At 39.3% G+C, this 63,873-nt stretch overlaps 1 pseudogene; it reads right to left on the bottom strand.

The window, feature by feature from the left end:
* Nucleotides 1-3,184: 3,184 nt before the first annotated feature.
* LOC107160980 lies at nt 3,185-55,844 on the bottom strand (annotated as a pseudogene).
* Between the last annotated feature and the right edge of the window lie 8,029 nt (nt 55,845-63,873).

Below are 63,873 nucleotides of genomic sequence, written 5' to 3'. Positions count from 1 at the left end.
GGACAACTATTATTTTTGAGTCCACATGAGAAAGTGAAAAAAAAAAAAAAAACCAACAACAACAACAAAAAAAAAACCATGCAAATCTGTATTTATGCTGTTATAACATGTACCAAAATATTACCACAGATGCAGCAGGAAGGTTTTTCTCCCAGGATACTAGGGAAAGCAAGTAGGTGGACCACCTCACTTGATAAGAGTAGGAATGAATCCTTGCTCTTTTGCCCAGAAAGGGAAGGACAGAATGAAAACAACTGTTCCTCTTCACCCAACAGCAGTTCTTGGTGTTTCTGGAAGCTTTCAACACGTTGACATTCCAAAGCAGATAAAACATAAGGAGCAAGAACATGGGGACTCTTTGTTTTGTACAAAGTATCAGATGAGTAAAAGTGTAGTCTAAATGATCCCAGGGACAGAATATTACTATAGGTTGGGGTTGAATTTTTTTCTCCCAAATTATATATCCATGTATTTGTTCCCAGGACCTGAGGATGTGGCCTTATTTTGAAAGAGGGTTTAGGGTAAGATTCATGTGATGACTGGTGTCCTCATCAGAAGAGGGAAACTTGGAGCCATATAGGGCACTGGAAGGAAGAGGTTAATATGACAATGGAGGCAGAGCCTTGAGTGAGGCTTTTGCAAGGGGCAGAACCCAAGGACTGCAGGCAGCTCCCCAAACTGGACAAGACCTGGAAGATTTTGCCAGCACTCATGCCATGGTCCTGCCCACAGCTGCAGGGTATCCCAGCCCTTGGGTTCTTCCCACACTCACAGACGCAGGATTTCCCAACCCTTGAAGCCTTCTCCCTTCTCCTCCACTTTCTAGGGAAGGGTAGACTGCTGTGGTCTTGAGTTACCAGTTTGAATCCTTCCATACTTCCACAGGATGGAGCATAAAGAATGACTAGAACAGTGTACACTTCATTGGAAGCATTTGCAGAAGTTGCCGATATTTTTAAGGTTTCTACAAGTGAATAGGATTGATTTCATTTTTCCTTCTCTAACTTTTCCCTTTCCTTTTTCAAGTATGTTATATTCAATGCAATGTGTAGGTTGTTATTTGCCCAAGCTAGAGTCAAATTTTGAATTATATTTTCATAATCTCCATTTTAAATTGCCAGAGCCTCCTGGATCACTAAATACTTTGTATTTTTTTAATTTATTTTTTTTAAATTTTGCTTTTTTTCAATTTAAGTCTCAATTGACTTACTTTGCCTCACTGTGAACTAGGGACCAAGAAACAAAGTATCTTTTTGAAATATTGCTAGGGAAACTGGAAGCTAAAAAATATGTCTGATCATGGTTGTAAAATATGTGCATTTTAGTTGCTATTACTACTTTTTTTATAAAGGTTGTAATTTGAGTTTATCAGAATCATGCCCAGTGGATGGAAGCAGCTGAAACAGAACAAGAGAATCAAGAACCATGGCATGACTTTTAGCTTGACCTTTGGTAACCAGGAGCTCTCCAGTGGGACTCTTACAGTTCTCCCAGGGAGCCTTAAAAACCTTTTATTTAAAATCTCTAAGTCTTAGAAGAAACAAAGCATGTGAAGTCTGAGGTGTAATACTTTCTGCACGTTTTAAGCTGTTTTCCCATGTACTTGAATTCTTATTATTCACTTAAAAAGATTTTTTCTTAACTTCTTTGATTTTAAAAGTATAACTGAGACAAATTAAAAACTCACTACAGGCAACAATGAGCACATTGCAACATGAAATACCTAACTGGCAGTATTTGCAGTTTTGAACTGATCTAATTTAATCATTGCACCACACAGAACAAATTCAGAATTAGAGTTCTATTAATGTTTGCTTAATCAGAATAAGTAACATCAAATTAAACTTTAAAGCACCTCAAAATATTGAAGAGTGAAAACAGGGCTCATTTTAAAATTATTTTGCTCTTTACTTTCTGGAAGAAAAAAATACATTGAAACAAATGAACTGAAATATGTTGCTCACTTCCATTTAACTTTTGCGAATAACCCATTGGCTATTAATAGATTTGTGCAGTCTACAGAACATATAAAAATCATGTCATGACTGGTTTTTCATTTTTACCATGGATCTTCATGCCTGGTGGACCTGCATGTGGATGAGTGGATCAAACTCTGTATTCTTACATCTTGCTCTTCCACCCTCTGAAGTTACGTTAATGAATTCCCTTTAGCAGAAGCTCAAAGCCTCAGGTCAAAGAAAAGACAAAACCTAACAAAGAAATTTATCCTGGGGCACCTATGGAATTCTATATTTAGACTCATATTCTCAACAGAACTGTCCTCAGCAAATCGCCTCTGAAATGTAAAAATGTAATTTGTCAACATTTTTACATCATATTTTCCATCATTGTCGAGGTGGAAGCTCAGTGTGAGGACACCGTGTCAGAGACATCAAGCACACTGAAATGAGATGACATGTACTGACTGGAGTTCAGATTGGGTGGAATTGTCTCAGACAGCTCGGCAACCAAATTATTAACTCTGATACCAGATATTCTGTCTTCACTGGAATTAGCATGAAATTTTTTTTATGTATTTATAAGAAATCTTTCCTTATTAAGAAGCTCTACAAGCTTCATTAATCTGTGTATATGTTTATGTCAAGGAATTAAGACATCTTGATTACTGCTGATTCTCCTTTTTTTAGTTCTTTGAGAAGAAATTCTCAATAAGTTCATTAAATAAACTGCTGGACTGTTAACCTCAAAGAAAATTGCATCCTTTCTTTTCCTTCTCACTTCTCAGCTGCAGCCTCCTTTCTCCAGCATGGCATGGGGGAAAGGGCTACTCTCTGAAAACCTGTAGGGAAGCATGAGCACATTTAAAACCCCCATTTGTCCAGAGTTTAATTTTGCCATAAAATTATATCTTCAATATCCCACTGGAATGTGCTCCCCTGGGGAAAATGAAAGGGATCTCTTTCAATGTCCTGGGTTTTGGCCGTAATTTACATTACATCAACACCAGACACTGGAGCCTATTTAGGGTTTTGTTATTTAAATTAATTAGTTATATTTGTGAAGTATTGTACACCAACAACGTGCATCCATCTGTATTACCTTACAGACTTAACATAAGTAATTTATGCATTGTGAATTTGGGATTCTGTCAAGGCATATTGGACTTTTAACCAGCAAGGTGCTGGGTGGAGGAGAGGGACTTCCACCACATGTGGTTGACTCCCTATGGAGCATTCAGGCTCAGGTAGTTCAGGGCATAATCCACATAGTGTATGGGTGAGAGCTGGCCATCCTCCTGGCTGCTACTGTGGGCTTCATCAGGGTCTCCTTCCCCTTCTTGGGTGGTAGCTGCCAGACATCAAAATCACAGAGTAAAGGCCCTGAAATGTGCTAAGCAGTGCCCTGTCCATAATGAGGACTTGCAATTCTACTCTCACTTAGCTGCTGGAAAAGAACAAAGTTTTGGGAGCCCTCAGATCAGTTACTCTTTCACAATAGGAGAGATAAGCCACTTTCAGTCTTCAGAGACAAAGGTGATATTTAGAATGTTTCGGTTTCCACCTACAGAATGGGCAGTGCCTCCTTTGATGTAGTAGAACACTTTCTGTGAGTCTCCCCTGTACTTTGGCATGGAATAGTGGGACAAAGAGGAAATGTTTGTATGTAACATTTGTATTTCTTGCCTTTGAAAACAGTCATCACCCAAGCTGAAACAAAACATTTCACAATATTTGAAAGCAACTCCATCCACCAATGTGCAAATGAGACCAATGAGTGACTCATACCAATGTGCAACAAGTGCATAGCATTGGTGGAGAAACATCTGACTCAAGTTCCTTAAAAAAGGCAATCTGGGTGGCTTTGACAACAGTAGTGTGATATACACTTAGAATGCCACCCCTGCCAAGAAGTTCTAAGGGTTAAGCTGAAGTGGGTGTTCCTTTACTGGGTGCCAAGGATGCCCTGCAGGACCTAGTGTTGGCCAGGGTACCATGGACCTTGTCCTCCAAGATGCTCCCTTTAGTAGAGAGGAAGGCTGCACTGAGATCCCAAGAGAGGGTATCAAATGGCTGAAACTCATCCTTTCCACAATTGAAACCAGGATGAATGTTCCCCACCATCTTCTATTAAGTGAATGATCCAGGAGCATGGTTGATAATGATTTATAAACACCCCCACACTTTAAAACAAAATTCTGGGCCAATTTCATGTGCTTTTCTTGTTTCCATGATGTTTCTCAATGCTAGCTGATGGCTGGAGATACCCACCTCAGGGCAGCTTCCATGTTAAGGGGTCTCTGTCCCTCAGTGGCAGAGAGGCACTCTGGTGGGCTTCTTTAGCAGGAGTACCTTGGCATTTCCTTCTAAATCTGTGGACAGCTGGTGTTCTGTGCCTGAGGAGGTTGACCTCCAGGTGTGAGACAAGAAGGGCAGGCCAGGTACAGAAGGCCAGAGGAGGGAACTGTGAGTTCCTGGGCTGTCGTGGTCATTGGTTGAAGGTAATGCAATCAACTCAGGTAGCCAAATCCAATGGGAATTCTTGTGAGTTACCTGAGAGATGCCCACTTCAACAAAAGGGAAATCTGATGGGAAAAGATGTTGAACAGGAGAGTATGGGAGGAGAACATGGGCCCAGCATGTGGACAGCAATCCCCAATGCCTTTTCCCAGGTCAGTCTTCCCAGAAGCCAGTGGTTTGTGTGAGCTCAATTTTGGACAATTTTGTCACCTCTTTTGTTAGGTTGATTCCCAAGTATTTTATTTTATTTTTTTGAGGATATTGTGAATGGGGTGTTTTTTTTCATTTCCGTCTCAGAAGTTTTGTTGCTGATATACAGAAATGCCTTTGATTTATGCCTGTTGATTTCATATCCTGCCACTTTGCTGAATTCATTTCTTATTTCTCGTAGTTTCTTTGTCTTTTTGGGTCTTCTAGGTATAGAATCATGTCTTCTGTAATAGTGATAATTTAAGTTCTACTTTTCCTATTTTTATGCCTTTAATTTCTTTTGTCTGTCTAATTGCTCTGGCCAGTGTTTCGAGAACTATATTGAATAGAAGGGGTGATAGAGGGAATCCCTGTCTTGTTCCAGATTTTAGAGGGAATACCTTCAATTTTTCTCCATTCAGAATGATGCTAGCCTGAGGCTAAGCTTAGATAGCTTTTACAATGTTGAGGTAAGTTCCTGTTATCCCTAGTTTTTCTAATGTTTTGAACATAAAGGGATGCTGTACTTTGTTGAATGCTTTTTCTGCATCCATTGAGATGATCATATGGTTCTTATCTTTAAGCCTATTGATGTGGTGAATAAGAATTATTGATTTCTGTATATTGAACCATCCTTGTATCCCAGGGATGAATCCTACTTGATCATGGTGCACAATTTTTTTGATGTGTTTTTGTATCCGATTCGCCAGAATGTTATTGAGGATTTTTGCATCTAGGTTCATTAGAGATATTGGTCTGTAGTTTACTTTCTTTGAGGTGTCTTGGTCTGGTTTCGGAATCAGGGTGATGTTGGCCTCAGAGAATGAATTTGGAAGAGCTCCCTCTTTTGCTATTTCCTGAAATAACTTGAAAAGTATTAGTATTAATTCTTCTTTAAAGGTTTTGTAAAACTCCACTGTATGCCCAGGACTGGATGGGGGTTCCGCACCGCGGGTCCCGCGCCACTCCTGATTCCCTCGATCTGACTATCACGCTCACGGGAGAGCTGGGAGGGGCCCTTAAGTTTTCCCCGCTGTGTGGAGAGGGAGGGCTAGGGGGTTACACACCTGTCACCGCCGGTTTCAATGAAGTTATCTCCTCCGCTGCATTCTGGTGATGTCAGTTTTCTGCCATGGTTGTATCCCATGCAAATGGCAACAGTTCGTTCCCTTTGCCGGGTGACCAATGCAACGGGTGGGTCCTGACTGGCTCTCCCAAGCCCCGTCTCAATCCTGTGGCCAATGCCTATGCAGGCTCCGTTGGTATTAACCTCCACAGGTTCAGAAGGGCCGACCAGTTGTTTCAGTGGGATCCTTTAGTGCTGAGTCACAGCGGTTTGTCTGTGAGTCGCAGGCAAAAGGGAGCTTGAATTCAGCGGATCCGGGCTCGGTGTGTGTTCTGAGAGGCCCAAAGTGTTCGCACCAGATCCACGTCAGCTCAGCATTGCCTAGTGATCCTGGGAAAACAGCATTTAGAAGGTTTACAACTCCCTATGCCTGCGCAGAGACTTGATCTCTCCACACCCGCCACCATGTTGGTTCCATTGAAAGCAGTTTAGAATCAAAGACCAATTGTTCCCATGATAATGGATTGAAGACAAAGCTCCTGGACTCACCAACCTTCCTGTTTTAGTTCCCAGAAAACCTTCTTGAGGGGCAGTCTTTTTTCCTGAGGTCAATTTACCACTAAGATATTTTGCAGAACACTTCTCTTCGTAAAAACTGTTTTGAAGACATACCTCTGTCAGTTGCACTTCTATTAGTGAAAATGTCTCCAAAGAAGTGAGCGTTAATGTACTAGTCTTTTAATGTTTGCCAAGCTTTACTCAAGTTACAATCTTTGAAGTAAGAATTTGAAAGACATAAAAGAAGAGATTCCAGCAAGAGCATCTGTAATTGTTATGTGACCTCTAATGATGTTAGTGAATTTTGTTGGTATTCTAAGTCACCCATGAATGTGGGTTCATCTCTCCCTTGTGACTTCTGCTGTATAAATGGCTCTGCTTAAGCAGAACCATCTGTCATTTTTGCAGAGCCATTTAAGGCCAACCCATGTCTGATTTCCTGGGATGGTTTCTTGAGTGCCTTCCCCACATGGATTCCAGTCCCTTGAACTATGAGGCCTCCTGCCTGGCTCTCTGTCCTCTGGCCTCAGGGCTCTGGGGTCCCAAGGGAGGTTATTCTTAGTTTGTTCACTTTCTTCTCTTCCTGTTCTCAGTCATCCACCCTATCTCCAAATTTCAAAAGTCTGCAAATAACTGTCCAGCAGAGGAGATCTGGGGAGAGTCTCCATGAGCTAATGCACAGCACCTCTGTTCTCTAGGAGCCAGGGTAGCAGTGATGCCCACAAAAACAAAGTTAGTTCTTGTTTTATTTCTCTCAAATTGCACTGTCCAGACTGTCCACTGTGGGTCCTACCTCAGCTCCACCCCACACTGTGGGAGGCCAATGAGCACATGACCGTCTCTGACTCTGCTGCTAACCAGTGCAGCATCCAGTGGTCATGCTGTAATATGGATAGCCATGGTCTTCTAAGGTCTGAGTGACTGTGTCTTCGTGCATGGGCATGCCTTCCTGTATCCCCATGGGTTGAGCTATGCTCACCTGTTCCTTTGTGATATTACCCTTTGTCCATTAGGATAGAATGTTCCATGGAAACATCTTTGGTGTGTCTTATTGTGCCCTTGGGTGTGGCCTACCTAGATGTCAGTCAACCTGCTGAGAGCAGACATCATGAAGCTAGACTCAGTCCCTTGAAACCTGACCCCTTGCCTCATTTGAATAGTTTTTCCTCAATAAAAGGGGTCAGCATATGGGCTCTCTCTCTCTCTCTCTCTCTCTCTCTCTCTCTCTCTCTCTCTCTCCAGATGCTTAAGGTCAGATAAGCCATCACAGCACCCCGAAAGAAAAAGGTACTTCTGTCTCTTGTGTGGTTATTTCACATAGCCCAGTTAGCCCAGTTCCCCTGGAGTGACCCATGAGTGTTTTAATTGCATGCAACCCAGCAACTGGCATCCCTGGGTGAGTGAAATGTTTGAGTGTTTATGTCACTGGGATAAATACAACACCACCCCTCAGTAGGAAGCCAGGCCCTCTGCTGTAATGAAGCTTGGAGAGCATGCAAGTGTGGATTGGCTTTTTTCTTAAGCCTGCCTCTGCTTTACTCCAACCTTCAAACATGTACCCTCAGCACCCAATGGTGAAACTCAGTGAACTCTTTTATCTCTGTCTCTTCCTCTGCCACCTGTGGCTCTTTGTTAACCCTGCCTGTGTCCCAACAGCTCCTTCCACCTTAAGGAAGGTGGGCCTCCACCAGAGGACAAGGCTAGCACCTTCAGAGCTGATTGATGATGAGGCAGTCCATGTGCACCATAGTTGTGATTCTGGCATGTACCTGAAGGGGTTCAATAGAAATACATACTTCACATTTGTTGTTACATATATGTTCCTATCTAGGTAGATTTTTTGATAAAGGTATGTAACAGGACATGATATATTTGTCATCAACAGATAAAAAGTAACAGAAAATGTTGTAGATAGCATGAAATGGTATATACATATTCCATGTAAATATACAGGACTTACGCTGTGTTGTATTTGCATTATTTAGATATACAGATTTGCTTATATTTACTCAGAGTGAGTGATATAATTCTCAGGCCAAATTCTCACTAGGAACAAATGAAACCCTCAGACAATGTTCTGAACCCAGGGCATGCCCATCCTGTCATAACCTCTGTGCTGGCCACACAGTGCTAAGTGGGCCTCCAGGCTCACTGGGGAGTGTGATCTTCTGCAGGAGCCATGAGAAGATGTTGCTGAACTTGCCCATCTCATTGTGCACAGGCAGCAGACCTGAGCAGAGGGAGTGAAACCTTGGGTTGAGTTCCAAGGGGTCTCCTAGCATCTGTCTGGTGGTGGTGAGTGGACTCCTGCATATATTTGCCCCAAGTCAGGCTGCCTAGGCTGTGGATGAAAACCTGAGGGCTCCTGGCCTTCCAAGTACTTAAAATGACATCAGTGGACAAAACAGCAAAGGAGTATGCTGGGACACTCAGTATTAAGGCTTGAGTGGCAGAAGGAAACAGGCATCAGAGAGCGTATGTCTGTCCTGTGCTTAGCATGGGGTCATGGGGTCTGGATGAAACCACAGATGTGAAGTGTCAAAGGAATGATTGGGCCACATGGCAGAGCTTCATCTGACTGGGGGCATGAAGTCACTGTTCTCTCCTTACTGCTCTCTTTGGAGAGAGTCACCATGTAGAATCAATGGGAGAGCCATGGGCACCACATTCTACTTCTGGAGGACAAAGTATCTGTAGGAGCAATTAGGACCTGCTGTACTGGGCCATCTCTCTACTGCCCAGTCCTTCGTCTGTTTGTTCAGTTGCCTTCAGGTAGGTTTGGCCTGGTGGGCATCTGGTGTAATGTGGGTTACAAGGCTGCAAAATGCTACTTACTCTGTTCAACCAGCAGTTCCACATCTGGTGTGGGACCTCTCAGTCACCTCCTGCTCCTTCCACATTTTCCATGACCTTTTTTTTAGCAATTGTTTCTTGCTTACACTCTCAGGCTCAAATTGGGTATGTCTTGCCCTATTGCTGGGTGCTGGGTTCTGCTATTCATGCACAGGCCCTGGAACTGTGGCTGTATGATGGTATTGCATGCTGTCTGCTGCTAGCAGGCTCACCTCTTACCCTACTGCTGGTTAAGCAAAGAAAACAGCAAGTGTGTCCAGCCTATGCACACACATACCTGCAATATTGTGTCTGTCTTCAGAAAAGCATGAGTTTGTTCTGATCCTCTCACCCTGCCATAATACTGCCTGAACATCCCAGCCACCACTCCCCAGCCACCATTCATACCCTGCCCTCCCCTGAGCCCCAAGTGTACCCTTTACGGTCACCAATGAACTACATGCAGAACATGTAGGCATGACTGTGGCCTCGCCCTTGGTGCTGCACACTGTGGATGCAGAGCAGGCATCTTCTTGAACAGCCTTCTTCATCAGGACCCTGCATATGTCCTGCACATGGAAAACATGAGGGAAATCAGGCCAAATGTGGAAAGGACAAAACTCTGAGAGTGGCCAAGAATGATTGCAACCTGTCTTTCGTCCTGCATCCTCTGTCTCATGGGAAGACAGCAAGCAAGGTCATTCAGGCTACACAATTTGGACCCTGCCAGGGCTGAAAGAGGCTTCTCTTGGGAACAAAACTGCTTTAGGGGGTAATGGGTTAGAGCAGTTGAGGAACTCCCATACCTGCTGTCCTGGCATTAGGCATGTGGTGTGAGCACACGTAATCAACACCTTTTTTAGGTGAGAATTATTGCATAAAGAATCCTTTCTAAGGCAAAATGTACAAGGCCAACACTTCCATTTAGAGCTCAGGGTCCATGAGGGGCAAGGGTCTTCCATGAGTTGGGAAGCCCAACCCTGAAAGGAACTAGCCCCATGACCCATGGAGTCTCCTTTGTGCCTTCCTCCTCTGCTCAGTCTTTCCTCCTGCTCTCATTATCCTTCGCTTTATGACTCTCATTAGATGATTATTTCATCACGTTCATCATCCACTTAGAACCAGAAATGTCATCATTTACTCATTTCCTTGAAGAAGTAACAAAATCCATAAAATCTGATTTTTACAAATTTTGGGAGAGGTGATCACCTGCACTTTTTTTTTCTTTCTGAAATTCAATAAGAAACTCAGCAAAATAAATTAAAGTAAAAGATTGGCAATGGTACTACCTCTAAATGAATTGCTGCCCATTTTGTGAATAAACTGTGAGGTTCATTTAATTACCAACCATTAATTAGTGGAATAAACTGAAGGAATTAAATATTTCCCAAAATATTCTAGCTGAACCTGGCTGAGATGAGTAATGAAACTGTTTATGTTAAATTTTATGTAAGATTATATAAATTTCCTAAAACCCCCTAAAACTTTCCTAAAACTCTGTAGCATGAAAAATAAGACCCTTAAGACCAATGATAATTTGCAGTAAAATAAAGTTCCTGTGATTAATACCGTTTTGATTTTCCAGCTTCATCTGCTTTGCACATGTGATAACTTTGTCCTGAAGCTGCTCTGGTGCTCTGAGAACCCTCACAACCTCCAGCATCATGGTGGACCCAAGGACTTCCTTGATGGAGGACCCCAGGGTTTCCCTGTCTCATTGGACATGATCTTGTGATGATCACAGGGCCAAAAAAAAAAACTGGATACTGACCTTTTGAGCCCATCTGGTTGGTGAGGGGTCCCACTACCTATAAGTCATGGCTGTGATGAGGAGGAGGAGGACAAACAAAACACAGAGGCCTTCTCAGAAAGAAGAGGGGAGTGGATGTAACCAGCACCAATACATGTCTCAAACATGCTTGCAGGGGATGAAGAGGGTTGAGACTGATGCTGTGAGGTGCAGGTGCAGGGCATAGGCTGACTTGGTTTTCAGGACATCTGCATCTCTCCAAGTCTGGCGGCACAGGCTGTCTCTCTACTGACACCTTCAGGGGAGACACTAGAGCTGCATAGCCAGACTGTGGTTGGCATCCCTGAAGACACATTCCCTGTGGCTCCTGCTAGCTGCTACTGGAAAAGGCCCTGATGGACAAGCTCACTCCTTTGTCTTTGCATGCATAGGGAAGCATTCTGGCACCTAAACACTGTGTCTGTGTTGCAGACATGACTCTGAATTTCAGGGAGGCTCATGAGTTTGTTGAATGGTTACATGAACTATAAACAGTAGATTCCAAAGCCTAACAACCCCATACCAATGTCCATGCCATGGTCCACTCAGGTGGCTGAAGGGTGAGTGGCATTGCATTTGGATGATCTTGGCCAGAACTTGATACCTGAGTGTACTCTAGCTCACACAGAGAAAACATGCCTGAGGTCCACTGGATTGGGGGCTGCATTGGTGATTGTGCAAGACATCTGTGGATATTACAGCCTGGCATGCAAGAAACAGTACATGGCCCACATAGGACCACTAGCCTCTTGGATCCACAGCCATAGTGACAAGGCTGATCTTAAGCCATGGGTCCAATGCTAGACCCATTTTCATCCCTTTCTAGGATTTGGGTGGACATCAGAATCCTTCCTTTCCTGGGCTGCTATCTGGGAAGAAGAGCTGCCAAAGGTGGACATATCCAGGAGGCAGCCTCTTTTCCCCACCTGGAGAAAGGCTGTCTGCAGTTGCACAAGAGGCCAACATCCAGGAAAGAGTATGTGGGGTTGTAGAGAGACCCATAAATATGTGAACATTCAAGGTCAGCCCTAGCTCTATGCAGATGGTGCTCTATCCTAGTATGAAAAGTCCATGTCCATGCTTCTTTTTATTTCTTTGAGCTCATTCAAGTTGGGATTTTTTTTTACTAGCAAAGGAGTGTCCTGCAGTATAATGTTTATAGAAACATTAATCAAAGCATGAGTAAAGAGGAGAACACTGCAACACAGATACCAACATTCAGATGCCTACCAGTAAGCAGGTGTGGAGGGCATTGGCAAAGCCTTGATCTGGTCCTGCTTCTCTCTGCATCACTTGATTGACAGCATGAAGCCTCATATCCTGAGCTCCTTCAGCACAGCTCAGGTGGGCACTGGCCAAGCAGCTGAAGCTTTCAAGAGGACAATGGCCCGAGTAAAGTCTTTGAAGTTTCCCCCAAATTACTTGATGCAGATGTTCCCATAAGTAGCTGCCCAGTGGTGGGGAAAAATCTTTGACAGCACTGAGGATCATCTGGTATATTGGTTGCTCATTGTTGGCTAGGCAACTGTTTTGGAATCCATAATCATTCCCATCAGGGAGTCTCAGGAGTGGTGGAAGGGTGTATTTGGTCATATTTCCCTGGTTGGCCCCTGTGTTAAAATGGTTGCTACGACCAGAGTGGACTAGGGTGAGCTCTCTAGCAATGGCCTCATGGTCTAATTGGATGTATTATCACCACAGGGCTTTGATCTTTGCTGCTTCAGTCTGTAGCAGGGAAGGACCTCAGGCTCCAAAGACCATGCAGGCGCCATCAGCTAAGCACATGTGTTCTCCTGAGCATTTGGCTGTAGCTGTGTGTCTTCAACTCATCTTTCATCTTTGAGAAAGGGAGAGAAAAGGGCCAAATTTGCTCTACTTTTGATGTTATTAAGTTTGTCATCTGCATAGGTTTTTAAAACATATATAACATAATAACTGGATTAATACAAGTACATTGAAAGATAAACTAACAACCAAAGAAATCTGTTAAATGTTTTCAAGTATTTGTAGTAAAAACATAATTGTAATTGAAAACAAGTTCACTAAGGAAGAAAAGTGGTTCTTATGCCTCAAGCAAAACACACACATACCCACAAAAATAAAAGGCTTAAAGTTCCAATGCTTGCCACCAGGACATCTGGTTTACAGTAAACTAAATTTAGATTAACCTACAAATTAAATGTTTGTTATATACAAATGATTGATTAAACTATGTTAAAATCTATAGGCCTCACAAAAAGTATATATTCTTCACTGTATACGGATTTTTTATAAGAATATAAGGAATCTGGGAAAAACTGAAAAAGGGAGAGAAACTTCTGTGTAAAAAAGCTAGAAGTTCATATGATTTAAATGTCCTTGATCTGCCTCCCTATCCACCTTCCCTGGTATAGATGGGTCCTGAAAGTGGGGTGTGTGAGTTAAACTCAGTGTATGATGTTGAGGCAAAAAGAATGGGTATCCTTATAGTTTCAGTCTCTGATTTATACCCTTGGTACAGAATCCTTATTCTACATTCAGTAGTGAACTATTCCATGCAGCATCACACAAGCCCTGGGATGAGAACATTGTTTCTCCTCCTACACAGTCAGGAGGAGTTCAGGGGACTCCCTGAACTCAGAACCATGGGTCAGTATGGAATTCCTGATTCTACAGACAATGAATCCAGCTCCTGTGGGCTGGAGCTGCATATAGGGACACCTGGCTTTCATATGTATTACATGCTGTTGCAGGAAGGCAAGAGAGCATGGAACAGAAGGGAAAGAAGTACTCTGGGGGAGGGCTCCTCTCAGCTCCTGTGCCTGAGTGAGACCATGTGACAAAATGGCCCATAGGGAAGCCAGGAGAGCACAGGTTCTAGAGCAAAACTCTCATGAGAGTCCAGTTCATATGCCTTGCTCTTCCCACTGAGCTCAGAAGACCCAAATTAGCATTCTCAGAAGACCCAAATTAGCACTGTGCCCCCACCAGCTACAAACCTTGCTTTTCATAATACTGACTTGTGTGTGGACTTGCAGGGACTGGAAAGTCTGAATAAGCCAAGTACCACATGGAGATCCTGCACTAGGGCCCTTCACACCAGGACCTGGGTGAAAGAGCCTTTTTTCCAGAGCACACTGAGGGCCTGTCATTCAAGCCACACAGCATTCCTGCTTTTCCTGACAAGGGCAGTGTGCTGAAAATGGATGGAGTGTGATTATTATTATTATTTTTAATTCCAGAAAATGTGCTTGATATTTGTAAATAATCTATTTGCTCACTTTAGCAAAAAGGGAAATGTTAAACTGATGAAAAATATCATTCACCTAGACTTGTCTGCAGTTTTTAAATCATTCTCTACTCCATCCTTTTGGCTGACATTCAGAGACGATTTTAATAAAGGGCCCTTGACAAGGCATCATAGTCATTTAGAATTACTGGTTCAGGAAAATCTTTATAAAGATGGATTTAAAGAGTCCAGAAATCCCAATAGTTCCCTGTATCAAGAGGGTGCACTATAAAATTGTAAATAAGCACACTCACACAGGAGGTGATTAAGTGATTAAGTGCTGTTGTTTTTATGGTTTGACATTTCAGAATTCAGATTGGGCCCAGCTTAGAGGCATGACACAAATCACCAAGTGGACCTGGATATTGTAAAACATGAACCCAGGAGTGACTCAGAGGCTGTGGAGTAAATCATGATCAGTGAGTATGAGTGGCTGCTCACGTGTTTGCTGGAGTGTAAGAGAGTAGTTTATGTTGTGGTGGAGCCCAGAAACTCACTGTCAGTATGGTGGGGCAGACACATGAAACTGGGGTCATTGAGTCAATAGTGATGGCTGTTATTAAGGTGAGAATTATCTCTGTTAGCCCTGAAAGTCCAAAAGCATAAGCAGCACTCCTCCACCATGATGAGATCATTTCTTCCTACCTGGAGCTAACCCAGGTCCTAACCCATATGCCTTCCCCCAGAAGCCACTCCTCTTCCCTGCACCTAGGGGCTTTGCTGTGCTGCCTGTGCCCCCCATGCCAGGAGACAAGCACCCTGAAGGCAGAGGCTCCTTCTCAGAGGAACCACATCTCCCCAAGTGCCCTGGAAGCCAAAAGTCATGATTTGATGGCTTTTATGAAAGAATTGAATCCAAGTGTAATGAACACATGGGCCTCACTGGACACAAGACAAAAATAGCAGCAAGTCATGGCCATAGCTGCATGGATTTTTATTTCAGACCTTCAAGAAACCTGTAAGTAAAAACTAAGCAGTTAATTTATGAAATGCAAATGCATAAATCATTACCCAGTTCAAATTCCTTTTATAAAACCATTAAATTTAAATTCATATAACATAGTTTACTGATTCAAAAATTAGTTGTATACCAATTGGTTTGAATGCAGAATCTTCCCTATAAATGAACAATTGATCCAGAGGCTGTGTGATGAGCTTGTTAACACTGGGTCTTTCTCTCAAACACCTTAGCTCATGTGCTTTCATTTCAACATTCAAAGCCCACTCTATGAGCATCTAGGGACATGCACAGTCTTATACCCTGGGGGCAGTGAGATGAAAGACACAGGAACTTCAATAAATGCAACTTTTTTTCACTTTTCTAAACTAATCATTTAATAGTCACTTTTATTACATTCAGTTTTTAAATGATTAAGAATTTATTAATTTACTATTTTTGAGGAAATTAACTTTGTGTCTGTTAAATAAACCACAAGCTTGAAAACTCTTTCAGGAAATAGAAGACATTGTAAACTTTGGGGTTCCTGTGTTTGGTGAGGGCTAGAAATAATCTGGGAAATGTGTGGGCTCCTCTGACCTAGCAAATTCCAGTGAGTCAGGCAGCATTGGGGCTCATGCAGGCAATCTCCAACCCACTCTGTGCTTGAGGGTGTAGATGGCAAGAAGCTCTCTGTCCTAGAAAGATGACAGGAGGTATGAGGCAGCCCAAAGCTTCCTCCTGTGCATTCCCACTGACCCCATGAGAAAACCCACAAGCCTAGATCTCTCTAGTGCCACACAGCAGGGCTCCATTATGGTTGAAATTGTTAACGAAGCCTGTCCAGGAATTCAAACCTCAAAAGAGTGCAACATAGATTGGCTTGTCTAGAAAAAAATATTGGGGGTCAAGAGGCAATTGGGGCCTCTTTCCAGTGAAACTACACCTGCAGAGGCAGAGATGTTCTACATGGACTGCAGTTATTACCACAAAATTGCTTTTGCCTTCTGAATTACCCTTCAGTAGCTCTGAAAATGCCTCAATGCTCAGGACCTTGGGCAGCCTGTCTGTCCCATGAGCTCTCTTCATATTCCTCAAACTGCATGCCAACACATTCCCAAGGACCTTGAGGTGCAGATTTAATTTCAAAGCCTAAGGCTCCCATTCTGTCTCTCTAGTTACATTTGTGGCCCAGAAAACATTTTATAGTTCAAGGAACCATAAAGCTTCAGAGCTCTTGGGAATTCTGTGACCTCACTCCAATACCTCATTTCATAAAGATCTTGGCCACTGGTTCCAAATGCCACAGACAGTGAGGGTCTGTGAGGACAAGGGCCAAGGTCCATCCCTTGGGGCATCTCCTGCCCTGTGCTTCCCATGGACTGCACTCAGCTCTTCAGTCAAAACAGGAGCATCCTCTTCCTTTGCATTGTTAAAATGTAGGGTAAAGAAGAGGCCTCCAGGACTCAGAAGCCATTAATGACTCTGATAGATGCACATGCAGGACTATTAGATGTGTATTAGTACTACACAATGTCTGATGCAGCTCCCGTGTTTGCCTTTTAGCAAACAAGTTGCTAATATCCCCAAATCTCCAGCAGACATTCTGCATTGTCCCACAGGGAGCAATATGCTGATTTTCAGCTTTACAACAAATTCCTCCAAATATGGCTTAATGTAAAAGAAAATTCCCACCTTTTCTTTTCTTTTCTTTTTTCTTTTTCTTCTTTTTTTATTTTTGAGAGAGAGAAGTGATATTGTAAGAATTTAGAAACAAAAGAATCCTTGCATGTGATCTGCCAATATTCTATATGGCAGGGACTTTGTGGCATAATTCTTTCCTTAGTTTTTAACTGATGTAGATCTTGGGGGACTGGACAGGGACTGCCTCTCTGACAATGTTGTGATTCCAATTGTGCCTTGTCCTTCTCATCTGCAGGAGGCCTTTGGGCACCTCATGTGGCCTCAGAGGGTCTGACAGTTTCCAAAGTCACACCTGCATGGAAACACTGTTGCCAATTTATTCCTTGGTTGCACTTTGTCTTTCATGGTTGGCTCATCTGAGGTGAACCACAAAGTCCTGTTTGGACAGCTAGGTGCTTCACCAGTTAACACAATGTAAAAGGTGTCAGCTGGAGAGAATAATGACAATCAGCAAGAGAGACCTATCTCAACACACAAACACCCACCAAAAGGCTTGAAACTTTCCTGAGTGTCCACTCAAGAGGTGAAACTCAGCATCTCCATATTTCAACCCTCACACCTCTACTCACAGAACATTTTCTCATGATCTCCAAAATAGGAAATTGACACACAGATGTGTTGCTTATGATGTAAACCTTATAAAATAATTACAGATTCATGCAGAACAGGATAAACCCAATGAACAGATATGATGCTTTCATTTGAAAATGATGAATGGTTAATATTTTAAATGGACAAAGTGATTTGGCCATGATCCCTAGTGAAACTGAATAATATGTATTTAATAATGATTTAACAATGCTTTTTACAACTTACCTTGAATACAATAAGTGTGTTTTTACAGCTAGAGCTGACCTAGGCTAGGAGCCACCTTTCAGGTGAGTTGTCTTAGATTGGCTCACTACTCTTTACCATTGACTTCAAAAGTTTTCCATTTTCCTGAGTGGACCAGGGCTCAATTTCCACTTACCTAGATTCCTTGTTGGCCACTGTCAAGAATCAGGCATCATGCTCATGGCTGTAGGGAAGCAGAACTGGTGACACTATGCATTTGATTGTGCTTTACCTGGCTCCAGAGAATTCATGGAAGTGAAGGGCTGCAGTTATATCCTTCCACACCCAAGAAACAGACACATGGAAAAGGAAACTATCCTCTGGCCAAGGCAGATCAACCTTAAGCAGTCTGACTTTCACTTGGTGCCCACTCGTGCAAGGTGCCGAAACCATATCACAGTGCAGAAACAGAGCAGTGGCGCTTTTTAGAAAAATCAGAGTTCTACACTTGGAGCAAGATGTGATGGAGTGAATGTTTGAAAAATTGTGCACCATACTTAAGGGACTTCCTGCATGGCACCCTGCCTTCATCTATCACATGGTTTGTTGGGCAATATTTGGTCCATATACATCAGGTGCTACAAATACTATCATAAAATTAGTTAATTCAAGTGTCCTGGGCACCCACTTCTTAGCGTCATTTGCTGGACAGTTTTGATGGCTTTTCTCCACATTGTGATGATTTTCTGGTGCACTGTGATGTTTATGGGCTCTATAGAGAGAAGATTATTTAAATATTATAGGCACTGAGAAAGAAAACTAATATTTTCTTCAGGAGAAGGAACAAAACAAGCCAAACATTTTTGGAATTTCTTGCCTGCCAAGAAGAAGTGATGGTTTCCCATTGACAACCTCAGTTGTTTTATATCCTCAATAAAAGTTTTCAAGAGGTAGAATAAAAATTTTCAGATATAAGACAGATTCTTCTATGTCTCATCCAGGGCCTGCTACAGCTTATTGAGAATGTTCCATGAAGAATTCCTCATTCATGGACACATCACGAGTTTGCATTTCTAGAATTCACCATTGTATCTGCAAATGTCTCCCCTGATGGCACTAGCAGCCTCTTTATTTTTAAGCTGCTTTTTTCAAATCCTGAAAAAAATATCTAGGGATTACATAAAAGTGTGCTTAAACTTCCATTTTTCATAATTGTTCAGACTGTGGAATCTAGGTGAGGATTTGAGGTTGTTGATACCCATGTGGAAATTATCCATCTCACCTAAAGCACAATACTTTGTTTCACTCTGGAAAACATCTTGAAAATCCCCTTGTTAGAATACACTGTAGAAAACAAACAAACAAACAAGAAAATTTAGAAGGTAAACAGGGCCGGCATCTGGGGTTGAATCAATTGCCTTTGGGTGGTTTTAAGGGAATTTTCAGGTTGAACTTCACCCTTGTTTCTCCAGTTAGCTTACTTCCTGATACTGGGGTGTGGCAAAGATCAGCAGGAAAGACCTTCCTCACACCTGGCAAAGGGGTCTCTAGACTGCACAGCTCTTCCCACACACACCCCTCTGCTCTGCTCCAATGCAGAGCTCAGCCTGCCCCAGGCAACTTGAGTGGTGTCTAGAGCCGAGTGTGAATTAGTGTGCTTTTTGCTCCTTGTTCTTCTACCCAGCTCCGCTAATTTTCAACTTGGATATAAGCCTCTCTGCCCCCAAAACCTTTCCAATATTTTCAAATTTTAAAGTCAGGTTGTAATACACTTATGGATTAATGATTCTACTTGAACAGTGTGTGTTTGCACGTGCACACTCACACAAGCACACAAACACACACACACACATTATTTTCCACAAGAACACTTTGAAACAAAAAAATCTTCCTAAAATCCATGTCAAGTCTGTTTAATGATTAAATAAGGAGGTTCCTAAAACTTTGATTTGAAATTCAGTGAGACACCAGTATGATGGACATGTCTACGTTCACCCATCAGAACACAAAGGTGTGCCCAGTGCCAGGTGTGAGCCCAGGCCTGGGTGGTGAAAACTTGTCCAATGGGGCTCATCATTGGAGCCAGCACCACCCTGTGGCATATGTCCATGTTGGGGCCATGTGTGTATGTGGGGCAGTGACATTTGGCTGTGAATGTAAAAACATTCTAAAAATGGTTGATTTTTAGAAAAATACTGACTGGAGGAGAGAGGAGAGGGATGGAAGAGTCTTGATAGAGGATGCAGAGGTGAGGGAGCACAGGCCGCCCTGAAGTAGGGAGAGGAAGAAGTAGGAGAAAGCTGGCTGGGCATGGGGTCCCCAGCCATGCTGGTGGGAAGAAAGAGATGGGGATCTGGCCTTGACCAGGGACAGAGTCCAGTCAGAAAGTGAGAAGATACACATCAGGGAGTGGGGGGCACCTATAGTGTCCATGTAGAGTGGCCCCAAAGGAGGGGTGTGGATGCCAGTAGATCTCAGGGTGAGGAGCATGACTCCCCATGCTGTCAGTCACACAGGACTTCTGGTCTTTCTGCAGCCCCTTCTCAGGACTGCTACAACAGTAAAAACAACAGAAATTTATTCTCTCAATTTTGGAAAAGTCCAAAATCATGTTGTTTAAAATAAGGGCATTCCAGGGCTGATTCCTCCTGGGATTCTGGGAAAATCTGTGTCTTTTTTCTAGAGTGCCCTGACATCATGAGTCCTGTCACTCCCATCTACGTCTGCCTCCACCTGGCCTCGTGCCCTCTCCGATTTCATAAAGACACAGTCATTGCATGTCCTTCACCCCCACTCCCATATATTCTCTTCTTAACTTGATAAATGACAACTGAAAAGACCAATTCCAAAACAGGGTCACTATTGGAGGCTGCAGGAGGACCTGAATTTCAGGAGCCTGCTGTTCAGCTCAAGACACTTTCATTCACTGTTCATAGCTTGTCCCTGAGCTGTTGAGGGCCTTACCTGTGAACTCTAAGACTGCACCTCTGTTGGGAATCTTGGGGTGCTAAGCCTGAGCAAAGCTGGGCATGCACCTTGTTCTGGGAAAACCCCAATCCTGAAGTGCCTGAAAACTTTGGGGGGTAGGATGCTGCAGACGAGATAAAATCCTAAGTCTCATCATTTTTTTTTCCTCATCCAGAAAGCAGTCCCTTATCTCCCACAGGCTCTCCCTGCTTCCTCTGTCACTCCTGTCTCCTGGGTTCTCTCCTTGTCTCTCATATATTCACAGTTTCCAGAGCATTGCTGGGTGTGGCCAGGGTGAGGAGGAGGGGTCTCAGAAACTTTATGGAGCACAAGGATGTTGGTAGGGGGTGGGCTAGGGTGCCCTCACCCTGAAGCTTGCTGTCCTGAGCTGGTGTTCTGGGGCTGGACAGTCCAGCTCTGCCTTACCTGTTCCAGCATCACCCACATCTCTTTCACAACTTAGTCCTCCACCAAGTGAGGAGGACAGTAAACTTAAGGGCAGAGAGAGGCAGACTGTACAGTTTAACAAGGTGGTGAGAAGTATGGGAATGAGACCATTGGATCTAACCTCAAAAATATTCCTGTAAGGAAGGACCAAGGGTGGGGTTAACAGGACTCTCCCAAGGAGGCGTGCTAGGAAAAGAAGACCACCAGACCCAGGTGGCCGGGTGTCTTAGGCAGAGAGTGCTACTTCCAATGGCAATCACAGCACCTCATGCTCCCAGAGCCAGATGTGGACATGGCATCTGCTGCAGGAACAAGAGGCTACAGGTCATGTGAAAGGCAGCAGGCTGGTGGTTCTGTGGCCTCCTGAAGGATGCACCTCCATGCGATGTAAGGGTCCTCCCACACCCAAATGTAAGGAGTGTCCAGGGGGTGTTTCTGAAGAAGCGGGCCTGGACTTGCCTGTGTGGGTTTGTGAGGTGTGCTCCATTATAGTTCTGCAGTGCATGTCACCTGGCTGCTCACCCAAGGCCTATACCCTGCCTCAGCTCCCTTCAGCCAGATTAAGCCTGTAGAAGCCCAGCTCCCTTAGACTGGTCTTGAAAACTATTCCCTGCACAGGTTGTGGCCACACTGGGACTGGTTCCTGTCTAGGCATTGCTGATTCCCTCCTCACAATATATGGACACCATTCAACCTCATTCTGCCATGCTTCTCAGGCCTGGAGACAGCTTCACATCCTCTATAACCTCAAAGCCCCCTACTGCCTCCCACAGGGCCCACATCTGGCTCAGACTGGCCAGAACTACCTGTAGACACTCCTGCCAGTGCACTTCCCTATTGTTGCAACATATAATCTCCAAAAATGCCCTAATTTCTCTCCTTGCCTAAGCCTATCATCAGGGCTGATACAGGGCTGCACAGAGGAAGTTAGCTGATCATGCTGGAGTCAGAGAGGATTATGATGATTGTAATACACTGAATCAAATTAACTGTGTGTGTACATCAGAATATATTGTTGCTGGGATTCAGTGTCTTCTGCTGGGTCTAATAAATTGCCAATAAAACACACATGCCTGGAGAAAAATCCTCCAACAGAGAATAAGAACAAATTAAAGATTTTTTTTTCCTTGTCTGTTCATCTGAGTAAATGATATTTTACTTAATTTCACAGGTGCCTCTCATTTTTCATATCAAATGTGGACTAAAGCACCAGAGAGCTCTGTTATGAATGGTAGATTCTGGCTTTCTGACTAAAGGACTCCAAACTCCATCAGGTCTTTATATAGAACTCACCGAGACTGGGGGTGTGGGGAAACTTCTGGGCCCACAAAACTAACATTTCATCCTAGGCTGTTTCTAAATTCCTCTCTGCTGTCTGTCTCAGTGCTCCCCAGCATAGTGTGGATAAGAGAAAATAAGTGCCTTTCTTTGAAGATTATTTTGAGAATTCCCCAGGAAATGTCAACTAGCAAGAAAGATACTCTATTTGAGTTCTTTAATGTCCTCTGCTTGGTATAAATGGAAATAGACAAAATCTCTAATAGGGCACTTTCCAGTAAATTCCACATCTGTGCTTTTGCATATGTAAGTAGACTGGTGTGTGTAGAGACACACATGTCCCCTTCTTAGACATGTTCCCTAGCATCCTGATGGTTTCTCCTTTTACAACCTTCAGTGGCAGAGAAAAAGTCACTTGTCAGACAGCCAAAGGCCTCCTGCATCATCTCCTCCAGGTAATCAATCAAGTAGTATTTCCAGGATGATACAAAGAAGCTAGAACATGGTGTTCTTTGCTGTAGGGAATGGGGCCCATTAAATGTGGAAGATGAGTTCTTGCAAGTAGTGGCAGAAGTTTTCTCTTGCATCTGAAATTGCCTTGAAAATACATAGAAATATTGATCCAGGAGGAAATACAAGAAACAAAAAAAAATTATTACAACTCCTTGTTTTCATTTGAAATGTAGAAAACTAGAAAGAGAATCATTATTACCTTTCCAACACCATCAACAAAGGTGAAAGACACGCAAATTCAAGTTTTGCATAAGGCCATCAAACAACACAAAATACAAGAAATGACAGGTATCTTTAAAAACATACAGACACCAACACTAGTTTGCTGGGCAGATGGCACCATACACCCACCAAAAGAATTAGCTACACTGTCTGTTGAACAGCTGCAGTCTCAGTCTGGCTGTGAGGACACAGGATCCAGTTCTCTCTGGCACATGGGAATCACCATCTGCCCTTGGGCTCGCCCTATCACATCTCTCTCATCACATCACTGAGTGCTCAGAAAGCAGACTGGGGCCAGCATGGTCCTGAGTGGTATACAGACAAGCATCCACTTGGGGAACACCCATTCCTGCTAAGAAACAAGACTATAATACACGGGAGGAAAGATACCACCAATACCTTGGAAACCAGCAAGAAGCTACTGCAAGTGTGGATAAAAAAACACAGAAAGATCTCCCCTTTCCAGACAAAACCAGCAGAAATTTAGTCCAACACGTAGCAGGTAGCAGATGCAGGAGTGAGACATGAGAGAGCAGCACAGAAGCTGAGGGAAGCCATATGGTGAGATCTGCACCATGGACAGGCAGTGGTGTACTGTTGGAAAGTGCACTTAATCAGTCAGAGATATATACAGTAAGCACTAAAGAAAACAACAATTCTGTGATGCTCAAAATCATCACCAACAGGGATTAATAATGTTTAAAACAACCCATCAAACTATAGAACACACATCCTCCTCATGGTCAGGCAGACATTCACCAGTACATAACACAATTCTGACTAAATTTAAAAGGATTTAAAGCATATGTAGTATGTCCTTTGTCCACAATATAATTAAATTACCAGGCTAAAAAAATGCCAAAATGTTTGAAAGTTAAATAAGGCACTTCTTTTTTTTAACTCTCAGATATATATATATATATATATATATATATATATATATATGCAGTCTTTTATTGACTTTATATTTTTTTAAATACACGACTGCAGTGGAATACATTACAAGTCTTATTACACATATAAAGCACATTTTTTCATGTCTCTGTATGTAAAGTATGTTCACACCATTTTATGCCTATACAAGTACTTTGGGTATTTTTGCATTACAATTCTTAATACACATATATATCACAAATTTTTATATCTGTTTGTATATAAAGTATATTGACACCTAAATCAAGTCTTCATACATGAAATTTGTATAATGATGTCCATCACATTCCACCATCCTTGCTAATCCCCTGTATCCCCCCTTTCCCTCCCACCCCTTTGCTCTATCTAGAATTAATCTAATCTTCCCATGCTCTCCCTCCCTACCCCACTATGAGTCAACATCCTTATATTACAGAAATAATTCAGCATTTTTTGGAGGGATTGGCTAATTTCACTTAGCATTATCTTCTCCAATGCCATCCATTTACCTGCATAAGCCATGATTTTGTTCATGTTTAATGCTGAGTAAAATTCCATTGTGTATGTATGACACATTTTTTTATCCATTCATCCATCAAAGAACATCTAGGTTGGCTCAATAGTTTAGATATTGTGAATTGTGCTGCTATAAACATTGATGTGGCTGTGTCGCTTAGACAAAGATGTCAGAAACATGCACTGGAGAAAAGATAGCATCTTCAACAAATGTTGCTGGGAAAACTGAAAATCCATATACAACAAAATGAAATTGAACCCCTATCTCTCACCATGCACAAAACTCAACTCAAAATGGATCAAGGACTTGGGAATTAAACCAGAGACTTGCATCTAATAGAAAAAAAGTAGCCCGTAATCTTCATCATGTGATATTAGGCCCCAACTTCCTTAGTAAGACTTCTATAGTGCAATAATTAAAACCAACAAACAGTAAATGGGATGGAATCAAACTAAAAAGTTATTTCTCAGCCATAGAAATAATCTGTGAGGTGAACAGAGAGCATACATCCTGAAAACAAATTTTTACCCCTCACAATCACAGAGAGCACTAATCTCTAAGGTATATAAAGAGCTCAAAAAGCTAAACACTAAAAAAACAAATAACCAAATCACCAAATGGGCCAAGGACCTGAACAGACACTTCTCAGAAGAGGATATGCAATCAATCAACAAATAGATGAAAAAATTCTCATCATCTCCACCAATTAGAGAAATGCAAATCTAAGCTACTGTAAGATATCATCTCACTCCAGTCAGAATGACAGCTATTATGAAGACAAACAACAACAAGTTTTGGCGAGGATGTGGGGAAAAACGTACACTCATATATTGTTGGTGGGACTGCAAATTGGTGCAGGCAATATGGAACACAGTATGGAGATTCCTTGGAAATCTGGGAATGGATCCACCATTTGACCCTGCTATCCCTCTCCTCAGACTATATTCAAAGGACTTAAATAAGGCACTTCTAAATAACCCATGAGTCAAAGAAAATAGACTTAATATGAAAATAAAAACACTTCAAATTTGAAGGATATTAATGGATTACTTTGGGAGGAATTAATACAACAGTCACTTGTATTACAAAATAAGAGACGTTTAAGACAAGATTCTGCTTCAAGAAGTTTAAAAAGTGAGCAAAAAATATAAAGCAAACAAAACATGGAAATAATAAAGATCACATTGAAAAGAATAAAATTTAAACCAACAACAAAAAAGAAACATTAAAGAAAATCAAGGAAACCAAATGTTGTTTCTTTGCAAAGGTCACCAAAGTAGTTAAATCAATAAGTGGATTGATTAGGAAAAGAGAAAAAGGCACAAGTTACGAATATAAGAAATAAAAGAAGTGGCATTATCGCAGATTCCCTTTGTGCCAAATGGAATGCTGCAAACCAGTCTGTACCATGCACAATCAACACCATAATAAGAGAGGGGCTTTCATGAAGATATAGACTGCAGAAAAATGGTGAATAGATTGTCTTGGGCATTCTTATAATCATCCAAACAATGGAATGACAGTTCTTTGCCTTCTCACAAAGATATTCCAGATCAAAATGAGATCATTGATGAATTTTGTTGAATATTTAAGGAACAGAAAAATGCCAATTTTAGACAAATTCATCCAGAAAATCAAAAAAAAAAGGAATATATTTGTACCCATTCTAAGAATCCAGCACTACCATGATACTAAAATCAAACAAAACCAATAGAGGAGTATTGTGGACCTATATTCCTCATTAGTACAGATATAAAATCTCTTAACAAAATCCTAGAAAATAGGATCCAACATATCTAAAAATGGATACTATAAGGCAGCCAACTTTTCTATTCCCAAAAGGTAAGTTTGGTGTAACATTCTAAAATGAATCAATATGATTTACCACATTGAAATATTAAGAAGGAAAAACTATGTGGTCATCTTTACCGAATTAGAAATATTATATGACAGAATCAGACATGACTTACAATCCTCAGCCAACTGGAAACAAAAGGGAACTTCCTCAACCTCATCAATGGGGGGGACCCATAGTAGGTATTGGACATGATGGTCAGCCTGCCTGCATGCATGCACTGGCCCAGGCATGATCACAGATTTGGTCCCCAATAAATTGTACCTCAGGTTCTGTGGGTCTGTGGCCATCCCATTCCACACCTACATGTGTGTGGTTTTAGGCATGCAACCAGCCAGCTTTTTCTGATATATGACCAACACATGGATGTTCCATACCTAGGAGGATAGATCTCATGTGTTTAATTTTTATATGGCCTCCATTAGGATCATTTGTGTGTCAAAACCATGTTTGCCAGAAGAGAACCTGCCTTAAGAGAAGCAGAATAAACATGAGCATTACATTTCACCACCAAATGGAATAGAACCCTCCTGACATGCTGTGTCCCTCATGAGTGGGAGAAGCACTGGCTAGACCTCAGACAACATCTTGTGAAGATGGAGAGTACCAGCTTCTGTGCTCAGTCAAGTCTCAGGTTTCATATTCTTTTTTTAATGCAATACGCTTATTTTATTTATTTATATGTGGTGCTGAGGATGAAACCCAGGGCCTCACACGTGTTAGGTGAGTGTTCTACCACTGAGCCACAACCCCAACCCTCAGGTTCCATATTCTTACAATGGAATAAAAGACACCAACATGGCTCCTACTTAAGAAAACCCAAATATGTAGGTCTAAATTTCAAAGGCTAATAAATCAGCATTTTGTATTATAGAGCATTAAATTTTTATTATAGTATTTTATAGCCATTATGCACCATGGACAGCAGAAGGCAGGTGATGTCCAGGCACTTCCATGCCCTGGACAGCAGGAGGAAAGTGCACAAGAGCCAAGGTGGAGTCTCCAACCATCACTCCCATGGCAGTGGCAGACAGCAAAGGTAATAAAATCTAGAAATCAAATCCTGCCCAAATCAGTTTGGATCAGGATTGTTTTATGATAGTGCTTAACACACATGGATCAGCTTCCAGAATGTGCCTTCCAGGTGTGATTCTCATTCACTATGCACCAGAGGCCTGTGAGGCTGGTGTTTGCTCAAAATGCAGTTCTGAGGGTTCTCATCTGAAGACCCCCTGACTTTGCTGCAAAAAGTAAAGAGAGATGGTACTGTGGAGAAGGAGGAGGAGCACCAGGAAGCTTTCCCTGGCCAATGTGTCACAAGAAGGAGGGTGTGAACCCCTATTGTGGGTCTGAAATTCTGTGACAGGCACCAAAATGGCTCATTTACCTTCCAGCTCAGAGATGGAGAAGGAATGTCTGGGGGCAAGGATTCCTGGTGGGCAAAACACGTCACACTTAAGTCATGATTGAATGTCACAAGCACAGAGTCAGCCCTTCACTAAGGACTTTCTCATCCATTGATGACTTGATGCAAACTGGAATAGTTAGGGGAAGAGACAGAGGTTGCCTTCCATCTGATATCTCCTATGAGTTGAGCTGGGGATGAGGACTTTTGAGTTGGAGTTCCAGGGGCATTAGGTTTTGGAAGTTCCCATCAGGAATCATGGAACTGAGCTAAGTTTCCAGATAGTCACTTCCATTGAACATCCCAACATCCACTTATATGCAAAATCCTCTTACCACGGTTTTTATTCATCTCAGTGAAATTCCTGACAGGTTAACAATGCTTCTTTGAAATGACTGGAGAGCACTTGAAACATAAAATGGTCAACAAGGAAACCACTGGCATCCATCAGGTTTGAATTTCAAGTCCTGGAGATTCCAGGCTCCGGTAAAAGTTGCACTTGTTTGGGCCTTGGGCACCAAGTTCCCACTTACCAGTAGCTATGACATTTTGGCCACTCTCCAGAACTCTGCTCAAGTCACAGACAGGTGGACTGACAGCACTATGACATCACCCTGAGCAGGGGAGCAGAGGAGGTTCCTTTCCTGCCTACATCAGAAAAAGATACAACAAGTTTCCAATTCAGCTGCCCTGGTATGTAGGAATTTCTAGGGACTGATGCCCAGGGGCACATTTATTTCAAAAAACACTACCTCCACTTCTTCAGCCACTGGAAGTGCAATGTATGTCTGCTGGGTGACCTATGGGTGATCTTTTGCTTTCCAAGGCCTGGGGATCCACAGTTGCTAGCCTTCCAGCACCACCCACCCTGGCCTCTAGGAGGAACAATCCATGGTTGACAGCACCAGGCATGCTGGGAGCTGTGACACTGCATTCTTCTGTCAGCACTCTGGACCCCTCAAATCCAGTGACCCAGGAAGGTCCAGAGGGTGGTGGGTGGACATGAGGATAGCCTAGTGTAGCACTGGTACTAGCTGTATTGCCCTCCCACCCTCCTCATCCAGGCCCTGTCTCACCAGAGATTTTGCCCAGTCAGTAAAGTGGCCTGGATTTCCAGCAGCCACCAGGAGCAGTGGCTCTGGACATCTGAGGGTGGTGGACCATCTGATGCATCTCAATTGGTTATGAAAAATTTGAGTTGGGAAACATGACAAACTCTGGCTTGGTTCACCTCGAGTCTTAGAGGTGACAGTTGGAACCTACTCTCTAGTGAAAACTGGGGGTGTTTTTTAGTGATATGTGTGAGGGAGGGAAGGAGTGAGCAAGCAAGCCAGCCAGCCAGCATTCTGTGCTGTGGTTATGCTGTACCAGCTAGGTGTTATAGTCTCTGCTTCTGCACTACACCCAGGTCTTGCCCAGAAACTGTTTTTGCTTAATTTTACAATAGTCCCTTTAACTGATCCTTAGGTTTAGAAATAAATGGCTTATCTGGCTTCACATAATAATTTATCCTCTGGGCATGACTCTAGCTTTTCAGACCCAAGACCCTCTGTGACAATGCCATGGGTTTTTCTGCAGCCCCTGCAGGGAAAAACTAAAATCTCATTCGAGAGTCATAGCCCCTGGAACAAAGATGCTTCAAAAATATTTGTGTAGAGAATGAAACAATTTTCTGATTTTTATATGTTAAGCTGACATATCCATTTCTTATTTTCTACCTACACATGCACACTCTAAAAGAGAAGAAATGTACAGTCTATAAAGCTGAATATTAAAAATGGTAAGAGCTAAAGACTTTTCTGTGGATCAGTATCTACAGAAAGGAATTGAAAATCAAAGGCTAACTTCTTTTAATAGACACTACAAAATTGAATTGGTAATGGTCTCCTGAAAAATATAAGCAGGCTAATTTCCTTCCAAATAATGTAAGTCAGAATTAAATGGGAAAAGATTTTTTTAAGCAAAGATAAGAATTGAATTCAACTTCTTGAGGACCTAAATGCACTTGCAGCTTCTGTACTCTTTCCCCTTTCTTGCAATTAATAGCAGATTACACAAGTTCTGTCTTTGCTTTTCTGGTGCAATGTCCACTTCCACTTGAAGTCCTGCTGCCCTGATTTTCTTTCTTTTTGGTGAGATGTCTAACTGTTAACTATGCTCCTACAAAGTTAAAGCAACATGTTGACAACAGTGACATTCAGAGTAGAAAGGGCTAGAATCAATCAACTTTGGATTCAAAGACTTGGAGATTCCAGGCTCTGGCCGGGGATTGCACTTTCTTTCTCTTCTCTGCAGTTTTTTCTGTGCCTTGGTTGCCAAGGGTCCTGCTTGGTGCCTATTATGACATGTTGGCTGCTCTCCAGACATCTCTTGATGTCATAGACAGGCTGACAGCGTTAAGTAGTTGCCATGCTGGAGTAAGCAGAGGAGCCTCTGGATCTGGCCATTTCAGACAAATACTCAAAACAAGCACGAGATCAGCTGCAATGGTATAAAGGAAGACTAAGGGACCAAGCCCCAGGGGCATCTTTTATTCATCACAGGCCATCCCAGTCTCTTTTCCCCTTGAAAGTGGACCATAGATCTGTTGCAGGTGTGGCCCACCTGACCTATGGGCCATCCCACTCCCCCAGGACCAGGGACCCTGCTTATGCCAGCATGCCAGCACCACCCTCCAAGGTCTCTAGGATATGCAGTCTGTGGTTTACAACACAGGCATGCTGGGTGCAGCTACATCTTAATCCTGCTGTCAGCACTCCATACCCCTGAGGTCTAGTGGACCTAGGAGGGCAGGAGGGTGCTGGGGAGGATGCAAGGGTCCCCCAGTATAACACTGGCCCCAGAGTGCTCCTCCAGACTCTGGCTCACTTGATATTTTTCCCAGTCAGAGAACTGGCATAGGACCCTACAAGCCACAGGAGGGACGGCTGTTGACATCTGAGTGCAATTGAGCATACAATGCAGATCCATGTGTTTCTGAAAGCTTTGACTTGAAAATATCACACAAACTCTGGCATGGTGCACCTCCATTCCTAGTAAGCCAATACTTGTGACAGTTGGAGTGAAGAATGAACACAAATGGGAGGTGGGGGGCAGCTGTGCTTTCTAGTGAATGCAGAAGGAAGTTATTGAACATATGTGAAGGAGGTAAAGAGAGAAGGAGCAAGCAGCATCCAATGCTGTCTGCTTGCAGCACCAGCCAGCCCCTGCTCCCTCCCCCACCCTCTGCAGCTGCTCTGTAGATGGGAACCAACTCTCAAATACTGAGAGAATATGTTGTCAGGGATTCATGAACTACAAGAATCTTGAAGGTGGTTTTTATGCAAAGTAAAATAATCTGTTATTGAAGCACAGAAGTGTAAACAGGAATAAACACTCTAGAAAAGTTAACTATGAAGAACAAATCAAAGATAAGCTATGTTAACCAAAAAGGAACAGAATGTCTTGTGTCACCTATACTTATATGTTTAGGAAAAATATATAATTACAATGTAGAAATAGTGGGAAAAGTAGGAATAAGATCCTGATCTTTGTAATATTTTAATATACACTCTATTAGGAATAACTTCATTTTAGTGTAATCAATGTAACAAATGATAGCAGTTAAAAGGTAAACAAGAACAATAGAGAAAATTCAATTGAATTATAAATTTCACTTGATAGAAAAATGTTAAAAAAAAGTAGGGATTCATGAACAAAGAACAAATGTGCCACATCGAATCAATAACATGATGCTAAATTTAAGACCCAGATATAGACATCAAATACAAGTGGCCACTTAAATATTTTTCAGAATGTAGAAACTAAAAAGATCTTATTATCTTCCATTTATAGGGAACACACTTTACATATAATAATATAGAAAGATTGAGAACATGAATATAAAACTTCTACCCTGCATATACTAAACATACTGAGGTACTGATTTCCTCAAAAAGTCTTGTACTTAAAATGCATTTCATTGGGCTGGGGATGTGGCTCAAGCAGTAGCACGCTCAGCTGTCATGCATGTGGCCCAGGTTCGATCCTCAGCACCACATACAAACAAAGATGTTGTGTCAGCCGAAATCTAAAATGTTGAGAGCCACAGCCGAAGTGGCCTCAGCAAACTTCCAGTTGATTGGCTCACAGTGGCCCCTGCAAACTTCCACCTGATTGGCTCCTCTGTGGTGATGCTCATTGGGCTATTTCCCCACCCTTTCAGACCACAGAGCTGCTCAATGGGGACACTTTTGGCTCCGCCCATGCGACGCAGCCAATCAGCCTCAAGAGCGGGAGGAGTGGGGGGTTGAGAGGCTCGCTGGAAGCAGGTGGTGGCATTTGGGCTCTGAGGGAATTCCTAAAGAGCTCGTGTGGTGTGGCATGTGTGTTCTAAAAATAAAGTTCATTTCTGCTTGACAAGTGGCTCGTGAATTGTGAACAGCCAGACTGTGGCATTTGATGGCAGGTACGGGAACGACTGAGGGTAAGTGATAAGGTAAACTGCTCCCCCCTGAGGGCAGGGGGAGAAGATGGGTAGCCATTTTAAGATTCTTCTTTCATTTTGTTTCACTTTTGTTTAAAGTTGCCTGTCCCTGGAGATGGGTGAGACGGAAAAAAAAAAAAAAAACACATCTGAGGAAAAATTATTTGTGGCTGAGGAATAGATAAAGAGAAAGGATGGATGGACATTTCAGGAGGATAGAAAGGCTGATATAATGAATTTTTGTTCTATTTTTGTTTCATTCTGTTTTGGTTTTGTTTGGAGTTATCTTTTTGGGTTGTGTTATAGTTATAATAGAATTATGGGATCAGAAATTAGTAAAAAACAAACCGAAAAAATGTTAAGTAAATTCTTAGAGGAAGGAGGCACCCCAGGAAAATCAAAAACCGTTAGGGCATACGTTAAGGTTATACAAAAGTGTAGCCCATTGTTCATTAAAGAGGGATTATTAAATATATCACAATGGAACCATCATGGTGAAGATTTAAAAAGGATAGAAAAAGAAAACCCAGAAACTCTGCCAGTTGGCACATTGCCATTGTGGATGATGATACGATTTTGTTTGCCTTGTCCAAAGTTTTCAGTGCAGATTATGGTAGAAGACATATTAAATCAGGAAAAAGAGGAGGTGTCTTGAGATAGTCAGAAAGGGGAAGAAAGTTTAGAGCAGAAAAAGCTATCAGGGGAAAAGTTACAACAGGAGGCTGTTACTAACACCTTTCTATCACCAGAGGGTGTAAGTGTCCAACTAAGAGTTACACCTCAATATGCTGGGAGGCCCCTAATCCCCATAGTTGATAGATGGGATCCTGAGACAGGACCTCACCCATCTCTTGTATTTGAGCAGGCAGGAGGGCAGTTAATTCACCATGCTTTAGATTTCAAAACAGTGAAGCAGCTAAAAGAGCCTGTAACAACCTATGATCCACAAGCACCCGTCACTGTAAGTATGGTCAAATCCATTACAAACTTGAACATAACGCCAGCAAATTGGACTAGTATGTGTAAAGCTATGCTAAATTGAGGACAATACCTGTCATGGAAGGTTGCCGATGAACAATTTTGCAAGGAGATGGCTAGGCGAAATGCAGCAGCTGGATATCCTCAGATAAATCTAGATATGTTGTTAGGAAAGGGACCTTATGAGGGTCAGCAGCAACAAATTGCATATGATCCTGCCATATACTCACAAATTGCTGTAGATGCAGTTAGAAGATGGAAGACTTTACAAGGACATGGAGGTTTACAAGGTCAATTATCTAAGGTAATACAAGGAGCTAATGAACCTTACACTGAATTTGTAGATAGGCTTATTCAAACAGCTACCAGAGTTTTTGGGAATACAGAACAAGCAATGCCATTAATAAAACAACTGGCTTATGAGCAAGCAAATCATTGGTGCAGAGAGGTCATTAGACCATGGAAACATGAAGATTTAAACACATATATTAAATTATGTAGAGACATTAATGAACAAGGGCAAGTCTTGGCAGCTGCAGTACAACAGGCTTTAGATGCCAGGCCAAAAACAAGCTACAATTATGAACAAACAGGACATTTTAAAAGGAACTGCCCCATAGAAGGATGGTTTAACAAAACTAGGTATAAAAGGAGTAGAATACCAGGTATTTGCCCACGATGCTATAGAGGGAGACATTGGGCTAATGAATGCTGTTCTCAAACCAACATAGAGGGTACTCCATTATCAAAAAATGGACAAGAATCAGGTGTTTACCCACAATATCGTGGAGAAAGGCATCAGGCTCCATTGCCAAAAAAGGACAGGGGGGCCCAATTCTCCGGGGCCCATGACCACAAATATACAGGGCACGGGAGGAACCCAGCAAAACCATGGAGGAATCCAGCAACACCATCAGGGTAGTGCCCAGGACACATTATCCATCAGATCTCTCATCAGACAAACCAGAGGGAGCACAGGGTTGGACATCTGTGCCTCCACCAGAATGGTACTAACTCCAGAGATGGGAGGTCAAATCATTCCTATAGGGGTAAAAATGCCTCTTCCCAAAGGAACAGTAGGCTTATTATTGGGACGTAGCTCTTCTACTCTAAAAGGACTTATGATAAGTTCTGGGGTAATTGATCCTGATTATGAAGGTGAAATAAAAATTATATACAGTTCTCCAAGGGGCATATCAGTAATTTCATCAGGAAATAGAATAGCATAGTTACTAATAATACCCAGTCTACATGATAAATTTTCCAGTCATACTGTAGAAAGAAGTTCCAGGGGATTAGGCTCCATGGGTGTAGATAAGGCTATGCTTTCTTTAAATTTAGATTCTCGCCCCATGCTAAAACTAAATATTCAAGGACATGAATTTAATGGGCTATTGGATACAGGTGCAGAACTTAGCATCATCTCTTGTCAAGAATGGCCAAAATATTGGCCATTACAACAAGCCACTCAAACACTTCTAGGCCTAGGAGTGGTGACTAACCCCCATAGAAGTTGGATGGTATTAGATTGGAAGGATCCTGAAGGATGTAAGGGAACTGTACAGCCATATGTATTGGATCATCTTCCTATAAATTTATAGGGATGAGATTTCCTAGATCAATTAGGACTAACATTAACAAATAACATCAATTCAAATTTGTCCACTATTATGGGTAGACAAGGTTTTAGGAAAGGAAAAAGATTAGGAGAACAAGAACAAGGTATAGCAGCACCAATAAAAATAGATCAAGGAACAGACAGACATGGATTGGATTTTCAGGAGGGGTCACTGAGAAAATAAAAATTACATGGAATTCAGAAAGGCCAGTATGGGTTCCTCAGTGGCCCCTGACTAAAGAAAAGATACAAGCAGCCCATGACCGGGTCAAACAACAATTAGCGGAAGGACATATACAACCTTCCATATCTCCCCGTAATACTCCCATTTTTGTAATCAAAAAGAAATCTAGTAAATGGAGATTATTGCAAGATTTAAGAGCCATTAATAATGAGATGGTTATTATAGGACCTGCTCAATGGGGGATTCCTCAATTGTCTGCTTTGCCAAAAAACTGATATGTTTTAGTTATAGATATTAAAGTTTGTTTGTTTTTATTTTTTTCAATTCCAATTCATCCTGAGGATAGTCCACGTTTTGCATTTACTATCCCTGCACTGAATCATGAAGGTCCTGATCAGAGATATGAATGGAAAGTACTCCCTCAAGGGATGGCTAACAGCCCAACTATGTGTCAAATTTATGTTAACAAAGTAATCCAGCCACTTAGAAATCAAAATCCTGAACTACAAATATTTCACTATATGGATGATGTATTATTAGCACACAAAGATAAAAACACACTGCTATAATGTTATGCCACACTTACAAACTTATTTAAAAAATTATAATCTAGAGATAGCAATAGATAAAGTAAAATTAGATTTTCCAATTAATTATTTAGGAATTCTATTATCCTCAACCATGGTTCGTCCACCAAAAATTCAAATACCAGTAGATTAACTCAAATCACTTAACGACTTTCAAAAGTCATTAGGAGACATAAATTGGATAAGGCCTTATCTAGGCATACCAACAGTAGAGTTGGGAACTTTATTTGAGATCCTAAAATGTCCATCAGATCCAAATTCACTCAGAATTTTAACGCCTGAAGCAAGAAAGGCATTAAAAAATCATTGAAACATATATGGAAAATATGCATTTGGATAGAATTGATATAAGTTTGCCTTTATTATTTATTGTACTACCAACAAAAATATTCCTACAGGAGTATTTTGGCAAGAAGGTCTATTATTATGGATAAATTTATCTTATTCTCCTAACACTATTCTTACTAGGTATCCTGAGGCTGTAGGACAATTAATACTCAAACGAATAAAAGCAGCAAAGGGAGTGTTTGGAATTCCTCCCAATAAAATTATTACCCCATATACTATGGAACAAATTGATGAGTTAGCTAATGAGTTAAATACTTGAGCAATAATCATGTGCAAATCTAATGGTTTCGTTTGATAACCACTTACCATCTAATCCTTTGTTGTCTTTTTGGTCATCGCATCCTGTAATTTTTTCCAAAAATGACAAGAAAAACACCTATCATGAATGCTTCAATTATATTCACTGATGAGTCAAATAATGGTACAGCAGCAGTAGTTACCCCTGATCAAAATTTACATTTTTAGTACCCAAACAATCAGCTCAAAAGGTAGAGCTTAATGCAGTATTACAAGCTTTTTTGATGTTTAAAGATTCTGCATTTAATTTATTTTCTGATGGTCAGTATATAGTTAATGCTATAGTATCCCTTGAAGATGCTGGTAGGATTTCCCCTTCCTCTACTGTTTTTTCTTTGCTTTCCACTATAAAAAGTCTAATCTGGGACAGAAAAGATCCATTCTTTATAGGACATATCAGGGCACATACAGGATTGTCTGGAGCCCTTAGTTTGTGTCCTTAGATTTAGCAGATAAAACTACACATAACATACATATTTTCTCTACACTAGAAGAAGCTACAAATTTTCATAAAAGGTTCCATGTCAATGCTAATACTTTACAAAAGCATTTTAAAATAACTAAGGAACAAGCTAGACAAACAATAAAACAATGTCAAAATTGTGTGACCTTTTTACCACAAGTTAATTTTGGAGTCAAACCTAGAGTACTGATACCTAACCATATTTGGCAGATGGACATCACACACTTGCCAGAATTTGGAAAATTAAAATATTTGCATGTTACAGTTGATACTTTTTCCGGATTTTTGATGGGCTCCCTTCATGCTGGAGAAAAAACTAAAGATATTATAGCTCACTGCTTACAAAATTCTGCCACTGTGGGCGTTCCAAAACAGTTAAAAACAGATAATGGCCCTGGTTATACTTCTACCTCTTTTAAACAATTTTGCTCATCATTTGGCATTACTCATATAACAGGAATCCCATACAATCCACAGGGACAAGGCATAGTTTAAAGAGCTCATCAAACTATTAAAATGTACTTATTAAAGCAAAAAGAGGGAATTGGGAAGGGGTATATATCCCCCAAAGATAACCTTAAAATAACCCTTTTTACTCTAACATTTTAAAATTTGGATTCATCAGGGCTTAGTGCTGAGGAAAGACATATGTGTCCAAAGAATGTACATATGCCCAGGGTACTTTGGAAGGATATTCTAACAGGACAATGGAAAGGTCCTGACCCAGTAATTGTCTGGAGTTGGGGGTCTGTTTTTTTTGTTTCCACAGGGAGAATAGCAGCCGATTTGGATTCCAGAGATATTAACTAAGGTCCTGACCCAGTGATTTTCTGGAGAGACTAACTAAAGCCATTTCTACAGACCAAAAAGAAGATGATTTGTCTCAAATCCATAACAGCTGATATCCAGAACTCCAGTTTGGCTATCCTTACATCTGCGACAGTGCTTCTCCCACACCTGGAGGCTAATGAAACCAGGATGCTTTTTTTCAATATGTATTTTATTATTGCCCTTTCCCACATCTTGAAGTTATATTTTGTTTTTTGAGCTCATACAGACCTAGGTTAATGTTTTGCTGATCAGTTCTATTTTTGACTATGGAGTTTTTAAACATTGCAATGGAGATTTCACCTGTAAAAAGTTATAAGGCCTTTAGTGTTATGTTATGTGTTGTATGTATTGTGTTATATGTGCACACTTCTGTTTTGTGTTGTATGTTTGTATGTGTATATGTCCATATATCATATATGATGAGCGCTCATGAAAAAATGGATCCAAATTTTTTTTTCTTATTCACGTGATTTAAATGGTTTAATTTAATATGTGAACAAAAAAGGAGGTTAACAGATCTGTTTCTTTACTTTCATCTTTCCTTTTCATTATATTTAATAATTCTGTTCAGGATAATGTAAATTGTTCAGAAAATTGTTTTCTTTTAGTGCCTGCTGGAATTTTACATAATTTTTCCTTTATCCATCATTGCCAGAATTCCTATCTTCAACCAGTGCCATTGAAGGCAAAGATAAAACCACACTACAGTTTCTGCAATAGCTATCACTGAACTGCTTGCAGAACTTGCCTTGACTATGTATCACTTGTGTGCATTGTGAATTATCTGTTGGTGCAGCGACTTGTGGTAGGCTGGGGTATTTTTGCTGATGGTGTCATTGGTGGTACAATTTTTCCAAAAGGAGCCGTCAATTGGCTTGGTGTATCCTCCTCCCTTCTGCTTGTGATGGTTGTTCAGCTAAAATTTGGGGGCCAACAGAGGTGAAGCAAAGAACTCACCCCCCACTGGTACAAAGGCCTATCCACAGGTGTGGCTGTATGCTGGACCAGTAGTCAATGACGGGTAAGATCCAATTGCAATGGTACCAACCTAAGACAGGAGGCTCACGCCTTGAGGTCAGCTCATCTGATGACGGGTAAGGACCATATGTAGTATTGGACAACCTAAGGCAGGCATGGTCTCTAAGCCACATGCTTGTTATTTAATTAAACAGAGAGGGGAAAATGTTGAGAGCCACAGCCCTAGCGGCCCCAGCAAATTTCCAACTGATCGGCTCATAGCGGCCTCAGCAAACTTCCAGCTGATTGGCTCCTCTGCGGTTATGCTCATTGGGCTGTTTCCCCACCCTTTCAGACCACGGAGCTGCTAATTGGGGGACTCTCTTGGCTCCGCCCACGTGACCCCAGCCAATCGGCCTCAAGAGCAGGAGGAGTGGGGGGTTGAGAGGCTCGCCGGAAGCCGGTGGTTGAATTTGGGCTCTGAGGAAATTCCTGAAGAGCTCGTGTGGTGTGGCATGTGTGTTCTAAAAATAAAGTTCGTTTCTGCTTGACAAGTGGCTTGTGAATTGTGCCGGGCCAAACTGCGGCACTAAAAAATAAATATTAAAAAATTCTCTCTCTCTTTCTCTCTCTCTCTTTAAAAAAAATGCATTTCTAGTCAAAATAACAGGTATATTTGGAAGGATAATGTGGGGTGATTCTGTTTTAATTTATGTGGCAGTCATCAAGTGAACATACACTAACATGCCACATAAGAATGTTTGATGACAGATCACATGTAAAACTGAGGTTCCTCAAAGATTTTATTGTCTGGTAATACTTTTGCCTTCTTAGTTTGTGTGAGTACACTCTATTGAGTTTACACAATAGAGAAACAACCTAACAACACCTTCTGTCATCAAGCAACACATGACTGGGGTACCTAAAGTTCATCAGACTACACACTTAAAATGTGTTCAAATTACTGTGCATATTACACTTACATTTTAAAAACTACATGTAGAGTATCTGCCGCGACCCCTCGCCGGCAAGGGAAAACACGACACAGGATTCTTCTTTCAGCAGTTTATTCAGGCCTTGATTCATGTATCATCTTCTAGCGACCCCTCGCCGAGCGCCCAAGCACAGCCTAATAAAGCCTCCAGCATACCAATCCTAAACTGCCACGTGGACCTTTCTCATAGGGTGGTAAGGGATTGCGTGCCAATTCTCCATATTAGGAGTTGTTTATCACAGGCCACAGTGGAAGCCGGCGCCATCTTCTAATGGCGGCCACGGTCTAATTAGAACGGCTCACCACAGTATCTGCTAGAAGCAAAGCACTATCTCAGAGAAGATGGAGTATACAAACTTAAGCACCATCTTACTCCTGCTTTCAAGAAAGATGTCAGAATTGTTTAAATTCCTTGTAACAAAAAAAATGGGGTTTATTGTTAGAAAACTTATGCAACATTTTTCACCTTAAGGGAAAATTAGTAGCAAACTTTTACATAAGATAACAATTTTTCAGTACTCCACCTTAATAGTATTCTTAATTCTAGTGATTGAGTTAATTCAACATATTTTAAAAGATGAGAATCAAGCATTGAATAATTGGGATCCATTTATTTTTGTGTTCTTTCATTTATCCACTCATTTTATTTATTTTTAATTTTAATTTATTTATTTTTTTTCTGTTACTAGGGATAAATCTGAGGGGAATTCTACCACTAAACTCCATCCCCAACCCTTTTTATTTTCTGACAGGGTCTTGCAAAGTTGCATAGGCTCGCCTGAATTTGCCCCTTTTTGGAATGATGTCCATAAAAGCTGTAGTGCAAAGGAAAGCACATTTGCTGCTGATTCTGCTATCTCTTGTTCCAATTTTGGAGCAACCACAGGGCCAGCCTTATCAGAAAGACTAAAATCAGCCCACCAGCAATGGGAATTCTGATCACAAAGGCCCAAAACCATAAGTCTTTTGAAGAAGTCAGCTCCTGCACCTTGGTGTTTAGGTTTCTGTTATCATTCTTCTGATATCTGTTTTCTTGTCCTGAGGTTTTGCCCTTGGGAGGAGAAAGAACATCATGAAACCCTCTATAATTGCACATCTTCATGACAATATTACAATGTGGGGCCATGATGGTCCCAGAGTTGTCTGGGGCCTGTTTGGCTTGGAAGATGTCTGCTGTAATTCCAAAAGAGTAGGCACCCATAAATGAGTGGGAAATTTATGTTCTAAGGATCAGGAAGTTAGAAAATCAGGTGTTGAGCTCTGATTTACACTCCAGTTGCCACAGAGTGGGCAGCATCACAGTAACATCAAATTTCTCCTTTAGTGAGCAGTACTGCCATGATGCAGAGTTCAAGCTGCCACCAGATGAAGATGTAGCTGGAGTGGTGATCCCTTGATGTCTCCCTCACTGTGGTGCCCTCATTGGCTCCAGAGCCCTGGCACAGCTGCAATCTAAGACCCCCAAACTTCACAGTACCTGGGTCCTACCCAGAGTGCCAGAGGCCATCAAGTGGCTAGGCTTGGGGATGGATGGTGTCCACAGCATGGATCTCAGTTGCATGACAGGGCAAAATGTTGAGAAAATCGACTCAGCGCCCTTCCTCCTACGCCCTCATCTGACTAGCAGACACACTCCAATACACTTTAAATTTAATTCTTGATATAAAATTTAAGTTTGGAGTGAACTGGAATAGAAATGGTGGGGGTGAGTCATGGGGCCTATCCTGTCATACACGTTCAGGCCAGGTTCTAGGGGCATCTGAGCACATTTACCTGTCTCTGCCACCATGGGGAAATTGAAAGTAAGCACAGAGCCAGACTCAAGTTAATACTTAAGTGCTAACCAATAGTGTGTGTAATTTTCCAAACTGTCATTAGCATAAATGTGAACCAATAACATTGACCCCCAAGGGGAATATATAGCCCTAGGTGAGCGTACTCCATGGACAAACTTCTGTGGAGTTTTTAGGCTTTTGTTACATCATTTGGATTCAGAACATTCAAGTCCAACCAAGGAAAATTGTCTGTGAGCTTCTGCAGTCTTCTGTAATTAATAGCTGCTTGGCTTTGGAAGTCTGTGGTTTCATGGAATCACCCACCTGCAAATCCAAGCAGGAAACTTCACTAGAATGACTTTGTAGTGGTATGTGTACTTATTAATATATATCAATACAAATGAGATTTTTTGATGGGGAAGGTTAAATAATGAAGTTTAAAAGTGATGTGAGAGTAAACTTTTCATTGACTACCAAAAAATCATTCAGCTGGTTTAGGATAGGTTGCATGTTTGAGACTAGACAACTTATTTATTGGTCTGTTGTGGAGCTTTTTTTCCTCTTAAAATAAACCCATATTCGAAAGGGTCACATCATTAACAAGACCCAAGAAAAATAACAAATTCAGAATTTGTTCTAAGAGCAGAAAGAAATGAGCAAAGTGTTGACCAATAAGTGGGAAAGAATTTTGTAATAAATATTCTGTGTTTTTTTCTCAAGATTGTTTTAGATACTTGAAATTTATGCTTTCACACAATTTTTAGAATATTTTTTGAACAATGTCACTGCAATTTTTATGGAAATTTTTAAAATAATTTGTATGTATATTATACGTGGCATTGTTTCTTTGATGTCTTTTACAGATGAAATAATGTTTCATTATTAGTGTATAGAAATGCTACTTATTTTCCTGTTGCTTTTGTATCCTGAGTCATACCGGAAATTATTAGATCTGTGTGTGTGTTTGGGGGATGTCTTCATGGTATTTTAGATACGACATCATGTCATATGAAGTTAAGAAATACTTTTATTTTTCAATCTGAATCTACCCCCATATATCAGCTCTTTCAAATTTTTTCATTTCTTTTGCCTTCCTGGAATATGCTGATCAATTTAATAAGATTGGGCATCCTTTGTTGTTAATAAGTAAACTACTAAATTCAAGGCTTTTGTTTTATGAGATTCTTTCTACTGTGGAAACAATCACATTATTACTTTATGGTATATTCTGCTTTTTCCTTTCTTAATGTTTTGGTCTTGTTATCTTGTTTGTGATGGAGAATGTATGTACTTATTCTAGGTTATTTCCTTAATACGCCTTATTATCCTTTATATTTTTATGGTAGAAATCTTAGTGTTTACTGTTTTTTATAATTCTGTTTGAGTCCTATTTTTCATAACATGGTCTAATTTCAGGTATGTTTTATTTATTTTCTTCAGAAACCAACTCAGATTATATATTTTTCCATTGGTTTAGTACTTATTATTTCACTTTATTTCTATGTCACAGTCTTTTCTTTTTTCTCTACTATTTGTATTTAATGTTCTTTTTTTCTTTTTTTCTTTTTCTTTCTTTTTTTTGTCACATTCTCCATGTTTTATTTACATAAGCAAAACATTGCTATAAATTTCCTTGTTATTTAGATGTTCTTTTAGTGTGACCCATGAGATTTGGTATGGTGTTTCTAAACATGTTCACCTCATGTTCTATTTTGTAAATTTTCCTTTGATCACTTTTGAACCATCGGTTGGTTTAGTGCATGCTGGGTTGTTTCCATCCACACACACACACACACACACACACACACACATATTTTTAAATTTTCTTAAATTCACTTTTATACTCATCCCTAGACAATAATAATGTCCCTTTCTATTTTCTTTGCAAGGAAATACATTGTCAGTTATAATCTTGCATATAATGTTATAATATTGCAAGATTCTCAAACATGCTTTTTTATTGAAGTAAATCAAATTTATCTTGTGGCAATTTTCAGAGACTGGAGCAGGATAAGATGCTGTCTAAACCCATTCACAATGCCCACTAATAGGTTAGGATTTTCTGAAAAGAATGGGTTCTAGCCAGAAAGGTATTCTTGGTTGTATTTATTTGGTCAAATAGAAGAGTGAACATAAGACTGTAGGTTGGTCTGTGTTGGGCAAGGGCACAGACAAATATCTCTGTGAATTTAGGTTAACTTTAGCATTTGTAGTTTATGTGCCCATTCATCAAATGGAGTTAATAGTTACCACCCTACAAGTACAAAATGAGTTAGCAGTCATAAAAATATTTGGATGATGAGGACCACTTTAACATATCAAAAGTCTATTTTGAGGAATAATTTATATTGTATGAAGCAATAGAATCAAGGTAACACAAATATACAATTATTATCCTAGAGAATTTGTCTAGAAAGTAGACTTGGTAAACAGATATTTGATCTTAGCTAGGCTATAATAAGACTATTGCTTAAAAACTGTATTTCTCCATTAGCCATTGTGTCAGTTATTTATATATCATGTTCCAAATTCAAAATCACTTTTTCTGCCTGCTTTGTGAAATGTACCTGAACCAATTATAAAATTTATTTCCTTAGCTCTGATATTTTATCAGTAGGGAGTGGTGAAATGACATATCAGGCAGGAAAGTCATGTTGTCATGTCCACCACCCCCTTTTTCTGTGTATTCTTTCAGCATGGTGTTCCTTGAATGTCTTCACTAGTGCATACTTTCTTTACCCATTCGTCCATATCTTCTCCTGGTGACCCCAGACACAGCTTTGTAGCAGAGTGCTTCTAGTAGGATAATTTTAAGGAGGAGCATTTGAATCAGGTTCTAGATCAGAGCTTTCTGACAAATTCCAGTGAATGAGCACCACAGCAGTTTTTCTGCCCTTTATTGAGCTATAACTGCACCCTCTATAATAAAGTGTGATCTCAGCCTTGTCTAGGAGGTACTTCCTTGGGTATTCTATCTAGGCCCTGGGGGTGGTAGTTGCTCCAAATACCCGAATTCTTTATTTTTAAAAGAATTATCTATTACTAGACAATTTATAAACACTCTAATTCCCTGTTATTCCAATTATCCACCATAGTTAATTTCTTATGTGCAACTCCCAGTTCAAATTACTGTGTGGTTTTTCTCTCCTTATTAGATCTAGTTAAATATTTCTATGAGCCTCCATATTTCACTTGCAAGACTATTTTTAAGGGATGACACTATTATGCCTATAGTTGATAAAAATTAAGACACTACATTTCAAATATTCTTTAGGGAAATGTGTTAGAATCCCAAAGAATTGAGCAGTTCTTCCTGCATGTGAGGAAGAACGGGAAGCTTCTTCATATGAGTATACTATGTGATCTCTGTGATCATATGGGATCTCTGTGTATTTGTCTCTCTTCTATATCTCTACATCCTACACCTTCACTACCTTCACTCTTAGTTATCAGTATTCTCCCATATTTGTCTTTATATTCTTAGTTTTGAATCCTAGATTTGCTTTTGACAGTCTATTGCTTGATCTCAATTTCCTTCTTGGTAAGGTAGAGATAAAAAATAAAGTAAATTAATTAAATCAAGGACATTAAAGTACTTAGTAATTAGTAGAGCACCATGTAAAATAAGGAGATATTACTTGTGCTTGTTATTTTTTTCTCTTCTATGTGTTTAAATTTTAAATTATATATGAAACCATTTCAGAAATGTCCCCTGTAGACTAAAATAAAACTTAGGTGTTTTAACAACTAAACTACACTAGCAAACTATACGTGACAGCCTTTTTCATGAATGGCATTGAACTGGCAGAGGACAGTTGGATATATGGTACATACTGAGTGTTCAATAAATATAACCTGGATAAATAAAAAGTAGGGAGGAAAAAAAAAGAGAGAGATCCTAGCCTCTGGCCTTAGGTCCTTAAATGTCTCCTCCCTCTCACACCTATCATTCTTGAATGAAAAAGCAAAACTAATACCTTACAAAATCTGCAGTGTGGGGACTGAGAGTAAATGGATTTGGAAAATCTTTGGGAAAACATGGAAATTTTCTAAAACTATTATAGTATTATTTTCATAACTCTACAAAATTACTAAAAACCATTGAATTTTACACTTATGCCAGGTGAATTTTATAAAAGGTAAGTTATATAAGGCTACATAAAAAATTCAAATTACATTTTATTTTAAAAGCTTTGAGTGCCTACAGAGGTGCTTATAACTTAATAAAACACACACACACACACACACACACACTATATATATATATATATATATATATATATATATATATATATATATATATATATATTAGATAAAGCTGAATGTATTAGAGTGTATTAGAATATATTAGATAAAGCTGAATATTGCTAAAATAGGGGAATAAAACAAGATTCATGAATTCCAAGGTAAGCCAGCTGATCTTGTAGGATCTAAGCTTCTATTTGTTAAATGTGTCTGGTGCTAGGCAATTTACATATATTATCAGATTTCACTTTTAAATTTCTTTCTTCTCTCTCTCTCTCTCTCTCTCTCTCTCTCTCTCCCCCAGGCAATTGAACCTAGGGGTACTTAAACACTAAGCCACATTCACAGCCCTTTTCAAAATATTTATTCATGGAAAGGGTCTCATTAGGTTACTAAGAGCCTCACTGATTTGCTGAGGTTGGCTTTGAACTCCAGATCCTCCAGCCTCAGCATCCGGAGCCTCTAGGATTGCAGGTGTGCACCACCATGCCTGGCTATGTGTATTCTTAAATTATTTTATTATGTCTTGGACTGATTTTCAAAGTAATTTGTTTGAGGACAAGTTTATATTCCAATGTTTTGTTCTTTTTTAATTATTTGTTTTTTAGTTGTAGTTGGGCACAATATCTTTCTTTCTTTCTTTCTTTCTTTCTTTCTTTCTTTCTTTCTTTCTATGTGGTTTTGAGGATTGATCCCAGGGCCTCACACATACTAGGTGAGTGCTCTACTGCTGAGTCACAACTCTAGCCCAATATTCTGTTCTTTAATTGAAACTCATGCCTATTATTTGTGTGAGCCAGTGATGGTAATATTCAGATAGAAAATTCTTGTTTTTTTTTTACAGCTTCTTATGCATATGCTATTTTTGTAGACATTAATGGATACTTGCATTAGGAAACATGGGTAAATATGTTTTAGCTCAGATTTAGGGTAAATAGAAGAATGGTATGATAATCTCCATATTAAAAAAGGAAAATTATTCATTCACCAGTTGGGTTTAAAACATTCTAGGGTATGACATGCTTGTTTGCATTTAGGAATAAATGTAACATACTGTTTAAATTAGAGATGGTTATTCTTCAAACACAAAATGTTTTATGAAATCACAGAATGAATGCATCTCCAAGTGGAAGATGTTGCAAAGTGTAAGTGATTATGAGCCCACCTTAACATACTTGTCTTTACAGCTTGGATTCTATAAGATGCTCCCCAAAGACACTTAACTTTTCTCTTCAGAAGTTAGGAAGAATAGACCTTCATATTTATTAGAAAAGTTCATTCAGTTTCAAATTTTTCTGAGGAGTTTATTCTTTTTTCATTTGCAGATGAGGTGGAAACTTCCTCTTTCTTTGGAAATAAAATGTGTGAGGATAGTTTGTGCAGCTTTAAAAAATAGCCCTTTTTAGGTCACCATTTTCTTAGGTAAGGTATACATTCTATTAGAAGTAGACAAACAGACACAATTTGAATAGATTTGCTACTTTTTCTAATGCTTGTTAGAAAAAAGAACATGCCTGGTTGTGCCATACTTAAATTATATAGATGTTATTACTGAAGTTAAGACTAGAGTAGGTGACAACACCCTATCCAGACTAAGTGATGAATTACTGGTGCAGTACTCAGGTATGCCCAAGAAAGAGTTGCTTCATAAAAAACATATTTAGTTTTAGATAACTTTATTTTATTTATTTTTTTCTAATTGAAGCTGAGGATCAAACCCAGTGCCTCACACATTCCAGGCAAGCACTCTGCCAAAGAGCCATAACCCAAGCCCTGTTACTGCATTTTATACGGATACAGTAAAATCCTATTTCAGAAAGTAGTAATAATTAAATATACAACATGTTTGCACATAATTGTGAATTGGGATAAAACCTGTGCTTGGTTTTTTCTTCCTCTTTCATTGTTCAAGTCAACATGGGTTAATAGATAAAAATAAAACTTTTAAAATATAAAGGTACATATTGTGAGAGAAATGTTAATACAAGGGGATGATAAAATCAGTTATGTATCTTTAGATAGATATAAAGACCAAATATAGTAATTGCCTGAATCATCTACTACTCTTATAGAAAGACTAGCTCTAAAGAAAACAATTATCACACAAATATGATAAAAATTATTTGAAGTCTGCTTTTTCATAAGCATGTTGAGAATTATCCTACTTTCTTGTATGCCATAGGTTTAGGTATATACATTCTGGTGGGATTCTTTTTGACCCCAAGTGTTGTTTTGAATCAAACATACAAAGAATGTTGCACAAAAAATATAAAAAGTGTTTCCTCAAAAATTTCAACATAGAATTAATCTTATGATTAATATGATTAATAATATTCTAATTAATATGATTAATATGATTAATCATATTCTACTCCTTGATACAAACTCAAAAGAATTGAAAATTAATAACTGAAACAAATTTACACATATGTAAAACTCTGTACAGGGTAGCACTATTCACTGCAGCCAAAGGGCAGACAGACGAGAATGGGGATCAATTTCTTGATGGGTATGATTCTTCTCTTGGGGTGATGGCTATATTTTGCAATAAAATAGAAAGCATGATTTCACAACATTATGAATGCACTAGATACCCTGAATTGAATTGTTCATTTTAAAGCCATTATTTTTGTCATGAGAATTTTACCTCAATAAAAATAATGCAAAGAAGTATTCTGTAGTGTGGTATGTGTAATAAATAGAATGTTAGGTTATGCACAAGCATTACCTATTATAGGAATTACATAACTTTTCATTGTTTTCTTTTTATAGTAAATTACATTAATTTTCCACATGCAAAAATATATATTTTTTTCTTTTAAGATAAATGTCAACTTTAAAAGTATTAATGTAAAAGAAAGAGATAATAAAGATGCCACTGGGATGACAAATGAAGACAATTAAGAGATGAGTAAAAAAATTAAAAAAAATACTTCAAGAAGCACTGTATTCTATGTTCAAGCCAATTAAGTTTTAATGAGAACATATTGGGTATAAGCTGTTGTTCATCAAAGTTGAACAAAATTTGTTTCTTGCCATCAGGACTTTCATCTAATAATCAGTGATAAACCACATTTGTAAATAATTTTAGGCAGAGGCTAAATGTGCCAAGTGCTCTAAACGACTTGAGGACAAGATAAGGAACCTATTTGATTACTAGTTCCATTCAAGAAAATGCTGTTTATAGTTATACAGAGAAAATGAGCTAAAGCCAAAAAAGCACAACTTAGTTTGGGCATTGTTGCTTGGTATAAGGGATATTGATGGGACACCATTTTAGAAAGCAATTTGCCTTCAAAGTTAAAGGTGAGGAGCAGCAGGTAATTAATAAAGGCACAAGCCATGTATTTAAGTTCTATGCATTGTGTTCACTTCTGCCTGTATTTTTTTTCTATCTGAGTAACCTGATAGTTACCTGGGCTCCTCCTCCTTGAAGATAATATGCAAAAGGACTTCAGAATGTGGACTCTGGAGCTAAATTGCCTTGGTTAAAATTTCAGTTCCATTAGTTATATGTCATGTAAAGTTAGTCACATCACTTGATATTACTATCTTAGTTTTCCATCTTTTAAAATAAAAATATTATTGTTATCTACATTACAAAGTTGTAATAAGGATTAAGTCGACTGATTAAGTGGATAAAAATAAACTATTTTTATTGTGGTGCTTCCAGAAATGGCCATTAAGAAATATATAGTCAAATTAATTCCCCTGTACAGTATCTTGTCTATGAAAATATTGGAGTTTGAAGATTTAAAAATGATTATTACTTGAAGAAATAGCTCATGGAAATGAGAGCAGTAGACTTTAGAGTACATCTTCTAACTAGCTGGGCAGACTTTTTACACCTCAACTCCTTGATATTCTCACCTACTGGGTGACTCTTGCCTTTATTTGTCTGTATCTTACCTTTGTCTGCTTCTTACCTCCAATCTGAGAGTCAGAAATTACAATTTAGGTGAGCAACAATGGTTTCAGGGTCTATATTGAAGAAAAAAAGAAATGTTCTATCTCAGACAGATTTAGGTTATACTTAATTATTTCTTCACAATTCATAGGTTGCTTTTTTAAAACACACACACATACAACCTGAAATGTTTCAATTATCTTTTATTTGAAATTTCCACTGAAATCACAAAGAAATGTAAATGTTTGATGCATACTGTTATATCTCATCAAAATGATATGATCTGTATATTATATTATTTCTACCTAATAAACCAGAACCCATAGTATTTCTTTAAAAAAAATCTTACTCTCAAAGACATAAATTTTTATCTTTTTTACACACCATATACCAGTATGGCTTCCAGGGAAATATTATAAATTTTATTAAGAATTTTTAATAGTTTAGGTAATCAAATAAAGTCATGGGTCAAAAATAATTTGCCCAACTGACTCCTTCTTTACAATTAATGCACTATGGACAAATACTTATAAAAGTGTTTTTACAGAACATTTTTTATTATTCACATTAACACAATTGTCTGTGGCTAGATTATGAAATTACTTTGTGATCTCTGAACATTATAGTAATCTTTATTAAAATAGTTTCTTAGGAGTGTTGTAAAATGGTGGGTCCTGAGAAGACATTTCAGGAGAAAAATCTAGTACTATTTCTAGAGTTAAAGACTGCTTTTATACAGTTGAAGTATGATCATTGTATGTCTTGAAATAAATACCAAATTCCCTGTAATGCAAGAAGAACCTCAGTGAGAAATGGAGAATGGCCCAATACCTGCAAAATCCACACAGGGAAACATTCAGCTCACACTGTTCACAGTTCAATCCCAGGAAGAGGATAAGACTTTGCTGCCTTGTGCCCATTGGAAATTGAAAACAATGTATTCCAGTTCACACAATGGAGATCCAGTTGTTGTGATCTCACTCCAATGGGAAACAACATTCCTGGAGACAATAATATAAGTGTTGATATTTATATTGCTGTCAACACTCCTGACAGCAATGTAAATTACAAAAACAAAACAAAACAAACAAACAAAAAAAAACAGAGGCAGGTTGTCAAGAAACTATAGGCCAGTACACCTCTATCTATGTGGGATGTGTACTCTTTACCCTACTTTTATACTCTTCTTTGCCACCTCCAACATTGTGAGCTCCTGAGAATTTTCCATTTCAGATATACCATCACACATATTTTATTCTTTCCTAAAAGTATTTCATTTGGGGCAATGATAAATTTATCTCATTGCTTAGGATGGAATATAGAAGTATATGTGTGTAACACATGCTCACATGCACATTCTGTGCATTTTCATGTTTTTATCATCGACATATTCAATCCTTAACCCTAACCCTAGAAAATATTATCTATATTTCCTAATATTATTGATATAATTAACCTAATATAAAAGAAATACAGTTAGACCATATGAGGCTTTATGAATTTTGACTTACTTTTTCCACTTTGATTGGTATGTCTTACCAAAATATTTACATATTCATTATGATATTTATTCAGGAATCTTCAAATTGAGAAAATGCATAATATCCTGTGTCAAATTTCTCTCTCTCTCTCTCTCTCTCTCTCTCTCTCTCTCTCTCTCTCTCATTATAAATTGCTTCACATTGGAATGTACATTCCAATGAGTTTTCTAATGTTGGAAGGTACCAATTCTTTAACCACAACACTAAGAATAAATTTGGACTGAAATAAAAATTCAAAATTCAGCCTAAACAGACCTTCATCAATAAACCAGTATGTGCATGTATATGGATCCTTTTGCATATGTTCACAAGTTCAATAAAAGAATATTCACATTTCTTGGTATAATAATCATTTAAAACTACTCATACTAAGCCCATTCAATATTGAATAGAAACCCTAATATAACCACTGTAACTATACATACTTTATCATCAAATTATGTATATTCATACTAGATGGGATGGACATTTTACGTATACTTTCCTTATCACTTATACATTAGCATTTAAATTAGTTTATATTCAACATGAGATACATAAATTCAACCCCAAGTTCAAAAATCAATGTACATATGATTGCCTTTAAGTAAATTCTTGTTTCTGAACACATATATCCATACATGTTTTTCTACTCATTTTAAAATGAACATTCTTTTAATCATACTTAATTTTGGAAAATATATGCAATCTGTTATCAAAACCTGAACAAACTCATTATGCAATACTAAACCTCATATTACCAAAGGAATTAGAGTAATTTTGAATTCATGCCTGAACATAAATATCAGATTCCATGTATATGTAAAACATAATTTAATTTTTTTCTTTTTAAATTTTCATGAAATATATTATATATTTATCCTAGGATATATTTATGCATTATCAAAGGATAAATTGATATACATGGAACACATCATATATTCATATAAAAGCACTATAGATTTTAAACATTTTCAGAGATATGGTGAAAAAATACACATGTTACCTGATATAAATTTTCATTTCATAGCATTAAAGTTACTGACAGAAAATTCAATACAAATCTTGAACTTATGTTTATACCAAAATTGAATTTGAAGTAATATCCAGTATTCCTATGAACACAGATGTGTCTCTTGAGTAATACATTCAATATTCAATGTTATTGGTGCCTGAAGATTTTGTATCTTCTTCATATTCTATATTCTGCTATTCCCCTTTAAAAAATACTAATAATCACATAACTCATAGATACATTGTTATATCTCAGAAATAGTGTATTTTATGAAATTTTATACATATTTTCCAATGTACCTTATTAGGAATCCTCATGTGGGCAGACAATCACATGCACTATCTAACAAAAAACCTATTGGAAAAGAAAATTTAATACTAATTAACTCATTCTTCTTCCTAAATATACATTGAAAACCTACATACTGTGCACATATAAGTGAATATTGACTTAGATATTCAATTATCAATGGTTCACTTCCTGTGTCATCATTTCTTGACTTATAAGATACATCAGCATGTCGAAAAATTCAATATGTATCAAAATTTCCCACCTAATGTCCTTCTATGATTCACATAATACATAGTTTCATGTTTTGGCTCAAGATTTTCACTGATGTATTCTTATGAATATTCATGTTTCCCAATACCAATATTCTTCCTCTGGAATGACTTCTCACCCTAACCAGAATGTCATGTTAACACTAAGCTAACTCTATTATCTCAATCGAATTTCACATAAGAGCATATATAGAGTTGATGTAGCTGTAGAAGTATATAGGGAATCTTAGATCTGCTGATAACCTCAAATGTAGATGCCAGAATAATCCCTGGGGAATATGAAAAAAGCTACGTAGGCCCTGAGAGGATATTTTCAAGGTTAAAAAAAAACATAATCAGAATGACAGGATGAGTTTTAATGAAGCTCTATCTTCTCAATCTAGGGAAGATGGACAGAACCAGGCATACCTGGATACCTGATTCTGGGTGTGTTGGTCTAAGTTTGTCAACTTTTAAAAATGTCACAGAAAGAATAATGCACCCTCCTTCTCATGGGGTCCTTGGAAACACCTGATAGGAGAGAGTGGTTGCCAAGGAAGTGACCTTATCTCACTTCCTTCAGTTGAGTGACCTCAACTCACTTTCTTAGTGATGAAATTCTCTGAACTAAGAAATCAGGTAGCTAGGCACCCAGAGGCAGAAACAGTTCCAGTCTTCTCACTTGTTTGGTCTCAGCAAGTACAGAGTCCTAATTTCTTTGTATCTACAGAAATGTGGATGGCCAAATTTCACAAAAGCACTGAGAAGGGGCATTTCCTGACAATGAAAACACAGGATCATGACTGGGTCCTGAAAACACTGGTGAGTTTGCCCAAAGATACTGGAGCTGATACAAAAGAGGCTATTATAGGTGAACAAAGTTTAACACACCAGTCAGATGACACTGTGGATGGACACAGGCCCTCTCCAGGGGTGTGTGTGTCTGTGTGTGTGTGCGTATTTGTGGACATGTGTTTTTGTCTTACATTGCCTAAGAATATGAAGGGGAAAGCATTTGTTTCATTTTTATTTGACTAAATTGTAGTAAGCTGTTATGCTGAAGGCTATTATTTCAGTGTTGATATATCTATCTTCATGTGACATCCTTTAAAGAAGAAAAAAGAATGCAACAGTGGATGTGTTCTGTCTAATAAAACATTCCCAGCACTCATCCTAGCATATTAATGAATGGACAGCTACTTGCCTTGTGGATGGGAAAGACCTACAATGTTTATTTATTTGTGTATATTTCCTTAAATTTGGCCACTACAGAGATGGTGCTGGTGGATTTGTGTAAAAATGTTTACCATCTCCAAACCCTCTGAAATGGCAATATATGGGCTACATGAGCATCACTGTGAAACTCAGAAATCACTGTAGAAGGTAAGATTTTCAGGATTCAAGCAGGATAAGCAATTGAAGAAAATTATTGCCATAGCTTTGGTTCTGTTAAAAAAAAAAAAAAAAAAAAAAAAAAAAAAAAAAACTCTGTCCAGAGCTTTTATTATTTGCTGTTGTTCTGCTCTCCTCAGATAAGGAAGTCCTTTGCCTCAGGGTTCTCTTTTGTGATGCCTCAGGAGAATAACTTTATAAATTTGATTAAATGGGCTGCATCTGTTTCTCAGTGCTAAAGCACTTGTCTCACCTGTGTAAGGCACTATTTGAGATTCTTGACAACACTTAAAATAATTAAATGTATTGTTTATCCATCCCAAAGTAATGTTATTTTTTTTAAAAAAAATTGGGTGAAGATTCTCCATTGCATCATGTAGGATTTCAGACATTTATAGAATTAGAACAATGACCATTTAGGTCCATCGCATGTGTTTGCCCTTGCCCTTAAGTAACTAAAACTTAAGTGTTTTAGTTTTTCTAGCTTAAAATCACATAAGTCAAAACAAAACAACAACAACAAAAACCTTACCATTGGCAAAAACTAGACATCTCATTTGGGTTGAAGGGAAGTGTTAACTCTGAGCCCATTTCAACTTCCCTCATTCTCAGGAAAGTTATCTAACCCACCATGACTTTAGGCAAACAAGAAGCATGGGTACTTCCATTTAAAACAATCCTGGACTTGTGTAGGTATGGAAACCTTCAGCCAAATTTTTAAGGTGGTTGCTTACAAGGAAGAGATGAGAGGACTTGGGCTATAAGGGAGGGTTCCAGTATGAATTATGGTCATTTGTGTTGTGGTTGAAAGAGATAGTTGGGTAAACCTCAGATGTAACAGTGGTGGGAATCTCACCAGAGAACTGTCTTCTGGGCTTACCCAAGAAGTATTACAGTGAATTGTGTTGGCATTTCAGGAACCACAGCATCAGAGGTGTCCTTGGAAAATGAGAGCAAGGCCCAGTGTGTATTTCTCCATCACTTTAGGAATCTCAGCTTTGATTTTATACATTATTCTTTATAGAGCCTTGTGAGCCAAGGTGAGAGCCTGAAGCATGCATGTTCCTCCAATTTTTGACCCATTGGATTGGCTGCATGTGGCTTTGGGGATGTGATGTGGAAAGCCCTCTCTGCATGTGTTCTATATATGTTCTATATACGTTAATTCTAAAGGATGACGCTCACCACTTCTTGGCCCCTGTCTCAGTCCAAACCTTCCCTAGCCACCTGATTCATTGTTGAAATATACCTATGCCTATAGTCTCAAAATTATCGAATTCCCATGACCTGGTACCTCTGGAGCACCTTAGAAGCTTTCATTTCTCATCATGACAGAATTACAGTGGGAATTCATTGACCACAACTCATGAAAATCCTGGAGATAACAGATCCAGGAAGTTTTAGACTACTGATGAAGGACCTGGGGCAAAAGAGAGTAGGTGTTGGCCAAGAAATATGTGACAAGGCCATGTATCTTTTGCATTGCCTTCTAAACAGTATGTTTCTGACATCCTGAAGCCAGTAGACTGCCATATGTGAAGGCATGTTATTTTGGGTATTGGTAGGATCTACGCTGAGAATCAGGTTTCTAGTCTGAAATAAGAAAGAAAACAGGGCAGTGTTTTCTCCTGCAGAGCTTGATTCACCACCTGTGATTTCATGCTCTCCAGCACCATGTCCCAATTGACCTTCATATTCTTCTTAAAGCAAATACCAAATCCCTATGGTGGAGTTTGAACCACAGGGAAAATTTGAGGATATCTCAATGGCTACACAATGCACACAGAAAGAAATTCAGCTCCCAGTGGCCCCGGTTCACCTCTAGGAAGAGGATTCAACTGTGCTGCCTCAAGCACATTGGAAAGAGAAAACAATGTCTTTCAGATCACAATAACAGAGATCCAGCTGTGATGGTGCCAATGCCAAGAAGACCAATGCTCCTGACAGCAATATAAATTCCAAGTACCAAAAACTCAGAAGCAGGCTGTCAAGAAAGTGTTAGGTCAGCTCACCTCCATGTTTGTGGAGGACTTACCGTCTACCTTACTTTTACACACTTCTCTGCAAGATCAGTCCTTGTGAGCTCTTGAGCATATCCCATTCCAGATACTCCATTGCAAATATCATTCTTCTTCCCTCTCTGTGTTTGATTTGGGGTGATGCTAATTTCATGTCATTGCTTAGGAAGGCATTTGGAAGACTATTTGGGTAACATATTCTTGTAGGGCCACTCCCTGCATTTTCATATTGTATCATTGACATATTCAATCATTAATCCTAACCCTAATCCTTCTAAATATTGTCCACATTTTTATAAAGCCCGCCTAATTTTCTCTTAAGATTGGGAGCCATCTTGCCACAAAGGCATGAAAACCTAATATCAGTTTTACTATAAAATATTACAATTTCTAAGCTTGCTTTGAATGCCTGCCCATGCCTTGAACCTACCCATTCCCAGCTTTCCTTAACCAGATAACAACCATTTCTAAAACTTTCATGGCACCTCATAAATCCTGGCTCTTACTGGCCAGATAATGACCCTCTCTGAAGCTCTAAGGACCTTCATATATTCTAATGCCAGGGCCAGCTAAAATAATAACCAGCCTTTGTGTTATGCTTGTCAAAATTTTGTCATCTGAAAGTTCCTTATATCCCCCCCCCCTTTGTGTAACTTTCTGTGCTGTAAAGCTGTGCTCCAAAGCTGTGCTCCTAGAGAGCTGCTCCTGTCTTCTGTTTTGGTGGATTTGGGGAGAGACAATCTGGCCAGTCAAAATTATAAGATTGCTTTAATTTGACTTTAATAGGAGATATGTGAGTGTGCCACAAAGAAAAGGTGGTCTTTTCTTTGCATCATGGTTTAACATTTTGGAGTTCCCAATGAGACCAGAGTGTGAGATTGGACTTCAAGATCAGACTGCCAAAAATTCTGAAGCCAGTCCTTTGCTCTGTGGCTCCAGGCTGAAGATCCACTCTATGGGGTGTGAACCTTGAGACATTCCATGGCCCTGGAGTGAGCCTTCAGTTCCTCAAAGTGTTGAAGTGAATTGCTTCCCTAAAACAATTATCAAGCATTTGGTGGAGGAAGTCTCCATAGGTAAGTGGTGCTGTTATAACATCTGGGGTTTGCTTAAGGGAGATGTCTTCTGAAGACCTAGAGGTGGCCTAGCAAGGAACACATATACTCCTCTCCAGGACAGTAGTGAAATAATGTTCTGTTCTCTGTACTGTTACTGTAAGGAATTCCTCTGGAATGGCAGAGAGGTGGTCAATAGGCCACATAGGTTCTCCTGCCTCAGATACTTAGCAAGATGTTGCAGTGCTCCTCAGTTTGGCACCTTGTTTTTGTTTTGTTTTGTTTTGTTTTGGGGGGGTTCTTGTTTTCTTGTGTCTTGTTCTGCATTCTATATGGTTTTTTTTTTCTGACTTTTTGCTGTGTGTCTTCTCTAGTAGAAACTTAAGATAATTGAAACATCAAAATGCATAAAGCATGTAAGCCTGACACCCTTTTGAGCTGTGTTTTAAAGAACTTTGATAAAATTTAATCTCCTTTGTTAAGCAGGATTAGGAAAGCAATATTTTCTTTTCTTCCCCTAGTTGGCTGCCTTGAGTAATACACTGCAGAGGGAAATGCCTGCTGGGAGTCTAAGAACTGAATATCTCTCAAATCAACAAGTCAATCCTAACCTGTTATCAGGCACCCTGGGAACCCCTACCGAAATTAACTCTGAAAAAAACTCCTTAAAATCCCTTAGCTTTATAGTTCAAGAGAGTCTCAACCCTTGGGATGGAGTCCCCTGTGTTTCTCCTTTGTTAGCAAAGCAATAAACCTCCCTTTTTCTTTTTATCAAAACCCCATACTAATTATTAAGTTGACATTAATTGGCTTTGAGGACAGGAACTGAACTTTCTGTTACAAATATTGACATCCCAAGGGGGACTGTTCCGCTCCTGCTCCGCTCTCTTGGGGAAGCCTAGCACGCCAAACAACTGCATGCGGAGAATGTAAGATGAACTTTTTGAGAGCTGACTACTGAAAAGTTAGGAGATTTGTGAGTGTGCCTTGAGACTAACAAACCAGATTAGATAATGCTATAAGTAATAGGGGGAACTGAGGGACTCCCAGCAGCAGCTAAAGCCCCTTTTGCTTTGGGGAACTCCTGCCTTCCTTCTCTGAACTATAAGGATTGCTCCACCTCTATCTACTTAAAAAAGGGGACACTGAATTCAGTAAAGTCACCACATTGAGACCCTTGATTTTACATTTCTGGTTGCCCCTCTGTGAGAACATCTGGTACCCTCATGGGGACATCTATGGTGCCACTGGTGTAGGAGTCATAATTAAATTGGAGTTAGAAACATGGGGAGATTTTTCTCTTACTGGTCAGTTTTTTTTTTTGTTCAAGGTTTCTGTTTGTTGGCCATAGTCTGTAGCTCTTTTCTGTCTGCCTGTCATTGTTTCTTTTTTTGTATCTATTTGTGGCCTTTTAAGACATGGATAGTAATGTGTTGATATAATAGATTGCTTCTTGGAAATAATCTTGGCTTAATGGACTACCTATAGATGTAAATGTGTCTAAAAGATGATGTTTTACTCTAACAATCTGGTATATAAATGGGTTTTCAAAGCATTGCACAATCTTGCAGTTAAAGGTTGGGTTGTCAGAGATAAAATAATTAATAAAGAGTCTTAACAGTCAAAAACTGAATTGGATGCAAAGGTGCTGCCTCTAATGCATGAACACAGCAGGACTCTCGGGAGGATTCCCTCCCCTTCTTCCAGCTCCTCTTTATCCTCTCATTGTGGTGCTGGTGCCACTGTGCCACTTTTTTTTCTTTATATAGGATGATATGAGCACCTGATGGCTACTTAAATACCTCTAATGCATCTGCAAGTCTTCAAAATTCAGGTAAAAGTTTTCCCAGCCTAGGTAGCCCTCAATTGACATTCAAAAAAAAACAGGCATGTTGGGCTCTGTCTGCCAAGGCCATTTCCTACTTTTCTGTCCAGGTCTAGAGAGCCATTAACATGAATACACAATGTCCCAATTTCTGATCTGCCTTAGATGTGTGGAGATAACTTTTGCCAAACTTCAGCTTAAAAATGTCCTTAGTGTGCTTCTTCTGCTTCCATGTGAGGTACCAAAAGTAAATTTTTTCTTGACTAGAAACGTCAACTTTTCTGTTCTCACCTCTTGCCTTAGACCTCTCAAAATTAACTAAACAGCCTATTATGAAAAGGTTTACTCCCCCTCAGTTATGAACAGGATTTTAGAGCAAGATGTATCCTGTTTGTCACTGAAAGAGGAAGACAAGTCTTTAAGGTATAAGCTTTAAAAGAGCATTATATCAAGCTGGTGTTCTCCAAACTAAAGTTGTGTAGTAATTTTAGGCTTAAGAGAATAACATTTGAGATTTATTTATATCATCTAACATTCTATAACTGAACCTTATATCAATAAGATATATAAAGTTTTATGTTACATTTTACACTGGGGTACTATTGAAATATATTTTTAAGTTAAAGAGAGCCTAATCTATGTAAAAGTTAATATTGTAAAACACAAACATTTTGATACTTTTCCACAAAAAGTTAAAAGCTTTCAGCCTTTCTTTAATTGATGTTTTAAATATGATATCATATTGTGTTAGGTAATATTCATGTGACCTCAAACAACAATTTATATAAACTTTATAAAATTATATTGAAGAAGCAAAGATCAGCTTCAGAACTAGAACACTTACTTAAGATTTATAAAGAGCCCCACCTTATCTAAGATAATATTCTGTGTCCCTTCTCACTACATTTCAAAATGACTCCAGAGTAGGCCAGTTTTTAGTTCATTTAAAGTTGTGTTCAAAAGTTTCATTTTTGTTTGTCTGTTTGTTTGTTTTCTGTCAATATTACCAGAATATCAAACAGGGGATATAATGTATATCTTAGCCAGAATTCAAGGTGGCTATTACATGAACTAAATATGTTTTTACTCTTGTTAATTTTACTTTGTAGTTTCCTTATAAATGATCTAAAGATTCCCAGTTAGTGTTTTGCAGAGGTATTGCTTTAAGAACACACTACAGGGGTTAATTTAAGATAATAAGCCTTCACCTACAGGGACAGATAGGATAATACAGACCCCAATTAAGGGTACATTATTGTAAAGTTATAGTTATTAAAGCCCAGTACTTTTAATAAAAGACCGGTGAGACTTATTTGCTAGATGTTTAAAATCAAGACTTAACAATTAAAATTAAATTAAAAGCACCAAGAAAACCAGTATTTGGCTTTTGCCCTTTGGGTCAGTCTAAATCCAGGTAACTGGAGACTTCTCTAAAGAACTTTGCACCTCTGGGCCACATAACCTCTTGATCAAGGACGTTAATGATACCCCTGGAGAACAGAAAGCTAATCAGTGCATTTGCTGTGAAGACAAGGGTCATTGGATAGGGGAGACATCCCTGATGCTTCCAAGGGAGGCCACGTGTTCAAGCAAGACCCGGACCCACCCTAACACAAATGATACTAACAGAACTAAGAAGCTGCTCTCAAGTTCACCCAAGAGTGACTCCCATGAAAACCCAGCTGACTGTTAACAATAGATAGAAACAAAAGTTAGTTTTACTGCTTCATCTTAAATACTTAAAACAGGTAAAACTAAAACACAGCCATTCCTGAGCATTTTGGATAATAATAATAATAATAATAATAATAATAATAATAATAATAACTTAAGGTATACACCCTGTGTTAGCCCCCCAAAATAAGTAATACTGGGGGTACAAAGAGGGATACTAAGGCAGGAAAAGCTGATAACTATCAAAAGAGACTATCAAGAGGAACTGCCAGTGTTAGAAGTTTTTAGTTAATTTAAGACCTACAGATATTTCTTACTTACAAAGGTAGGCTTGATATTTGCTAGTATGATTATCCAGCCCTAAGTATTAGAAATAAAGGGATCTCTACTAGACATGGAGGTCATATTGGCAATATCTTACAAGATCAGATGACATTGAGTAGCTTAATTACATCTCCTGGAAATGGACATTAAACATTAAATGTTGTGTTTGCATTTCTGATAACTCTAAAAATGTTAAAGATTTACATTCCTATATAAAGGCCTTGTCCACTCTGGCCTTATTATGAGGACAGCATCTCCATCTTCATGATATTCATTGACATGTTCCAGAAGTGGCAATATTTGTTCAGTACTCATGTTGTTGTTTCTCTTCCATAGAAGTACCCATCTGCATAGGACTTTACAACCTGTTTTTCCCCAACCAGACTTCAATCTTACCTAAACTTCCACAGTGCCCCCTCTCAGCTCATAAGAAGCCAAAATAAGTGTTTCCCCTCTTCTAAACAATGGAGTCAAAAATAGACAGTTAATATAAATGAGTAAATTAAATCAGGTCGGATCAGGGAGGTGAGTTTTGAGTAAATTTGAGAAGTTGGGTACTGTTACCTGAAGGATTAAAATTCCCTCAGTGCTCTTCCTCTACTCTATCAAATATTTCAAAAGGACACATAAGACAAGGGGAAAATGATAAATCAAGCATAATCCCCTCGTAAGAATTTCACCACAAAGACATGAAAAGCTAATTTTGGCTTTACTATAAACTACTGTGATTTCTAAACTTGCTTGGAATGCCTCCCATGCCTTGAACCATGCCCAGCTTTTCCTGACCAGATAACAACCCTCTATAAAATGTTAGTGGAACATCATAATTTCTGGCTCTCTCGGGCCAGATAATGACCATCTCTGAAGCCCTAATGACTCTCATAAATTCTGATGTCAGGGCCAGATAAAATATTGACCAGTCTTTGTGTTATGCTTGTCAAAATTTTGTTAACTGTAAGTTATCAAAGCCCCCTTTGTGTAGCTTTCTGTGCTATAAACATGTGCTCCTGGAGAGTTGGGGAGGGATGGCTGTCTTCTGTTCCCATGGTTTATGGGAGACACAGCCTGCTGGTAGAAATTATAAGCATGCTTTAATTTGATTTCAATTGGAGTGGTGGTCTTTTTTTGCATCATAGTCTAACAGAGGCTGCACCCATCTTCCTGTGACTTTTTCAAAAGTTGACAAAGTTAGACCAACACACCCAAATCAGGTCTCTAGACAGGCCTGGTTTTGTCCATCTTCCCTGGATGGAGAAGATAGATCTTAATTCAGGATCATCCCCACATTCGGACCATAATTTTTTGTCCTGGAATATGTTTTCTGACCAAGGTTTCATTTTGAAGAGAGGCAGAGTATTATTTTTAACCATTGATGATACATGGAAAAAAGTATAATGAATGTAACTAGTTTGGAATGACTTACCAATCAGGATGGAAAAGAAAAGTCAATATGAAGGTCAACTGGGACATGGTGCTAGAGAGCATGATATCACAGGTGGTGAATCAAGCTCTGAAGGATAAAAACCAACCTGATAGCTATCACATACATCTTTCTTATTTTAGACTAGAAACCTGATTCTCAGCATTGTTCCTACCAATATTTATAATAGGATGCTTTCACATACGGCAGTCTACTGGCTGCATGATGTCAGAAACATGCTGTTTGGAAGGCAATGCCAGAAATACGTGACCTTGTCACATATTTCTTGGCCAACACCTACTCTCTTCTTCCCCAGGTCCTTCATCAGTACTCTCAAACTTACTGGATCATTCATCTCCAGAATTTTCATGAGTTCCTGTCAATGAAGTCCCATTCTGATTCAGTCATGATGAGCCCTGGGAGTTTCTGAGGAGCTCCTGAAGTTCCAAGTCATGGGAATTTGATAATTTTGAGACTGTAGGCATAGGCATATTTCAACAATGAAGCAGGTGGCTAGGTAGGGTTTGGATTGAGATGGGGGACAAGAAGGGGTGAGCAATCTCCTTTAGCTGTAACATAGATAGAACTCTTACCACAAGGGCTATCCACATCATATCCATGAGGCCACATGCAGCTGTTCAAATGGGTCAAACTTGGGAGAGACTTGCATGCTTCAGGCTCTCACTTTGGCTCACAAGGCTCTAGAGAGAATAATGTGTGAAATGATAACTGAGATTTCTAATGTATTGTAAAAATCTACACTGAAACTTTCTCTCACTTGCCAAAAACATCCTTGATGGTGGGGTACAAAAATGGCAACTCAATTCACCGCAAAACTTTTTGGGTAATCCTCATAACACAGGTCTCTGATGAGATTCACAAGACTGTTACATCTGAGTTTTACCCAGCTATCCCTTACAATCACCACACAAATCACCATAATTTATACAGGACAATTTCTCTTAGCCAAAGTCACCTCGTCTTCTTCCTTATAAACAATCATTCCAAAAAACTGGCTGGAGGTTTTCACACTTAACAAGTCCAAGATTGTTTCAAAGGAAAGTACCCATGCCCCTCAATTACCTAAAGTCATGGGGGGTAGATACCCCTCTTGAGACCATTGGAATTTGAAATGGGCCCAGAGTTAATAATGCCTTTCAACCCAAATTAGATGACTAGTGTCTGCCAATGGTAGGTTTTTTATTTTATTTTTCTGTCTATGTGATTTTAAGTTAGAAAAATGTCAAACACCTAAGAATTCAATACTTAAGTGCAAGGACAAACACATTGGACCTAAAGGGTCATTGTTCTAATTTAATGAATGTCTGAAATTTTACAGGATGCAATGAAGGGTCTCCACCCAAATTTTTATTGATAATATTACTTTGGGATGAATAAACAATATATTTAATAATTTTAATTGGATTGACTCTCTCAATGAGCATCTCACCAAGGTGAGGCAAGTGCTTTAGCACTCAGTAACAGATGTAGCCCATTCAAGCAAATTTCTAAAGTGATTTTTCTGAGGCTTCAAAAAAGAGTGCATTGAAGCAAAAAAAATTATTCATCTGAGAAGAGCAAACAATAGCAAATATCAAAATCTCTGTACAGAGTTTTTTAAAATACCAAAGCTAGGGCAATGAATTTCCTCTATTACTTATTTTGCTTGGATATCTATGCATCCAGGAAAGGTTCTCCTCTGAAAACCTAACATTTCACAATGATTTCTGA

The sequence above is a fragment of the Marmota marmota genome, unplaced genomic scaffold, assembly GCF_001458135.2.
Source record: "Marmota marmota marmota unplaced genomic scaffold, marMar, whole genome shotgun sequence".
In the NCBI taxonomy this organism is placed as follows: domain Eukaryota; kingdom Metazoa; phylum Chordata; class Mammalia; order Rodentia; family Sciuridae; genus Marmota; species Marmota marmota.
Note: the sequence above shows the minus strand (reverse complement) of the source record. Positions and strands in the feature narration are given on the sequence as shown.